This window comes from Ptychodera flava, chromosome 18, assembly GCF_041260155.1.
Source record: "Ptychodera flava strain L36383 chromosome 18, AS_Pfla_20210202, whole genome shotgun sequence".
Classification (NCBI taxonomy): domain Eukaryota; kingdom Metazoa; phylum Hemichordata; class Enteropneusta; family Ptychoderidae; genus Ptychodera; species Ptychodera flava.
This window is the reverse complement of record NC_091945.1, coordinates 11126434-11198522: the sequence shown is the minus strand read 5'-3', so window position 1 is coordinate 11198522 and position 72089 is coordinate 11126434. Positions and strand designations below refer to the sequence as shown.

Genomic DNA, 72089 nt, shown 5'->3' with positions numbered 1-72089 from the left:
TTTTCGGTACCCTGTCATGTTGATCATTTGACACAATTTATTGCATTCAACTCTTCCAGTTTATTCGCACCTAATAGTCTCCTGGAATTTGTTCAAGTCTGTGATTTCAATTACTAATAAAATATTCTCGTTTTTTTGTGTTCATTTTTATTTGAAGTAATTGGATTTGCGTGAATGCAATTTCGTTGAGTTATGAGCTCACTGGAAATTACAAGGCCTTGAATATTGCAATCGGCGTACTGCGCAGACTCCTCTCTATCGCGTCAGTCAAAGCTGACCTGGACGATTGAAATATTGTACACCTTTTACCATGCTTGGTCAACGACCAAGTGTCTCATCCAATCGAATTCTTGGAGCAGCTCAATTATTTGACCAATTAATAATCGGGAAACAAATTTCTACCTTCATAAGCATCGCAGCATAGGCGTAAGAAACGCTGCTAATTACAAGCATATATTTGGTTATGGCAATAGCAATATATACACATACGTGTGATTTGATAATTAGATGGAGCTCGTGGCATATCTCGATGGATAAAGATATGGTTGTTTTTTTAGTCAAGACAAGTAGACCAACAATTCGTAAATATTGAAATGGAATTTCATGACGGTAAAATACAAACATCAAAATTTTCAGATATGGTTTCGTTTATGCCTTGATAATAAAAACAAAATAGATTTTTAATTGTGGTGAAGAACTTGTACTGATACTGGCAAAGGACGTTAAAACAACTCATCCAAGGAATACAATCCAAGGACTGTTGAAGTTAATCTCGAAAGCCGCCGAGTGACTCACGATATTCCAGTCACAAATTTTTCAATACAACGGATTTAAAACGGCAAAAAATTTACACTGACGACATAATTTGTCATGCATCATCGGTGAAGGGTTTATTTCATTTTTTTTTAATAATGCGGGAGAAAACGTTTGTCAAAATGCGCCCTTAAACAATGAAAGATGGTAAGGTCACTCGTAATATTTTGCGCGCCAAACGTTCCGTAGCAGAATGTCGAACTGTTAGAATATTTTCCAAGAACGACAGCCCCAAGGAAGACAAGATCCTATCCGTTGAGGGCGCTCTGGATCGGCAGAAACTTAATCTTGCTCGAGGAAATGCGAAAATGTTAAAGTGGTGTATCCCCGTTTTACCATTTCAACAAAATATTAAAAGAATATTTTAAATATAGTTTCTCTTTACAGTGCATATTTTCATTCTCAGTAAATGTAAACATTGTCCATTATCTGTTGTTGATTGGCCAGAAGCTGTAACTTTTGAATTTTTCACGAATTTCATTTTTGGGGTCAACTACATTTTCTTGTTCTTATGTTGGGATACACAGTATTCAGCTTGTCAACTCAGCCCGTTCATGTAGTGCATTGTTCTTGTTGACAATAGAATTCTGGTCCGCACTAGAATTTAAATGTAAACAATGACAGTGCATTCCACGCGTCGCAAGCTAAAAAGTAGGCGTATTAACATGTTTCATAGGGGAGTAGAATAAGAACTTGTTATTGACGTACAAGACAAACTAGTGAAAGTCTCTTCAAAAGTTACTGCTACTAACCCTTTAATCCACTGTATGGTCTGCAGAGTTGCCTAGTTAACTGTGGATATCATAACAACACCGTGCATACGACCACACCATGACTAAAGTCATTTTGGTCAAAACTTCAATGTCAACGGTGTTCTCGATATGCAATCGTAGCTGGCGGTGATAAACCTTGTTCGATACTATGTTTATAAACGAAAACCCTATCATTTATTATCTGTTAGCAACTTTTCTTTATTTGACAACATGCTAAAAGTGTGTACAGAGGATTTGTGAAATACGTTATGTAATCTGATTACTTTATGTTGTTGTACTTGGGCCTCAGCCCAAGTACATTTGTTTTCATTCCGTGGGAAAAAACTCTGTAAGGTATAACCATTTCTGGCTGAGACCAGGGAGGGCAAAATGTCTTGGCTTCATCTTTCTTGGCATAATAAATGGCGTAATGATGCTAACTTAATGGAAGTGCTGCTCTCAGCCAGTCATGAATAAGTGAGATGTGAATATAAATGCTTCTCTATCTGAGTTTTTGCCACAAAATCTTCTGAATATAATCAAAATGTGCATCGAAATGCAACAATTAATGCACCCTCCGTTTCCTAAGCGATGGCACGACCCTTGCTACACCCACTGGACGAGCCAAAGTGGGAGGGGTAATTTCAGTTTGGTCGAACAGGAGGGCTCGAGACAAGAATTTAACATTTAAACTTGAAACATGTTTAATCACTGACAAGATGTGGACTAGTGTTAATTAAAGTGAAAATTTGAAAAGGAAAGGTTTTATATCCCGGACACAATGAAAAACATTACGACTGGAAACTGTACCCCCAGTTGAGAATAGTAATGCCCACAGCGATGGAGAACACTTATCCTTGAGCTGAGAAAACCAGACCATCATTTCGAAATAGAGCTGCAGATTCGAGAAGCTCGTTCAAAATAGCTTGGTACACCCCATAAAGGGGTGGTTTCGAGTTTTGAGGGCAAATTTCGCCTCCTTCATATAGAAATCGTACGTTTGTTTTTCCAGGAGAACACACCATTTGACACAAAATTTACATGTAAAGGGGTCGCCAGTAAGTACGTGGTCAAATCTGGCATAAGAAACAATATGAAATGTTGGGTAAAGCCAGTCCAAAATAAACTGATTTGAACTTTTGTGTTTTGTAATTTATACCACTGCAGTAACATTACCTTTTTTTGACAACATCACACAATGTAATACGTTTTGAAACTGAATACTCCGACGTATTCTGTGTCTCCTTTGCTAAAAATACGGTATGCCGATTACCATGTAAGGAGATGATGACGTCAAGACAGATTTGTAGTGCGTTTGGTCCTGGATAGTGCACGAAGTTTTGTCGAGGTAGCTGTGTATTTATTTCCTAAATGGGAGAGATTACCCTGCTTTCCTGGTGACCATCATAACGTGCCATTACATTGTCAACCATGGTCGATGATGTTTTGACCATCAGTGACAATGACTGCTGACCGTCATCCAAACTGACAATGTTTTGACAATCATCAACTGACGTTTACTCATTGTCACAACATGGTCTTCACATGGTCAAGAAAAAAATAACGACAATGAAACATGGTCATATTATGGTCATCACATTGACAATGATTTGATGATGACTGACTGGTCATATGGTCATATGGTCATTAGATGGTCAAGGAAAAGATTGTGACTATGAAACACAGTCATATCATCATCACCTCGTTGTAAATTATTTGACCATGTTTGATGGTCACAATCTTTCCCTAAACCGTCATGATGTGTGCAACTGATCTGATGCACATGTCATTTTATGTGGTACTACAGACTGTAGGAACTCTCACAACAGCTGCACGGTTGCCAATGCAGGGAGGGAGACCTGTCAGCACCACTATCATTATGTATTCAGAAAAATGATTTTGCCAAAGTCGATAGATTTCTCATTCATCACAGCAGGATTACAGACAAACACATGACTTCACTCACAAGATTACAAAAAGTTAGTAAATTTTCCAAATGAACAATGGAATTTTTCATTTATTTCCCATGACTGACAATCCAAAGTTTTAAACTTACAAGAACAGGCAGATTTTCACTTGTGGTTGTGCACAATTCAGCTGCTTTTAAAAGCATCAGTTTTTCAAGTATATATACCGTAGTTTGGCGATCACCTCACCTTTAAGTTACTGATGCCCACAGACAAGACATGAGGCAAGTCCCTAACCTGAGAGTTGAGTTTTGAGCTTACGTACACAAGATTTGAGTCTCTGTAATAATCAGTCAAACTCTTAATATCGTCGATGATCTTGTTTTGTAAATCGTGGTTGGATCATACAGCTGAATTTTTACGAAAACAAAACAAATTGTCAAAACAGGAACATTTTTTCTGTGCATATAAAAGCACAGTCCCTCTGGATAAAAGGGAGAATTAGTGCTGTTACGGATGCAATGTACGTCCGTTCACCTCTTTCAAAACGAGCAACAATGACGGGTCGTAGACTTATATAATGTTACTGCAAATTTGTACCGTAAAAATTTCAATAGAACAGGACCTTTTACTGTTGAAACGTACACAAATGTCAATGCTTTCAATGTTTAGTATAAGCACAGTCCCTGAAGCTATTGCATACGGTACATACAGACAGTCTGTGTCACTTGATCATCGATATGCCACCAACAATATCTCGCCTTCAGAAGCCAGACGTGGATTGAGGTTACAATTTTTGTCCATGTTTTATGCGTCAGAGCTATATATATTGCACTCCATCCTGAGCTGATCAGCCGAATGAAAATCCAACACGCAATGTCAAAGCGTGAGCCGAATGCGGCTGGTAGCAGCTGACATGTTTAGTCAGAGGTCACGGTGCACGGTTTACCAAGTTAAGGTCGCGCATTGATATTGAATCTTCGTGCTGAAAGAACTGTACACTCTTAGACCATTTCGAATCATTAGTATAACCATTTTCATAATGTAATATAATAAATAAATTACTATTTTGAGTTTGAATTGTACGGGATTAGGGCCGATAGAGAGTCAAACTCCAACGTTTAAAATGGGACTACGTTATCAATCGCGTAATGATTTATTGATCTCACTTCCGTGAAGGTCATGAGGCTTGAACGGCGCGAAGTAAGATTTCTGTACCGTTGCGTGATCATGACTTATCTGGCAGAAATTTTTGCGATCTTTGTATGGAATCACTAGCCGAAATACATCATAGTTTCGCAGAAATGTATATAGAGTACAAGAGACAGATAGAGTTCAAAATTTGTGAACGCGAAAAGCAGGTAAAGATGCCGACTATATTTTCCCAGTAACTTGTACCGGTATGCTTACGTGCAGCACGGAGTGACCTGCAGCTGGGAACTGTCTATACCGTCTGCGAGCCGTTCACAAATGCAGGTAAGTTGATATAACATAGACCTTCGTTATACAAACACAGTCCCTCTATCCAGAGGGACTGTGTACAAACGTAAAACTGCACATTGCCATTAAATTACATGTACTAAGTTTCGTTGAGTAATGATTCGTACGGAATTCACTTTCAATTCACAACAATGCTGGAAAATAGTGTATGGAAAATAATTGCGAGAGTTTTACAGATCGTTTGTCCGTTTTAAATATATTAATATATCATTATAAATGTTTATGCAGTTGGTGTCTGTGAGTTAGTTTTTCAAGTAACTATTGTCTCATTTTCAACTAATAATGTTTATTGATTTCATTCATCAAATTGCAGTCAAACAGTAAAGACTCACACTATTTCCTGAACCATTCGTATTTTTCAGAATTCTTTGCTGGTACTGTGAAAGGATGAGAAATTCAGAGAAAAGAAGCTAAATCGCTGCCTTTGACAGTAATGTTAATTTCACATGAACCTTCTCAAGTCAAGTTTAATGTAGACATATTTATGTGGCATGAAAAAACATTGGCATATAAAATAAATCGTACCCTAAATTGAACTTAACGTTTTGTTTCTGTTTTATTTTTTACTACTGTTTCTTATGAAGCTAGTATTTCAGAATTTATACATCTGTGCTGATTTACAGTCTGCCTCAATATTTTTCAGGTGTCCATCTGTAATTATGTTTTTAGCCATGTTTACACAGCTGATTTCACAACTCAGTGTACATATCTGAACTTTCAAAATGTTGAAAGTGTGGTACAAATGCACAAATTTTGCTGTCACTACAGCGTGCTGTATCTTTAGTGTCAGCATCACTAATCTACATATAATAATAATGTTCTTTGGTACATTGTTTCATGATGCTTCAGCTCTCTGAGTATTCTGCCAATACAAAGTTTTCGATTTCTCAACCCTAATATTAAGAGTTGGTCGAGTAGTCTACATGACAGAAATTAGATAAGGTATAAACATCTCTTTTAGGCTTTTTTCAGGCATGTGTCTTTTGGCTGTTATGCAATCTTTTCTCAATATTCAACTTTTTAAATATGTATCAAAATGTTATTCACAAAATTCTTTGTTTATAAATTCTGTAAAGCTGTAACTTTTGATCTTTTTTCACGTCCTCTTGATTAAAACGAAGATTTATTGCATTTTGTCAACATCATTGAATATCTGTTGGTGCAGAAAATATATTTTGAGAAGGTTCTGAATGATCCAATCTACAAAAGACACTCTTTGTACCTTATTCTATTTGATTGAAAGAAGTAGTAAATTTCACAAAGCATATATATTGTATAAAAGCCCTGATGAAAGAGAACATGGTCAACTACAGTACACATTAATTATTTGCACAGTAGTCACATGACTTACCTTTTAATGAACCTCCAAAAAATTTGTTAAAAACAAATTTACAAAAATAGAACAAGATTTCCTATTAAAAGTCTGTACACTTGCAAGCTGTTGTAATCGACACACATGTACTGTATTATTGGTCAGTAAATAGGTGACTATGATTCAGAATTATTTTTATTTTAATTAAAAGGTCATAATGTGAAACAAAAAATAGTGAAAATATCAAAAGTTACAGCTACTGTGGCTTTAAGTCAATATTACATGTTAGCATTTATTACATACATCCTGTCAGTAGTCATTGCTTAAGGTGTAGCGTGTCAGGTTTGTTGAGTATTTTTTGTCAAAAAAGAGTTGAGGGACAAATTTTAAAAAGTGCATTTGTCTTAGTTCTTTGTCAGTTTAAACACTAAAGTTTGAACCGTCACTCACCACAGATAATCGGAATTGTGTAGACGTCAAAGTGTCTTTGTTTTTCTATACCATTTTTGAAGTCAGTGATCAGCTTACCAAAAAAGCAGCTTTCAGGTGACACTTAGGTGAAATTCACATTTATTGCCAAAATCTAAGTCCGAAAATAGGTCTTTGCATGAGGGAACCCACAGGCTGCCTTAATTATCACTTTATCCCTGTATAATTGTTGGGGTCATTATATGATCTTTGATATGTGTTTTTATCAATGTTGACTATAATTGCACTCAATGCAATGTTACACATAATTAAATTGACTGAAATGAATTATTTACATTCAGTTTCTGTAGCTGTATAATGTTGACATTTATGCAGACACCTTCAATGACCATGTTTTGACCATCACCCTGTTCTGACAATCACTGACCAGGTTTTGGCAATCAACAATATCCAAACAAGACCACTGGTCGGTGACCATGTTCTGACCGTCATAGACAATGTTCTGGCCACCAATTTGACCAGTGTCCTGACCATCAGTGACCATGTTCTGACAATCGTTACCTATGTTCTGGCCACCATTGACCATGTTCTGGCCATCATTGACCATGTTCTGACCATCATTACCCATTGCTCTGGCCATCATTGACCATGTTCTGACCACCATCATTGCCTCCTCTGGTGACCATGTTCTGACCATCATTGACCATGTTTTGTCAATCATTGACCATGTTCTGGACATGTTCTGATTACTGTTGCAATGCAGCTTTATTCACAATGACCATGGTCTGTCCATGTTCGTTGTGAACTTTAATTGGCAATGTTTTGACCATGATACGACAACGATTTCTTTTGACCATATTCTGACTGTGATGTGACTATCATAATGCTGACCACCACTGACCATGTTCTGACAATGGTGTCAATTTAACAAACGTGTTCATTTCATGGTCGATCATGGTCAACTTGATAGTCAAACATGGTCGAACATGGTCAATGACCATGGTTTGACAATGGTCAAACCATAGTCGACCATGTTCTGACCGTCATCCTTAAAGCAGGGTAGGGTCGATCTAAACGAAGGCCGAAGAATGTTATGATACTCTAAGCGAGCTGAACTCTAACGCGAATGGTTGGATAATTTGGAGGATGTCTAGAACCGGGGTCTAGAATGATCTTGTCTCATTAAGATTATTTGTCGGTCAGTATTGAATTTCAACTGCGTCACAAGTTTGCGAAATGAGTATTCCGTCGAACGGTCAACGAACGATGTTTTAGAAATCTGGAGACATGGCACATCGCATTTTTATTTTAGTATTTTATATTTTACAAAAGATTTAAGAAGCAATGATTTTGTCGAAAATTCTGAAAAAAATATAGGAAGATTTGATCGCGAACACATTTTCACTTGGGGTCAACTAGCTCTGCGTACGATGCTGTGTGTTCCGCTACAGCTAATCGCCCCGCTCACCACAGCCCTGCAAAGACCCGTACGTAGGGTCGGTGACTTCAAATCCATTTTCGGACTTCACGTAAAAAGCCAATTACTGCCGAAATTCAGCGTTCTTGGGCCCAAGTCGTATCCCAGCCTACCTCAGCTACTCGATCGCTTCCAAAAATGACAGTCTTTTATTGACTTCTCGTAATAACCGTCGATGTCGGCAACTCTCTCGCTAGCCCTGCGTACGATGCTGTGTGTTAGCTGTAGCACATAGCATCGTACGCAGGGCTAGGGGTCAACCGGATGCGCTATTTTGCGGGTTGCGGGTTGCGGGCTGCGGGCATGAAAAAATGTGTTTTTTGATATCATTTTCGCCCTTCTCACACTTCAGATTAGTTCAACCGCCGATAAAAGCACAATTTTCAAAATCGTTTTCAACGCCGTTTCAAATAATTTTATTGTGGTGAACACGATTATAGTCCTAGGAAACTTTTCAAAGTCACGCTGGATCAAATGCTTGAAGGGGCATCCGGCATGGAGCGACTATCATACTGCAGGTGCAAGTCATACGTTCATGATATTAGGAGATGGAGCTGCAGAACACAAACTAAAATGTTAGCAGAATGTCGTTCTCTGAGGTCGCGACCTAGCTTGAACCGAAACGGCAAAGTAAACTAAGTCCTTTGTTGTACGTCTTTTTCTTTTTAAAGATTTCATGAAAAATACACGGCATTTACAATACACATCACTTCTACGCTTTTTTAAGTCAAATCTTTCCTTATGCATTGCATTTAACTAGGCATTGTTTAATTTTCTGTATGAGTTGCCCTGGAACCGAATTGTGAATGGATCCATTACAAAGAATTTACTTCCTATGGCCTGATACTAGAAATGTAACAATTTTCATTCCGCGATAAGTGGCGACATTTCCGAGGCGCGATTTTTTTTTGTCAGTCTGGTCACGTATATTTCTCACTCACATCCATGGCAAGAAAGAAAAGTGATTCAGATCCCTAATTATTTGTAATGGCCAGGCAGCCATCATCATCATTGATAATAGACACATTCTAAAGGTTTTATTTCTTATACACTAAATGCCATATTACATATATTAGAAATCTAGCCATAATTCTAAAAACCCGCAGCCCGCAACCCGCACTTTAGCAGATACCGGGGTCAACATGGGGTCGCAGCCATGTTGCCTCAAAACTTATTTCTGTCTGCACTCAAAACTCAAAAATGTCGGATATGAACCTGAAAAATCGATGCAATTTCGTCAAAATTCGGCGAAATTTCAGCCTATAGACAAAATTTCATTAGGTAAGGTAAATTTACTGAAATTTGATCGACAAATAATCCTGAGCTTGAACGTGACAGCTCGCCTTCTCGGGAAGTCAAGTATCCAGCTGCCCATACACAGTTGCCCATATGGCCAGGTTTATGAGATTGTTTTCAAGCGAGCGAGCCAATAGAGCTAGAGGTCTGATTTTTGGTATATAGGAATAACTTAGCAATACAATTATTTTGACAAAATGTCACGTGACCTCAATGACCTTTGACCTCAAATAGATATATTTGTCCACAACTCAGTAACCACAAGTGCTACACCCTTCATATTTGGTATGATGGGACACCTTATGACACCACATATTGTACCTCATTAATTATGCGCATATCTAATTCTGAGCAAGCCAATCGAGCTGGATGTCCGATTTTTGGTATATAGGGATAACTATAGGGTAGAAATCTAAATATGCCCATCTAAATATTAGACATCTACCATCGAGAACAAAAGAAATTTGCTGTAATTTGAATATTTAAGGAGTTTAAGCAATTTTCACTATAAATAAAGAACCCCTGCCTCAAACTCCACAAAAGTTGCCAGACATATTTTGCCGTTGTCATGCCATTGCTTCGTTTAATAACCAGTTAATCAAATGCCTAATTGACAGGAGGAAATTCAAGACCATATTTGAATAGTAGTATATATTGTCCTCAAAATTACTCTATCACGGCCCATGTACTCATTGCCTTCAGCAATACTGCCTTGTTAAATTTGAATTGATTCAGACTTAATACGGTTTGTTCAGTCTTTAGATGTGCTTTCTGTAAAATTTCATTGTATATTTTTAATTTCTTTTAAACGACAAAAAGAACAGAACGGCACACTACTAATTGTATATTTAAAACAATTAAAGGGATTATATTAAATTGAAACCTGCATTATCATGTAGCAAGTAGGTTACTTGCGGCAAATAGTTTAGTCAGTTTTCTACTCATCTTCTGTTTTGGTAACTTTTTCGTGTCAAAAGTGTAATCACGCTTGGTATTAAAATAGGCTTGTAGCAGAGTTAAAAAGTGATACAGGGTCAAAATTTCAAAGGAAATTAGAGTAAATCTCTCCTTCACAAGCTCTGCCTAACAGATATATGATGGAGTCACTTATATCTATCATCTTGAGTGCATATATAGCAATATTTTATACATTATGAGAATGACTTTGACAACTTATGGTACAGTACTCGCCTCGAAATTGAAAGACATAAACCTTGCTCAAATTTTCCTAAAGAAAACTTTAAACCGTTCTCTTTTAAATTCAAAAATAAATATCAGGGTTCGCTGTGCAAATTCTGGTGCCATGGAAACAAAGTACCGATATTTGAAATACAGAATAGCCGCCATTCCTGTTTTAACTCTATGGGGAAAATAATAGTTTTAACAAAAGTATGGGCTTAAAATTCAATTTACTCCCAGAGCTTTAAAATGATTCCACACAAGTGGTCGATCATGAAGGTATTCTAAAAAGTTGGGAGTTAAATATCTGCCTCCAGACTCGAGGCACACTCAGCTTTAACACGAATTAAATGTTTATTAAAATGGACAGAATAATTTCTTTCAGCAGTGAGGGATAGTACGCTAGTCCATTGGATCCATACTACCAATGGAAACACTGTATCCAAGGTACGTTGGCGATTGATGAAACTTAGACTATATTTGTCATAATGTTCATCGTAAAATTAAAATGTCCTAGCTATGTTGACCTACTGCATTTAGATATCGTGCATGGAATACACTGATCCCAAACAAAAAAGTCGCAAAAGTCGCACATGCTCTGTTCCGACAAGACCTCTTCCTTTAAAGTAGACTGACAATTCGTTTTTAATTCCAATAGCGCAAAACCCTCTACATCTATGCCTTGTATGAAAATTTGCAACATCTTCGGAAAGTGTGACAAAATATTTACCGAGAAAAAACAAGTGCTAAGGATTTGACTTGTACGAACTGTGCGAACTTTTTAATATTCACTGAAAAAAACTGACATACTTTAACATTCAGAGATATAGGAAAGTCAGGTATTTACTATAAGAAGTGAAATAAAACACAATTTGAAATGTGAGAATGACGTTGTGTGCAGATTCTTCTGGACTTTTCTGAAAAACTGGTGAACAAAACATTTACTGTAACTCTTGCAGGTATATATATGTGGAATGGAGTGTTGATAATGAAACAAGTGAAGGGTACTAGTACGCTTACAATAATCATGCAAATATGACTACTTCTACTAGTGTGGATTTTGTATTTGAAAATCGTCCATGTAACTAGCTTGAAGTACGACTACAGACTGAAAATTCGATCCACAACTACTGACTGACTCTGCAATCACTGGATTTTTGAGAACTACAATTTTGGTAAATTTTACTCTGCGGAATCTTAGACCCTTCAGAGTTTCTTTAGGGTCTGTTGTGGAATATAGGTCAAAGTTAATACCTGTCAAAGTTCATATTTTTAAAAGGAGACTTGATTGTTCGACAAGACAACTTACATCACATGGCTGCCGATTTATAAAAAAATGTTGTGAAAGTTTATGTTCAAATGCTTCTGTTAATTTAGAGTTGTGTTCGTCATGATTTTTGGGTGAAAAACAATATGAATCTAGAAAATTACAATGCCATTTATTCATTTACTTCAAAAATTTACATAAAAGTCTTGAGGAAAAATAAAATCTGAAATGATGATCTACAAATTAAAAAAAGAATTCCACCGTACTGTCAGAAAAACAATACCTTATTCCAGGCCCTATTATCTTTATCACCATTGCTGTTTGTTCGAACTCACATTATGGATAAAATATATGTTTCTATGGCGACTAAGGAAAGAGACATCACACTGTTGTCTTTTCGCTTATCAATCTCTGAAGCGTGTTTTGAAATAAAGCCTTGGCATGTCCAAGAATCCTGGGTTTATTTTGAATCAGCGAAATAACACAGCTGCTCAGAGATGGAAACCAAATGTTCCTCTTTATTGCAGCAGTTGAACATGACATTGAAGCAGTTTCCGTAGATTTGATCGCATGGCCAATCTTCATCACTTGTTCAGTTTCTTTATCTTGATATTACATTGGAGTCCTGGCAAGATTTGGACCTTGTTGTGACTGGAGAGTCCCCTGATAGTCACATGACATCTGTCAGTTGAAAAGAAACATAAACTTCAAGATGATGGCAAATGTTTACCAAATATCTTTCTGGTATAACAAATTTTAAAGAATCAATAGTATGAAATACGTTTGATAATTTGTTGAATATGCACAAAATTTTGTTGGAAGTTTGGCATCTATGGGCAATTCTACATTATTTTATATAACAACAATTATTTTAATCAACCATTCATATCAAATAGAATTTTATGATTTTATCTGAGAAAATGCTTCTGAATCAGTTATTTGTTCATTACAGCATCTCTTTATGGTTCAGATTCTTATTTTTTCATCTAAAGTAAGTCCTAATGTCACAATATACTAGTATGTCACCACTTCCAACAAGACCAACACACTGATGTGTGGCAGTTGGTGCATGATGGGCAGGATGTGCTCACTCTGTTCTAAACAACTGACATCACTTTTTGTTCTGTGACCAGAAGTGGACATGTCCATTTTCATTTGGATTTTATCACGACATGGTGTGTTCTACAGTTTGTCTCTCTGCGGGATTCAGATGAATGTGCTAAGTTGTTAAAATGTGAAACCTCTTTTAACATTGCTCAAATATTAAATGCATAAAAAGCTGAAACATTACATGTTTGAAAAATTTGCATAGTGATGTTTAAAACTTTCACGGTCCAAATTGCAAACTGTAATGCGTTCTGCTGTAACTTTTGAATAGAATGTGCAAGACTACCTTTGAAACCTGTGGTACTATTCTTGAAATGGGTCTTCTGTAACTGGCTCTGGCATTGAACCAATTTTTGATGAGGCATTCTCATTGAAGTCAAGAGTGTGGGATTCAATCTGTGTAAAGAGGAGATGAATCGTGGTTCAGAAAGCTTACAAGAATTTAAAATATATTTTCAAATTAAATATATTTTGGCCAAAAAATGCTGAGCAAATATGCTAAAAAGACATTTTTTAATCTTCACTATTGGAAAAATCACTCAAATGGTGTAACCATGTGTGAGTCTCTGCTCAGAATTAATGCAGTATATAGACTAGTACGGGAATTTTAGTTCAGAACAGAAATAAACCAGACATATTTTATCCACTGCTATAATCAACTGTTTTTTAGTCCCCGCGGACGAAGTCCGGCGGGGACTTATAGATTGGGTCCCGTCTGTGCGTCCGTCCGTCCGTCCGTCCGTCCGTCCGTCCGTCCGTCATCAACAGTTTCTCAGACACTGCTGAACCAATTTCGTTCAAACTCGGCACAAAGGCATAGCACTATGACCTACAGATGCACGTCGATTTATTTTGTGATACGATCCAATATGGCCACGAGGCGGCCATTTTGTTGCGATTTTTCATGTCTTTGGACCATAACTCAAACATCCTTGAACAGATTCTGTTCAAACTTGGCACAAAGGCATAACACTATGGCTTTTATATCCATGTAAAATTATATCACGATACGATCCAATATGGGCGCGAGGCGGCCATTTTGTTGCGGTTTTCATGTCTTTGGACCATAACTCAGACATCCTTGAACATATTCTGTTCAACCTTGGCACAAAGGCATAACACTATGGCCTACATGTGCATGTCAAATTATTTTGCGATACGATCCAACATGGCCGCGAGGCAGCCATTTTGTTTGCGATTTTTTCATGTCTTTGAACCATAACTCAAATATCCTTGAACCGATTCTGTTCAAACTTTGCACAAAGGCATAACACTATGGCCTACATATGCTTGTCAATTATATTGCGATACGATCCAATATGGGCGTGAGGCGGCCATTTTGTTGGGATCTTTCATGTTTTTGGATCATAACTCAGACATCCTTGAACAGATTCTGTTAAAACTTGGCGCAAAGGCATAACACTATGGCCTTCATGTGCATGTAAAATTATTTTGGGATACGATCCAATATGGGCGTGAGGCAGCCATTTTGTTGCGATTTTTCATGTCTTTGGACCATAACTCAGACATCCTTGAACCGATTCTGTTCAAATTTGGCACAAAAGCAAAACATTATGCCCTTCATATGAACGCCACTTTATTTCATGATATGATCCAATATGGCCAACAGGCGTCCATTTTTTTGCGATTTTCTCATGTCTCTGAACCATAACTCAAACATCCTTGAACTGATTTTGTTCAAACTTGGCACAAAGGCAAAGCACTATGGCATACATATGCATGTATCAATTAACCTTGCGATAGGATCCAATATGGCTGCAGAACTGCCATTTTGTTGGAATTTTGCATGTCTTTGAAGCATAATTCAAAGGTTTTTTAACCCATTTTGTCCAAACTTGGCACAAAGATCAAGCACTATGGTACACATACATGTATACATGTCAATTTACTTCGTGACATGTTCCAATATGGCTGCCAGATTGTCATTTTTGGATTTTTCATGTCTTTGAGGCTTAATCATATGCAATATTCCTTATCCAATGTTGTTGAGACTTGGTACAAAGATAAAGTACTATGGCATACTTATGCATGTCTACTAATTTTGTGCTACGATCCATATGGTCAATAGACAGCCATTTGATTTCAATTTTATAAACATAGGTCACTGTCCTTCAATGGACTGATTTTGTTTAAACGTGATATAGCTGCATTCTTGTGCACATTAATTTGTTTCATTATATGATCCAAAATGGCTGATTACAACAACATACCCGATCCCATACCATTTCGAAAATTCCACCAAACCATGTGTATAGTATGTGCTGTCATGACACTAGAGGCAGTGAGGGCATCGTTATGTGTGATGTAATCAAAAGTTCCTTTAGTGGTCAACACCGGCAGAGATGAGTCTTTTATTGAACGTTCCTCAGATTACTTTATTATGCAAGTCACAGGCCTGATGCACCCGTTGCATCAATGTCATTCCACAGCTACCTAAAGAGATTATAACAAAATGGACAAGCGGGGACTGTGTCATCACGATGACTTGTTCCATAAATGCCAGTCAATAATTTCACTCACAGTCACATCTCCACCTCCAGGTTGATGATCAGCATTCTCCAGGGAACCGATCCTTGCACGGGCACTTTCCTTGAATTCAAGTTTCTCGTCATGAATCTGGGAAGAGTAAGCAAACTCCTTAGAATGTGACACAGAGAAGGTGGCAAAACATTTCGATGTGGAATGAATTCTCATTAAAGAGTATGAACCATATACAATGAAAAACAAAAACAAAACAAAAACATTTTGAATCACAACCTGCCACATAAAGGTTTCCTGCCTTTAACAAGACAAAACCTTTACCTATTTTGAACACATTGTCAAAGACTTGAAGTCTCTGGATGGAACTGGTAATGAAAAAAATTGCAATAAACATGAGTACTTTATAATACATTGTAGCAAGATACCATTGAAAAAGGTATGACTGGTCGAATAAATCAATTTGCCTTGGTTTTCATGGAGATTACCAATCAATTTTGTTGGTTCAATAACTGTAATGTCATCTGAAAAGTTGTTTATCATCAAAAAAGTGAAAAAAGCTGTTACAACATCATTAGGACGTGAGAAGGGAATACACCGAAACTGGTAAAATGCCATTATACAACCCTGAGTTACAAAAGCAAAAATGATGTTGAAACTTTTTGAAGGCTATTACTGTCACAGAACTTACCAACTGTCTGATATTTTGTTAGTTTTGTTAGTATTGTGCACACAGTTAAATAAATCCATGAAAAACTGTTTCAGGCAATACATTCTTCTGTGAGAACACACAGCTTTAGTCAGAAAGTGGCTCTAATGGACATGATATACCAGTAATCAACATGCTAAACACTGAACTGAGAAACAATTACACTTGTTAAGAAAATTTTATTTCTCTTGGGCTAGTTAAACAAGCAACATTTTCGTTCATGTTGATTAATGAAATTGACCGGGATTGAAGAGACAATCAAGGGGGAAGGGAGTCTTGACAGTTACCCACACACAAGGAGTGACACACCCCTTACCTTAACATCACCTCCCCCAGGGACGTGATTAATATTCTCCAATGATCCAACACGACTGGACACTTTACTGAAGTAGCTTTTAACATTGTATGTTGGGATCTAAAAAATGTCCACTTTCAAATTTTAAAATATATTCTCAGAACCAAAACTGAATAAACAGCAAAATGTATCAAAAAATTAATATAAATAAAAATAAAAAATTGAGAGCAGCATGCAAGCATTCCTAAGGAGCACATTATATTTATTTAACCCTTGTTGTGAAAGAACAAAGTTTGTTTTCATTCTTCCACAGTTACTTTTTATTTTATCACTTCATGTACTGTAGATTCACTTTGCTTATTTCATTCATTTTTTGTCACATTTGAATTGTGATATTTGTTTCTGTTTTTGTTTAAATTTCAATGAATGATTCTTTAAGGATTCAAAGTATCAGTTATACACGCTGTTGACTTAATTGAAAGTGATTACCTGAAATGCTATATCAAGTGAACAATAAGCTTAAAGCTAAAATAACAGCTACTGCATATGGAAAAAAAGCTGAATATGGTCTTACTTTTGGTGACACGGGAACACAAAAATATTACAAACAAAAGAAAACAAAACATTGTTACATTACTTGGACTGCTGATTGTGACTTTATCCAGATTATCAGTGCATAAAACGTTAGTGTGATGTTTGGAAAATAAACTGAATAATATTAAAGCAACGCTCTGTAAATATTCAAAACTGACTATTGAATTTGTTATTGGGTGAAAACTTTACCAGAATTGATACAAACACATAGTTATCAAGATCCAATAAATCCATAATTCTGACACTTACCGTAACATCTCCACCTCCAGGCTGGTGATCAGCATTATCCAGTGAACCAATTCTTGCCTTGGCTTTGTCTTTGAATTCAAGTCTCTCATCAACTATCTGAAAAACAGAAAAAAAATGTTAATATCATCAACATCAGATATCCCTGCAAATATGCCAATTCAGTATCTCATTGTTACTGAGTAGATAGGTTTTTTCAATTTATCAGTTGGTATAATACCTATCATTTTTAGCAACATTACCTTTGACCTATTTTCATGAATTCATGATTCAATCACCCCTGCCTTTAGTCATCCCATGTATATGTATGATCATCACATTTCCATTTATGTTGCAGTTAATGAAGATAACAGCAAGAAGTTTGTTTGAATTTTACACATGAATATTCAGTTTTGCACTCAAAATGTACAGAACCTAGTCATCTAGCGAAGACATCACAGTCAGAACCTGACTCAGTTAAATCCCCATCCTAATGAAAAGGGGTTTATATAACTAAGCTATTGAAGTTGTTACATTTTTCTGACTGCAACTCCTCTACATGCTGTGGAGTTCATGAAGCGCTTGCATATACATACTCGCTATCATACATCATGGTACCTCTGCGTGGCACGGCTGTGTGTTACCTGCATTAGACGGCCTTTGGAGGCAGGCCGTATAACGCTGGTAACACACAGCCCTGCCACGCAGAGCTACCTGTCCTAGCCCTGCGTACGGGGCTGTATGTTCCCGGCGTTATATGGCTTCGCACCACCTGTATAACGCCAGTAACACACCCCTGCCACATAGAGCTAACATCGCAGTAGCCTTTGTCAGAGCAATTGTCATTGTAAACAAAGCAGTATATTAATTCTAATGATTCAGTACTTTCCTAATCTGGGAAAGTGCGCATTTTGGTTATACTTACTTTAACATTGCCTCCACCTGGTTGGTGATCAGCATGATCAAGTGAACCAATCCTGGCCTTGGCTCTATCTTTGAATTCTAATTTCTCATCATGGATCTAAAGAATCAGATTGACAGATATCAAGAAAAGTTCTGTTGTGATTAAAGACATCAAGAAACCCTGTAGGACACTTCCATCATCATGACATTTTCAACTCGCGATAGTAAACGTTATTTTCAATTACTTTACCTCTGCTAACATAGTTGCTATATAGTATTATTAATTTTTATTTTTTCTTTGTCAAAGTTGCATTTATGCTGTCAGTGAATTTCCCTTTTACCGTAACTGCACTGGAATGAATCCATGCATCGCAGTTTAAATTTTTTCATAATTTTTCAAGTAATTTGTCATTAGTGACAAATTTTAAGAGCAAAAATTTACATTCAGAGGTAATGACAGATTCACAATGCATTTCATTTTTGCATCAATTTGTTTCACAGAAATGTGGTCATCTCAATTTTCCCCCCTGATTACTTTGATGGTCAGCCATTTTGAAACGTTAAAACATTATGTATTTTCTGACTCTTTGAACCTCAGTAACTTCATATCAATCACGTCACATTACACAACGAGTGGTGTACTTCCAATGTTAACCACAGGTCAACAATAATGCAGTTTACACATTTCCAGGTTGAGTTGACAAGCTGAATAATGTGTAATGCAACATGCTTTGGGGAAAAGAACAAGAAACTGTAGTTGACATTCAAAACAAAAATAGTGAAAATATCATAAAAAGTTAGCATTAATGATCCTTTAATTATAGTGGTCTCAGTGTACTTGGGATCACTATGGGAATGTCATGCATTCCATCCTTTGTATTTAACATCTGGCAATATTATTTGTCAAAAGGTCAATAATTGTAATATTTATTATGTGCTTTATATTCTTCTCTTAGGGCATTTAAAGAAAATTCTTTGTTTGCCATCCTTGGCTTTTTTAAAAACCTACCAGCCAGCCAACCAAACACAGACAAAATACACAAGTATATTAACATAAGCTCATTTTTTAGCTCACATTTGGTGTACCAATGTGAGGTTATCTTATAAGCTGAATCAGTTCATTTGCATCTGATTTGCATGTCTGTATGTCTGTATATTTGTGGGTATGTGCGGATGTATGTCCGTCACACACAAAGGCTTCCATACCGCCAAAGCTACCATCTCAGTATTTGGTGTACAGGTAGATGCAGGGGTTGAGATGTGAATTTGTTCAAATGAACACATCAGTGTCAAAAATGTGCAAATGAGGTAAGAAAAAGTGAAATCCTGCAAATGTGCAGGAGGCATACCAGTGAGAAACAGGCAAACTCCACTGATCTTGACTCATTTCCTGTCATTGTTTATGAACTGTTACATATTAACAGACCAGCTGCAACCATAGACAGTAGATGGGGGAAGACCGTTTATACTAAACTAAGAGGGGCTTGTTTCTGCTATGCATGTTGCTAAAGTTGACCTCTAGTACCTAAAGTTAAACCTTAATTACTTTTGTCATTCTTGTTTTTCTGGTTTAAATATTTCTTGTTGTTTTTCTGGTTGTACTCTGCAGAAATCAATGCCATAACATCAACGTAGAATTTTCCTCCACTGAACAGATAGAAACAACATTTATTGTTGATCATTGGTAACCCATACTGGTATACCAATTCTGATCAAATTTGAGCGACACCGCATAATTGCGGTATTTTTATTTGGTTTCTTTTGCAAAAAAAAATATTTTTATTTGTAATAGTGTTAACAATGTGTTTGTTTTCTTAATTTTAACTGAAAACCTACCAGCACACGGACAGCAAACAAAATACTTTATTTAAAGCACCTTACGTATCAAACACACATTACTTACAATACTATTCCCTATTCAGTTCACCAACACTGCCTGTCTCAGTGAGACTGCAGCTGATAAAAACCACCTGCATTTACTTTTGGCAAATTATGATGCACACTGCATACTTATTAAAAGTTTAAAACACCTAACAACTGAGTTGTTTATCATAATTATTCTCCTTTAAAATAACATATATGTTCAGTATAGATATGATAAAAAGCCCGAAAAATATCAAATGTGGCTATTTAACTCTATTCTGTTAATACAAGTGGGATATTTGTGAGGTTTGTTATGAGAGAAATAAACTTTCAGGGGGAATGGGATTGATGAGAGTTACCCACACACAAGGAGTGACACACCCCTTACCTTGGCATCACCTCCCCCAGGGAGGTGATTAATATTCTCCAATGATCCAACACGACTGGACACTTTACTGAAGTAGCGTTTAAAATTGTACGTTCGGATCTAAAAAATATTCACTTTTTAAATATTGGTTTATATAGTGTGTGACATGAAAATTGCACTCAACAAAGTTTAGTCATCTGGAAAAATGGAACAACATTAAACCTTTGTTACAAACTGAGTTAAATATCCCTATTATACAATTATAAAGTTAAACATTCGGGTATATAATAGTTAGACATAATAGCTTACTTATTTTGTAAGGTGTACTGGAATGTTTGTTTAAATACAAAGCATGCTCTCAGGTATTGTACTTGGGATTACTTCAGGAATACCACGTTGCCATCCATTGTATTTAACATAATATTGAACATTGCATTTCTTAGAGCTGTCACAAAGGTTAGTAGCTGTAATATTTGTAATGTCCTTTTTTATCCTTTGTATCAAACTTAAGTTTTTATACTATTTTAATGCAGTTCATCACACAGCAGCTTATCTCAGTGATGTGCTGTAATTGGTATTGCAGACAAAAACAGTCTTTGGTTTGCTAAATTTTTATTCCCACTGTGAGCTCATCAGAAGTTTTAAACATGTAGAAATTGAGGTGTTCATCATAATTCAATCTCAATATGATGACAAGCTTACTTTCTTGATATGTAGATGTTTTAAATGTAACATAGGGTTTGGTATACATACACAAAGAAGCTGGAAAAAATGTCAAATCTTACTATTAACACTATTCTATTAATGTGAATTGTATATTTATAAGTTTGATATGGGAGAAAAAAGTAAACTTGCAAGAGGAAGGGGAGTCTTGACAATTACCCACACAAAGGGAGTGACACACCCCTTACCTTGGCATCACCTCCCCCAGGGATGTGATTAATATTCTCCAATGATCCAATACGACTGGACACTTTACTCATGGAGCGTTTAACATTGTACGTTCGGATCTAAAAAAATATTCACTTTTTAAATATTGTTTATATAGTGTGTGGCATGAAAATTGCACTAAAGCAAAGTTTAGTCATCTGGAAAAATGGAACAACATTAAACCTTTGTTACAAACTGAGTTAAATATCCCTACTTTACAATTATAAATTTAAACATTCGGGTATATAATGGTTAGACATAATAGCTTTCTATTTTGTGAGGTGTACTGGAATGTTTGTCAATTACAAAGCATGCTCTCAGGTATTGTACTTGGGATTACTTCAGGAATATCATATGTTGCCATCCATTGTATTTAACCCTTTGAGCGCTGTAATTTTTCCCACCAAAATTTTAGTGCAATAGTTTGCAAATTGTATGAATTTTTCTGTAATTTTTTGATAATTTTGGACCAAATGGAAATCATATTTCCTTGGCTTCAATTCTTTATCAAAATTTTGGCAAAAATCTGAAAAAAAATTGACTGAGGTATATTCTGTAAAGGCAACAAAAATTGACTTTGGCGCTCAAAGGGTTATCATGATATTGAACATTGCATTCTGTTGTCACAACGGTTAGTAGCTGTAATATTTGTAATGTTCTTTTTTATCCTTTGTATCAAACTTAAGTTTTTATACTATTTTAATGTAGTTCCTCAACACAGCCTATCTCAGTAATGAGTCTTAATTTGTACTGAAGACAAAAAACAGTCTTTGGTTTGCTAAATTTTTATTCACACTGTGTGCTCATTAGAAGTTTTAAAAATGTAGAAACTGAGGTGTTCATCATAATTCAATCTCCATATGATGACAAGCTTACTTTCTTGATATGTAGATGTTTTAAATGTAACATAGGGTTTGGTATACATACACAAAGAAGCTGGAAAAAATGTCAAATCTTACTATTAACACTATTCTATTAATGTGAATTGTATATTTATAAGTTTGATATGGGAGAAAAAAGTAAACTTGCAAGAGGAAGGGGAGTCTTGACAATTACCCACACAAAGGGAGTGACACACCCCTTACCTTGGCATCACCTCCCCCAGGGATGTGATTAATATTCTCCAATGATCCAATACGACTGGACACTTTACTCATGGAGCGTTTAAAATTGTACGTTCGGATCTAAAAAAATTCACTTTTTATTGTGGAATTTAATATACAATATGAAATTGCAATTTAAAGACTTTAAAATGAAGTTTAATGTTTATTTAAAATCACAACAAAAATGAAACGATTAAAGTAAATTTTTTTCACAAAAATTAAAATTATAATCATGCAGCGTTATGTTTAGCGTATAATAATTTTGGTTGATGGTATATAAATTGCACATAATAAACAACTTACACTATCATTGCTATTTAGGGATTTTATGATGACATGTTGTCCATTACACAAAGCTATTATGTCAATTCAATCTTTTGTGGTTGGTGAACTTTTCTCATTACAACATGCACCAACTGAGGTATGCTTTTAAAAGTTAATTCTGAATAAAACAGATTAAACCTAAAAACAGAAATGTAAAAAGTCCACAATTTTTTATTAGATTAACGGCAGTAACAAGTTTGTTTACTTCTACTAGTGCTTTCATTATGAAAAAAATTCAAATTTCAAAGTTGATCTATAAATATTTATTATTTATATTACTCATTATCATTGGATTTGCATACACAACCCTTTCTCAATAATGGTTTGGCCCAAACTATTTTTTGTCAATGGCGAGTGTGGATCATGTTTACTGGCCATTGAGCATGAACAGATAAAGTAATACTCAACCACACACTTTGCATAAGAAAATCCTATCACACAACAGTTCAAGCATCAGGCCAAACAAAAAAGATATGCGTTTCTGGTAAGCCGACCTGCCCTAGAAAACCTGCTGGCCCTCAACATTTTTTTCGTATTTTCAAAAATTTTGAGTACAAAAAGGAAGGTAAAAAATTTCCTCTGACCTACCTCCCTACCCTATTTTCAAAGGCATGTTACTGGAAACTCATATATTTTTTATTTGGCCTTATAAATGTTGTTACTCACAGTGACATCTCCACCTCCAGGTTGGTGGTCAGCATACTCCAGGGAACCAATTCTTGCACGGGCTTTTTCTTTGAATTCAAGTTTCTCATCTCGTATCTGTTAATTATGAAAAAAAACCTTCTTTTTCACAATCAGCATAAAATAAAATATCGGACAAAGACACAGACATTACTGACAAGTTTGCAACAGAATTTTTTTTTCTCATCGACATCAGGACCTTTTGGAATCCACTTTAAAATTAGCAGCTTGGTACATAGGTTTCACAAAAATCTCATAATTTTGAAACAAAAAACAAATGGTCTATGTTTCATTAATTACAGAATTGAAATGTGAATATTTTCTGGCATTTCCAATGAAAAATACATCTCTATTAAACAGGAAACTTTGAGCAAGATAACCATCAGCTCCCATTAAAATAAGAAACTCTTGATTTTCCCATTTTTCCCTTTTGGCGTGATAACTATGATAATTTTCTCAGTTATTTTAAGTTTCTTCACTCACCTTGACCAGTCCACCGCCTGGACTATGCTCTATATTATCCTTGGAACCAACCTTACTGGCAGCTTTTTCTTTGAATTCAAGTTTGTGGCTTTCAATCTTGAAGTGAAAATAGAAGATTGAAACATGAGAAAACTCACAAAAACTTTGCAGAACTTGTTGCTAAGTATTCTTCTCTTCATTCTAAGAAAGGAATAAAGTACAAATTAAGGCCCTGATCTAGATAGCTCTGCTTCTTTGTGAAAAGGAACTGATTCACTGAATGTTGCAACGGGGGAACAATACATAGAGAGAGTTTATGGAAGGATTATACATAAATAATGCTAACATTGAACCTAATAATTAGAAAAACACACCACAGTATTATGGGATACCATTTCTTTGGGGACTTGATGTACATTTTAAACTTTACATGTATGGCAGGATCCTGTAGAATTATGTGTCAGGGTTTCTTAAATCTTTTATGAAGTTGCATGCTGTGACTTGTGGTGATGAATTTCATGAAGATAGCCATGTATCTGTGTATATGTGTGACTTCATGTGTGTGTATGTTTGTGTTTGTGTACATAATATGAGATGTGAGTGGTATGGTATGGGGAGAATGCATGCACTATGTAAGTATGTGAGAGAAATACAAATGCAAGGATAAAGATGAAAGAGGAAATAATGCTTGGACCTATAGAAACAGAAAAACAATCTCAGTAACCTTGGTAACCAAATCTTTGTCACCAATTGTACAAACCTCCTGTTTTTTCCTACCTTGACGGTTCCACCACCGGGTTTGTGATCAATGTAATCTTTTGAACCGACTTTACTCTGAGCTTTCTCTTTAAAGTCAAGTTTACGATTTTCAATCTGGCATGGACAGAAACAACCGTGGTCCAGCCATTATTAAAATGAAATTGATTCCACACTGAAGGATATTTTTTATCTCTAAGCAATCAAAACTAGTTGTAGCAGCATGTAATTTCCATGCACATTGTCTATATGCAACTGGAAATGTTGTCTAAATTGCCATCTGTTCAATTCATGGATAGCGACGGTATTATTTCTTTGATATATCTTACAGTGCTTTTGTTTTGTAAACCAGATTCAAAATATACTAGACACCAAAGTTTTCCACCAATTGTTTTGTAATTTTTTTCGCAAAGCAGTATTTTGTAATCACATTTTCAAAACCTCATGACTTTCACCCCTTTCAAAGTCCACAGGTCATACCAGTAACTGAAAACAATGTTGTTTCACCAAAGCTGTGAGGTGAAGAAGTAAACAGTTTCCCAGAGTGTAAACACAGGACGGTTATCGTAACCTTTATGACTAATGGATGGGTCAAGAATTTACAAATCATAATAACACATTCCATTTGGTAACAGCTCACACACTCACATGAACTAAAAATCATGAAAAATGCTGAAATCTACACAGTTTTCACTAAAACTAGTTACCATGGAAACAAACCTCACAAAGGTCCTACCTTGACGGTTCCACCACCGGGTTTGTGATCAATGTAATCTTTTGAACCGACTTTACTCTGAGCTTTCTCTTTAAAGTCAAGTTTACGATTTTCAATCTGGCATGGAGAGAAACAACCGTGATGTAAAAATATTACTAATGATGAAATTTCTACTCTTAATGATTTCATTGGAAACTAAATATTGAAATCTTTCATACATACCAATGTATATATTAAGGCTGATTTTGAAAAAATTACAAACATGTTATTACTGTGATAGCCTTTGCAACTAACACACAAATGTTCTCTCACTGTATTTCATATGAAGTTTCTTAGTAATTTGATATTTTGTTTTTAATTTGTAAATTTGCATGGGTTTGTTTTGTCATGTTTTTGGTTCTTTGACACATCTGCTTATCAATCTTCCATGTATTTATTTATTTATGTTATCTTTATAGCTAATTTCAACGCATGCACTATACACATCAATATCGACACATTTATCATACACACTACACATACATACTGACACATATAATCCAAAATACTGAACACTTCAGAACATTTCCTTTTAAAACCAAACCAGTACCTCCTATGCAATTTGATACATGCATTCCTTACAACTTTTAAAGTTAAAATTTACTTGAAGTTGCAACAATTGTCAGTGGACTTCTAGATGGGCAGAGACTGGCAGCTACAATAAAACACCCTCTTCACGGTAGCATATCACTCACGTACAATGTATCAACTGTCATTTTAATACATACGATGATGATACTTGTTGAGTGTGTGCTTGTGCTTGACCATTGCATCAAATGTTATTTGCATCTGTTCATATACAATTGATAGACAATATAAATAAACCTTGCTGTTATGTGTTTTCTCGGAAATGATAGCTGTCAGTCACGGCCAAACCACAGGTCACTTATAATTGTTGTATTAAGGTAGTAGTATGCGCCTCGAAAGTAAAAGACTTAAACTTTCGCTCCAATTTTCCTCAAGGAATCTTTCAACCATTCACTTCCAAAATCAAGAATAAAAATTAGGGGTCACAGTGCAAATTTTGGTACAAGAGAGATAGATTACCCAAGGTTTACCGATACTTGAATCACAAAATGGCCGCCATCCCTGTGTTAACTCTAATAACAATAAAAGTCCCGACAATAATGACAATAAAAGTCCTGAGGCACATTCTATCTTAATTTTGAGTAAATTTGAAGAGTCCCAGTTGTCTCAGCTGACAATAAGCAATCCGACAGATGTAAAGACATAAGTGCATGTCTTACCTTGACTTGACCACCTCCTGGTGAATAGTCAATGTAATCTTTAGAGCCTACTTTACTCTGAGCTTTTTCCTTGAAGTCAAGTTTCCTTGTTTCAATCTTTACTGTGCCTCCTCCTGGGCTGTGTGTAATGTTGGCTTTCGATCCAACGCGAGATGTCGCTGTCTCACGGAAATTCACCTTCTCTTGTTTAATCTTACAATAAATGAAAAAAATATTTGATCTCATCATAGATTGATGAAAGTGTAATGCACAGTCATTTGTTATTGTAGTTTTGTCCGTTACCTGTGCTCTATGTTGACAAGAATTTTTCATAGTAAGGCTGCCATCTTTTGATGTAATAATTGCTGACCTCATTTGATGTGAAAGGTTAAAGGTCATTGGAGCATTATCCTACTCTGGAATTGCACTCTGGAAAGTTTTCCTAAAGTAGAGATCATGAACATTCCATGCAACCATGGTGCAACCAAAGGATCTGGAATCAAATGAGCTATGAGAGAAGAGTGGACAGGAAAGTGTAAAGGATGAGGTTCTGAAAAGGAAGAGAGATTTGGAAAAACAGAGAATGAGGGTTAGAGGATCTGAGAGAGGAAATATGGAAAGTGTACCATAGTTAATGTGTTAGCAATGTCAGAGAGGTAAGTACATAAATTAGTATATTTGGATAGTCACAAGCAATTTTATACAGAAAGTGAGTTTGCTTCTTGAAAGGTCAGGACATAAAAAAAAAAACTTTTTCCTAGAGGAATGCTAAAATTAGGGTTGAATCACACAAATATGCTGTGGCTACTCTGCTCCTACCATCTGTATATCTGAATTTGCATATTTGAAATCTTACACAAGGATATGAATACATGAAGCACATATCTCTATGACAATGGATTGCCCAATAACATTTATAAATCTCAGAGTACTGCATACTGGCAATCAGATCCTTTCAAAACTTTCAAAAATTCATGTGTACTTGTTTTTATCGTTCTGCAATGTTTGTATTTAGAATTTGTATGTCTTTTTGTGCACATTTTTTGTCCCTTGGGGAGTAAATTTTTTTTAATATTATGTCAGTGTTTTCTCATCTGAAAGGGGCTGTCTTTTGGCACTTTGATGGGTAAATAAATAAATAAATAAATAAATGAATAAACAAAAACTATTTTCTGATGGACCGTAAATGGTCATGATGTAGGAGACAGGTAGACCACATAAGGCCAAAAAAAAAAAGAAATGTTTCTGGTCAGGTCTTTCTCTAAAAAAATGGTGCGGCGATGCGCATTTTATTTTTTTTTTTTTTATTTTTCCTCGAGGGAGGGAGGAGGGTCAGTTTTTATTGTTTTATCAATATAGTCACATATATACTGTTCATGCAGTCACTGATCATGCCCCCAAAAGAATTTTCTCTTTCTCTTCAGCCATTTTGGTTTGGTGTCAGCCACGGCCGCCGGCCACAAACAGAAAAAAAAAGGTGACGCGATGTTGTTCAAGTGACACGCGCGCTGACCAGAAACATTTTTTTTTTTTTGGCCTAAAAGTACTTTAATTATCTAAGGTACTATATGTATGGGATAATATGAAATAAAACAAACAATGAAACACATGAAATTTCAATGTTAGTAACAGACAAAACTATTGAAATGGGACAGAAGGGATGTCGCTCTGAAAGGAGTAAAAATGTTTTCAGAGCATTTTGCAGTTATATGTACTGTTTGGATGGCATGATACTTTCTCATTCTGTCAATTTTGAACCAATTCGATCTCTGTATTTGTGAGACTTTTGACCTGTGGTATCATCAAAATGAACGTGATGCAGAATTTATCGAAGAGATTCATTCTACTGAACAAAACAGAGTGACAGCAGCTGCGGGGATGTAAGTCACATGATCAGAATGCGTTCCGAGAAACAAAATACATTGAAATTTACAACTCACTCGTTGAGGGCGCTCTCGGATTAATCCCAACTCTCTGCATTTATTATGCTCTCCTGACAGAATATTTAGCCGGTTTGTTCTGGATTTTTGTGTTCACTTGACTCTTCACTGGCAATGGTTCTGTCTGACACAGACATTTTTTCACTTGTTTCGCCAAAGCATTTGTGACAAATCAAAGCATAAAGTAAAACCTGGAGGACGTAACGTTGTTGCAATTTGCTGACTCAAGAACGCAATTAAACTTCTGAGTTTATTTTGAGGAAAAGATAAACACACTCCTTTACATGTTCCACTTTAAGACACTCAGCACTACCTTGACATTACCACCACCGGGTGTGTGATCTGCACGATCTAGTGAACCTATCCTACTGGATGCTTTGTCCTTGAAATCTAATTTGCGATTTTCGATCTGCAATCAAGGAAAATAGGTTGGAAAGAAAAAAAAGGAAAAATTTCATGTTAACACCAATGCTGCAAGTCATGAGGAAATAGAAGTAATTTTGAGATATGAGGAATTTAAAACTTCTCACAACCAAAACTGCAGAAGCTAGAGACACATGCAGTATTTTTTCACAGTTTCTGGAACGATTTTATTACCCTGTTTAAACATTTCTAGGTTTCTGATGTCATTAGACTTTCCATACTGTAGTTCCAGATTCAGCTATCCAATTTCCCAGTATGAACAAAAACAAAATGGCTATAACATGATAACAAAGTGAGGTAGTGGATTGCAAGTGAGAAAAAGGTTGTCCTAAGGCCTATGGAGAGTTTTCTAACAGTGGAAGAAATAGTTTATTTGACTAAACAAAAAGCACACTTGAGTGATTACCTTGACTTGACCTCCACCTGGGGTGTGATCAGCTTGGTCCAATGAACCTATCCTACTCCTCGCTTTCCCTTTGAAATCTAATTTACGATTTTCTATCTAAACATGGAAGAGAAGTTGTTCAAAATAGAATTGTGAGTAAATTTGTCTTCTACAAGGAAAAACTTGTTGCTGTTAATGAATTTTTTTTAATTTTTTTGACTCACACTCACACACATTAAAATCAGTGTGAACTCAAACAATTCATCATTAAAACCACAATAAATTATAAAATTGTGGCAAAAGATTTCACCATCAGGAATAGGGATGTTTCGGTGAAACTGTTTTACTGGAGCTTCTCTGTAACTGGTAGGGTGACTGAATAAAGATGGCACGTGTTTCGAGTTGTGAAATAGAAATATAACTCATATCACACAGAGGGAACAACATTTCATTTTATACGGTATTGACAATTTTGCATTATTACTGATAACTGGCCTCCAAACAAACATTATGCAGTAAGGAATATGAAACATGATATGATATCTTATGGTCAGACCTGGGGTATAGCATCAGAGATCAAATTTGTCACCCATATATACGCACATTTTTTTTTTGCTTATACTTTATATACCAATAATAATTTTATGTTGATTTAGTAACGATTTCAGGACTATTATGAACTGATGCAGAGAACGGATATCTTAATTTTCTTTTCACTCCATCAAGAAAAATAAATAAATAAATAATAAATAAATAAATAAATAAATTTCCGTACCTTGACCTGTCCGCCACCTGCTTTGTGTTGAATTTTATCCATAGATCCAATACGACTCTCTGCTTTCACCTCCACTTTCTGGTTCACAATTTTCACATTTCCGCCACCTGTAGACAAGTTTCAACATTTTATAAAATCTGTAAACGTCTGAATGAGCTAAGTATTCAAGATATTTGTAAGTTTCCGCCTCTTGAGATTGAAAGGTATAGTGTTTTTGATCTACAAAGCTTCTCCCATGTTGGAAATCCCAAAGCCTCTTTGTGGGGATGACCTTCGGGGTCATATCAGGTCACAGGTCACAAATCATGGCATGGTAGTGCTTGAAGTTGAAATGAACGTCATACATAGCACAGGCTCTAGAGTCAATGCAGGCGAACCGCTAGCCGCCATTGATTTTTATTGTATCAGTGGCGGCTAGCGGTTCGCCTGCATTGACTCTAGAGCCTGTGATACATACAACCGAGGATGGAAAATATTCAGCGAACACTCACCAGGTCGGTGAACAGCATTGTCCATGGAACCACATCTTGACGTTACTTTGCTGTAATCTTTCTTGTCTGTAAATATTTTCACCTGGAATTTATAATGAGGATGAAGTCGAAGGTAAGTATAAGTAACATTCGTCAGTATACTATAGTATGCTGTACTTGTGACGTGAGCCGATGCGAATTTTCACCGAATTGAAGCAGAAATTCGCGTTCTTCATGGCATAGAGGGGTGATTTTCGGTAGAAAATTGTGGTGAAAGAGGGACTATACCAGGCGAGATGGTATGATTTCGGACGTATCTCAAATCTCAATACTTTTCCTTGCGGTATAGAGAGTTCCAAAATTTATTATAAAAAAACTCTCGCTGCTTCATGCTTAAAAAGATGCTTTATCACAAAAATGTATGAAGTAAAAATGTGAGTTGGAATCATCAGAAATATGTAAATGTGTAACTTTCCATCTGTGCAACTACCTACCTATTTATATATATATATATATATATATATATATATATATATATATATATATATATATATATATATATATATATATAATATATATATATATATATATATATATATATATATATACATATATATATATATATATATATATATATATATATTATATATATTATATATATATATATATATATGTATGTATATATATATATACCACACCACATAAACACCACATATACCACATAAACACCACTCCAACCTACTTTCCTAGAATTTAGTCATTTAAGTCAAAAAGTTGCCAATTTGCAAGTTCAGTAGCAGGTCGAATTCTATCGTTTAAAATGAATATTTACTGATATCCATCATTACTTTGGATTTCTTTCATATATACTTAAAATTGTGCCGCCATGATTGAACTGAACATTACTCGCATTATTCTTGATAACATATTGATTTGAATTTGACAAAGTTTGATGACTACACGTGTTAATGACTCTGAGACTATTCAAATGATGCAACAGACAAGTTCTTTCATGTATTCAAAAATCTGCTGTTGTGGTGGGACTGTGTGTTTATCTTTGATGAAACAGTGATTGTGGTAAACATATGATGACTGTTCTTGATGGTCAGACACATGTAACGTTAAATTACATCACTCCATTTTCCTTTATCAATCCGCAATGTTCCGTTTTCTTTGAATCTTACGCCAGTGATAATAATTCTGTTTCCTGCCATTTTTCTTGTACTTCATGACAACAGCCAATCTGGTTAAAATCAGATTTGGAGACAGTGACGTTTCTCATTGGCTGATAGTCGCGTAGTGCGGCGACTATCAGCTAACGATAACAGCAAAGAACAAGCAAAGGGGGAAATGTTGCCATCTCTACCTCTGATTTTAATCAAATTGTACGATAACTGACTTTTCATCATGTCATGTGTTTGAACACACTACAACAATGAATGGTGCTGTTTCTCTGGTCAGCACATTGCATTGACACCAATGTAAACCTGAAATCAATAAAATCTTTTACACCTCAATTTCCGATGAAAAGAACTAATTGTTCACTGTGTCAGAAGAAGATGTGCCTTCAGTGTGACAGCAGAGACAATAAGGCATTCATTGAGTACACACATGTGTTTATCACATGTAAAACATTGATTTTTTTATTTTGATAACAGTATGCACAGCTGGTTTTGTGGATGGCAATTATGTTGGCTTTTTGAAATTGATACTATATCATGTACAACAACTATTGGCTTAAATCACAATGTCATAAGCACATTCATCTACAATATGAACAGCGTAACTGACAATGTAGTTTAAATTTTCATATCCTATGATCAATATACCCTCTCACTCATGGGATTTCTTAACTCTCTTTAAAGAAGTACTTGGATTTTATGTCTATCAACTCATGCAATAAGTAAAAATTATCTTGGGGCAAAGAAAAGATTCTTGCGTCAACTTGACACATCAATTTAGCTCACATGACAAACTGCCATGAGATTATTGCTACCCTTGAAGACCTCTGAGGTTTACTAATGTATGTGCATGTTGGAAGTTGAAAGACTTCAACACAAATACTGAACTTCTGTTGTTGCATAATTGATGACAAGTTGATAAAATGTTAATGCTGCCATAGAACACCCTTCAGTCAGATGTGACACTCTGATATGTAAGTTACAGTGGTTTGTGTCAAGGGCAGTCAGCAAATTTACCAGGCGTTTTCCACAGCAATTTACCCAGAATTCCTTGTAATATCAAGGAAAAAGGATAATAAAATTTTTATTCGGGTAGAAATACTGCAATGTTTCCAGGATGGCTTTGTAAGCTATCTGTCATCCAATATTCATGCATTAGTTCTGAATTGCATCTTACATACCTTGTGGGGAAAACATTTTTTGAAGTTTGAGTGGCTGAAGTTTTCACACCAGGCATTTATTTTCGGTTTTGAAATTGGATATAGCTTCAGTGTTTTTGACACAAACTCTGGCCTTTATACCATAGAGTGAGGGATCTCTTATTTACAGTGTATTTTCAGAAAAGCATACACAAGGAGATGTCGATGGAGGTACTGTTTATTCAACGACATGATCACAAGGCTAATTCACGAAGACTGAAATGAATCCTGGTACTCACACTGCCTCCGCCAGGTTTGTGTTTCATGTAGTCAGTCGACCCAATCTTGGACTTCACATTCTTGACGTCGGGAGACTTACTTGGACTCTGCCGCCTCTCGGAACTCTCTGAAGAGCCTGTTGCAAATACGAATAGACATAAATCAATATTTTTTCCCACTCACATTTTAGAAACTCGTCTTTCGAAAAGACACTGGACAAGCAGAATCAATTAATTCTTACCATAGTTGTAAGCTAAGTTATACAGAGTGTGCAAGTCCATACTCTAATCATGGTCCATACTCTAATCATGTTGGCAGGTTTGTTAGAAGGCTACGTTGCCTGCGTACATAGTTCCCTATCATCTGTTTCCTATTGTTCTGCCGTTCTCTATGGATCACCTGTGTTACTGTTTGAGCGTGCTATTTCATTCCTCCACTTGGCTTTATTCTGATTGTTTGTTGAGTGCAACCAGATATTTGCATGTAACCAGGAGAGGTTTAACAATGTATCTATTTACCAAGGGCACTGTATGCCCACCAACAGGGGCAGCTTATCTACAAATAATACTTTGAAACTGATTACTGAACCTTTACTGACACGGTTTAAACTTTGACAACATACCTATCAGTACACAAGATCTCTATTCTTAACTTCTAATCAATGACAGGTAATACAATAATTAATATCTGTTTTGGAGGAATTTATAAATGGATTGTGAGTTATGAATGTAATGTACAAGCTAACGGAGGTTGGACATATTTTAGAAACTATAAAATAGTGTCTTCCATTTAATATTTGAGATTAATAATGAGGTTTGGTTGGGTGTGTGATTTCTTTGGTATTTTTTTAATGGAATTAAAAACATATATGATATAGTTGCATAATTAAGATATTTATCTTTAATTGTAATCTTTTTAAATTTTTAAGTTGGAGTCAGACCATGCAAATCATGACTTCAGTATTCTGAGGCTGTCTTACTGGATCCTTTTCTCGGTTGTGCGCTGACAGCTCGTCTTGGTGATGTGTTTCCAGCGTTGATGGGCGCGGTGTGCGCGCTTGCAGGTCGTCGCGGGATTCCACTTGTTACATTCGGTGAAGCAGCAGCGCTAGCCGGTCGTCTTGGCGATGCACTTCCTCCTGGTTTCTGGCCAGCTTTATTTACATCAGCCTGTTGATGAAACGCAGAACAAAAATTAAAATTCCCATCTATGCGTCAATATTTCATGAATATCATGAAAGACTTATATTAAACCAGGGTGGAAAAAATGCATCGTCACAATTCAGTGAGGTTGCTGTCAACCTTCAGGTCTTGGCATAACCTTTTCAGCACCATGGTTTGGCCCAAACCCATTGTTATCAATGTTAATTGTGGATCAGTGTACAGGGAATTGGGGATGAACAGCTCATTTTCATCGCAAAATTTTGGTACAATCCTATAGTTTGTAAGGACAAGTGAGATCTCCTTTGAGGAAAATTGAGTAAGAGAGGGCAGCCGGGGAGAAAACTTTTAAAGAATAGCTGTTATGTTTTCACATCAGTGATGTTTTCAAAATGTTCACTTTTTCTTATAAACTATTTGTTGTACCAAAATTTTGCGATGAAATCATAACGTTTGTGCCATTGTAACTTTTTTGGGATGGGTAATAGCTACCAGGCTATTGGATTTGTGTCAGTAAGATCAAGTCAGTACTTTTATAGGATGTGCTAGGTGAGCTAGGCTGAAAAACTTCCCTAGAGTTGTGACCTAGATTTGTGACTCAAACCATGGTAACATTGGATCAACTATAGTCAGCCATTTTGCCCAAGAACATTATGAACAAGGTTACCATCATAGTTGTTAAAAGTAAACTAAATGTGACATGTAGCCATCCTCTACGACATTCCTAAGACATCTTGCTGTTCTTGACCAGTGCATTACTGACGTGAACTGTGATATTTTACTTTTGGATCAGCTAAACAGACAGACAAACAGACAGTGTATATTAAGTGCTTGGACCATCTTTCCTCCTTTTTATGGGTTAGATGTCAAAAGTTATACAAAAGTTCAACAGCTGGGCCCAAAGTTCTTCACCACCAAATTTTATCTGATTTTCCTTTATTTTTTCCTAACAGTTTCAGCATATCTAGTACACAAGTTGTAAATTAGATAGATGAAAACAATATTCACATGTCACGCATCAATTAGAATACAATTTGATTATTTATTTCCTTTAATATTAAAAAAAATAATTTTCATATTTTATATTCATTTAATATATAACAATTAATTTCATCCAAAAGATTGTCATCAATCTTTTAAAACAAGCTCCTTTTACCTCTCAAAATATTTGAAAATGTATTATTAGATTAATCATATTAAAATTTCATACTTTGTGATAAATTGATATTAGGATATCATATAAAAATTCAATACTTTATGATGAATTGCTATTATGATGTAGACATTACCAATATGTTAAATTGGATGTAAATTTCAAAGTACACTTCCAACATATTTGCCAAGATAGGATGATAACTGACATGTGAAAATTGAAAACCTGACAGGGTCAGATAAAATATTTCGCTAAATTTTCATAATCAGGTCTGCCATTGACATTGTCCGATATCAATGTAACACTTTTGTCAGTAAAATGTACTCGATTTATTCTTCTGACTAAACTGTGTGCAGCAGATCTGTACTGAATAGTTTTGTTGAGAAATTGGGGCATCGTTGAGGCTTAAGATCAGCTTTACCATATTTAGCATGGATTTCCAAAGACCTATCCAGTCAGATGCTGGGCTATTTATACTGAAATTTATTGCAAACAGAGATTAACATGGCAACAGAGCGTTTACCCAAATGTCAAGCATGGTACTTAGTGTCATAGCCTGGACTCGGGGTTCCTGGCTTGTTTTGAGTAATTGTCAATCTTCTCTCAACTGTACGTCATCAGCAATTTTTCTCAGTATATTTCATAAAAGCTTCACATCTTATGATTTTTGTTTAATTTCAAGACATCTTCCTTCCTTTTTGTCACAGTTTTCACATCTTCTTGCCACATTTCTCACTCTGAAAACCTTATCATCATACATTTTCATTGCTCGTCAGCATTCGATGAAGAGGACTGCTAAAAGGATTTCAAACACTAATTCTGAGTTATGGAGTTTGCAATGTGATACCTACATACAATAATTCATTTACCATTCCCCAGAAATAAATTGTGCTGCTCTCTGGTATTTTTGGGGATTGAAACTGGAAAAAAATAAATCTAATAAACTTATAAAGGGACAGTGGTGGCAATTTTTTATGATATTTTCACAATTTCTGTTCCAGAAAACGAGTATAGTTGCTAAGTCTACTTAGGAAGTATGTTGAAACACAAAGTATAAGTATCACCGAGATAACTTATTGTGAACTACCGGAATATGCCATGTAATTGTTTACAAATGAATTCTAGACTAGAATTCAGTTGTCAAAAATAACATTTAACATGTAGCTATCACACACACACACACACACACACACACACACAGACACACAGACATACACACACACAAATACACGCATACATACAGGCTGTATTGACGAGCTGAACAAGAGGCATCCCAATGTAATTTTGAGAGTAGAACAAGAGACACTGTGTTACGCATGTAAACATCAATATTTTGTTTGCATTAATCAAATTTTGTTGTTTTTGTACACAACTAATTAAGCCTCGTTATTTGAAGAGTTGGTTGTGATAATTTTAGGATCATAAAGAAGAAATAGAACAATTGAATATTAAAAGGCCCTCTATTAAAAAGGAAACATTTCTGAATTATCAACTTTGCCAGGCAGCATTGTGGTCAGAATTTAATTCAGTTTTGCAATATTTAGATCATAAAGAAGAAAAAGAATGATTTGATATCAAAGTATTCCTGATTATGATTCAGTAAAGAGTTAGAAATCCGACAGTGTTCAACTTTGAACCCCAGGTGTACAACTATGGTTTGGCCCAATCCAATTGCTTTCAATGATGCTGCTGACAGAATGGGAGTTAAAGGGCATGTAACATTTTCCTGCAGGGCCAGCCAAGTCAACAAATAGAGTCCTTCTGAATTGGCATGATAATTGAATTCGTCACTCTGTACATCAATTGCAGGTAGACTGTAATCACTTCGGCAGTTCCCAAGGGTATAAAGTCACCTCTGTTTGACATTCTGGTATTACCCTATAGTTTATTCATAAATGATGATGAATATTTAAAAATTTACAGAATCTCAATGTGAAAGGATAAAATAAATGTGAGCATGTAGAAACAAAATGAGGAGGTCATTGTTAAACTCAGACTATGTCAGCAGTACTTTTTTTCCAAAAATTATGAGCTTTTATGCTTCACATGGTCTACATTGCATGTGTCCCTCGTTAGGTCAACTTCAATTTGTTCACAAACTCAAGAATTTTCACCTATATAAAGTAGTGAAATTACTCTTGCAAAAAATATATGAAAATGAGGATTATATGAAACAAGTATTTATTATTATAATTTGAGTGTATTTGGTACCCTATACAATAAAATAAGTTGCAAAAATATAAAAGTTTCCTTAATAGGTGGAATATAATGGGAACTGTGTAAATTATTTGTCCGCTTGTTGAACTGAACTTCATCTCATAAATCATTACTCTAGATGCATTATAGTTGTAATCAATTATTGTTGTATTATCTATCACACAGGAGTAGTTCCTTGACTCGGCTCTCTAATTTGATCTCAGCGGAATACATTTTACTTCAGCAGAAATTTACGGTTCAGAGATCACTAGAGGAAGATATATACTACCGGTAGGATGTAAGTTTTAAATTTCTTTTCACTATTTTAGTTTTTATTTCAATGTCAGTTTCTTGTTCTACTCCCGTAAACCATGTTGAAACACTCACTATTTAGTTTGTCAGCATAGTGTCTTTTACCTGTACAGTGTTATTGTTGACAAGTGGGTTCTTGTCAGAGAGAATTCAAACACAAACATTAACAGTGCCATTTTTCACGAATAGATGCTGTGTTGACAAGCTACATAGTGGGTGTTTTAACATGCTCTGTGAAGTAGAACAAGAAACTGAAAAAATTGAAAAAAATCAAAGTTACGGCTACTGGCCCTTTAAAAGTGGGCAAATGTTTGCCTGTACTGTATTTAGAGGTTATAAACGGCAAGCGAGGGTTGCGAGGTGATTATTTCACCCAAATATGCTAATTTTCACCCCAGAGGTCTTATATCCGCAACCAAATACCCGAGCGCACCGTTTGTAACCTCATTATGATATGTTAAAGTTAAAAACAAGTGGACAATGTCGTTATTTAGGGCCGAAGTTGAAACGAGAGTTCAGGAGCGCCCAGCCTCATACAAACTCCAAAAAAGAACGTTTCAGAACGCACGTGCGTGCACAGTTGAATTCATTAACTGCGGTTACGCAACGCATCGATATCGCGATTAGACATCGAACTTGAAGAATTTTACTTCAAAAAACACTCAAAAAACTTTTAAAAATTATATTGTCGTTACATAGCCTCCGCTGCTTACTTAAACTTATTATTTGTTGGTTCGTCAAGCTGCACTAGACTAAAATTTGACCATCAAAATCAACTTGAAGCCATAGACTTGTTCTACATTATGGCGCGTTGAGCTCTCAAGTTGGCGTTCGAAATTTGCGCGAGCTCAAAAATGTTACGCGGCGCGCAGGTCTTCTTGTTGTGAACATAAACCCCGGCTCCAACCAATCAGATTGCTTGATTCCAGCTAAGCATATTATAATAAATGACAAACTAGACCAATAGCCTCAATTTACACCAGTTTTCTGTTTCTCTAGGAGTTTAACACTTTAAAAAAGCAACAAACAATTCCTGGGAAAAGTCTAATTTATTCAGTGCTTTCAATGCAAAGTAATTCAAAAAGAGTAAAAATTTGAAAAAAGTCTGTAGAAGATTTAAAATGAAGATGTAAATGATACATGCCATTATGACACACAATTCATCAGCTAAAGGTCAAGTTAGGGAAAATTGCTACATACACATACCGGTTTATGTGTATTGGAGCTGCGGCGACTGAAAAAACAAGTCGTTGGAAATCATGTTTAAGATTTTTCAAAGTCTGTAAAAGGCCAAGATTGTTGCAGCTTTGTATACTTTAAAGGGGATGCACTGTCTTGATTTAATCATGGTTTGATCTCAAAGCAACAATAAATCTGGCAGGAAAAGTGTTGACTGCTATTGTCTATCTATTGTCTTTGCTGATGCGCCGTGATCAGTGATCCCAAACAAGTTGACAGAGCTCACAATTGTCACTTCAAGGTTCAAAACCATTTCATCAGGCGTGCAATAAACCTACATGTAGCAGAGAAACCAAATCTTTTCCAGGATACATTTGTTAATTCTGAGAAGCGAAAAATTTTTTCTGAATAATTTTTGTGGGAAATTATACCAAAATGTCAAAAATTGTTGTTCAATAATTGCATGATGTTGAACCTTACTGCTGTACACGTCCCCAAGCAGTTCAACTGTTCCTGGGCGTTGATCCAATTTCACATGTACCCCCAGGACTATAAGTCTACACTAAAGTGTTTCTTTTACACCATCACTTTGCCGTCAATTACATAAGCTGTCGCTAAGCTTTCACATCGCTTTTGAAGCTGGTCACACAAAGGAAATTCTTTTGACCAGGAGCGCTGAATTTGAAATAATTGGTATTTTGGTTAAAATACAAAGATGACCCCAGTAACAGGTAAACGGCATGAGTTCAACTCCCTGTTCAATAGATCCATTAGATGATACAAGATAGTCGAGAAACTATCTCTAGATTACCACATTAGGGAAGACGGTTTCTCATTTTGTGTGTTTATTCCATTATTCACATTGTGAGAAGAGTCGAAGTTCATACAGTTTAAAGCCCCTTGCAAGATGTTACATGGGTAGCAGATATCTGGAAACTTTAATACTTATACTTTAAAATTGCACCTGAACTAACAAATGCAAATTATTGACATACATGCATGGCAATATCTGGCCACCATTTTATTATAAGTAAAACAATATCAGAAAAATTAGGGAGTGTGGTGGTAGTTTCAGTTATATTTTATTATTTTGTTATGTATATTGAAAAATTTCATTTCACTTAATTTGTAAAATCAGAGTCACATTCATGAAAGTTCTCTCTGCCACAGGAAAACTGTACATTAATGGACAGAAATCTCCAGAAATTCAAAGCTGACTCAAAGAGTTTGTGAGAGTGCATTGTAACACACTTCATCAAAAAATCTCTCTTGATTCGTCAACTTTAAGGTCATGTGATGTGCATTATTATGGTGATTCAAATGAAAACAGTTTGAAAAATGTTTAGCAACCAGTTCAGACAACTGAACAAGTTTGCAAGCACCAATCTGATTATCTGTGCCATGCGGATGTTCTGGTAAACATAAAAGAAGATGTTGTATGCAACAGAAGAAATTTTCAGTGAGAAAATTAGACAAGATGTGTTTCATGACATGTATAGTGACTGACGATGTTGGGGGGCGGGGGCTAACAGCATATGTTTGATCCTTTGGATGGGTCTCTGTTTCCCTTGGTCTACATCCTGAAATCAAACTGTTGGAGTACAAGGTATGATTCTCAGGGCCTGAGGGAAGGTATGCTTTTGCCTTCATAGCTGGTGAATCTGCTGGTATGTATACTGTGTCACGTATTGAATGGAAGTGATGTGCAACTAAAAAATCAGCAAGTTCAGGAGATAGCTTAAATGTGATTCCGCTTCTGAAGAAAATCCATCTTTCATTAAATTATAATCAGTTTACATCAGAAAATACACAAGTTGGTTTATTTCTCACATTTACAAGTTTAAATATGTTCAAGAACAAATATGAAACTTTACTGGTTCAAGAAGCAATTCAGAGGAAAAGTTGAGAATATACGATTATCCAGTATCTAGCTGAAATGAAATATCATTATTTATTGTAGAAATTTTAGAGAGAGATGCAAATAATGACATACAATGTACTTTCTTTAGTATTTACTTTACCTTTTTATAGTCACTCTTGATGTTAGTGCCTGAAGGAGTCGGCAACTTTGACCTTCTGGGAGATTTTGTCGGCGAGCTTTCGTTTGACTTTGGCGGTGTCGTAGCGTTGATTTCAGTACTGTCTTCTTCACTGGCTGCAAATTGAAAGAGAAAATATTATCAGATGAGTGGCAAGTTTTCTTATTTTCTGATGTAACCAGCCTGCATCAAATCCTCATCAATTTTCTCTCAAGGCATCAGACCTGTCAAAGTAGACAGACTGACACTTTTTCAAAGTTTGTTTGTCGTTGGAAGGTGCACTTTGAATGAGAAACAAAAGTTGCCCATCATTTTGCAACCCTGTTCACCCCCATTTTACAGTGGGAGAATCCAAATCATGATGTCATATTGTTTTAAAGTTAACCAGAAAACTGACTGGACTTAGCCTGTATGCAATATTTTTGGATATTCATGATTTTTTCAGAGTATTTTCAAAAAGTCACAACCTATTATACCAGATTGTATTTGGTACTTTCAGGAATTTCATTGACCTTGAGCTGTGTCAAGTTTATGCCTGTCACAGGCAAGTTAATTGATCTGGTTTTTGGTCATCTGTTTAATGTACATGTATGAATTCAAAAAAATTTTTGTTTCTTCTTTTGGACAGCATGTATAATACTAAATGGTACCAAAACGGACAACGTGGACAACTGTCGTTCAAATTCGCATTGTCCATTTTGTAAGGTAATCGTGAAACAGACTTTATAAATGAGTGACATTTGACAACCTCCCACTGGGTCCAAAGTTTCCAGCCTGTTAATTACTTTCCTTTCATTAAATTATCTTGCATTAAGCCACGACAGGCATAATTTATCATCGTAAATGAATATACATATTATTTCCATAATTTGTCCAAGATTCTCTCATTTATCTTTATGACAGATTTTGTTAGATATTCACAACTACTAATTCTGCAGATTATTTGCAATTTACCTTTCATGTTAAAGTTTTCCAAGGCAAAGGCTGATTTAGGATCAGAGGCGTTTTTTTATTCTTTTGTTCTGTCTTCCCATTTGGTGCACAACTCTATTTCATGCACGGAAATTCCAAAATTAGAAACCTGTCCTGTCTGACATGCAAAGGTAATACACAAATGAAAGTGTCCATTGGAGGGCATTACTATGTAAAAGAGGGGGATTATCTGACAGTTTTCATGTATCTAGACAGACAGGATTAAAAATTTTGTCGCTAAAATTTACAATGTAGAATACTCCAGGGATTTTCCTTGGGATTGGAAACCAAAAGTGAAAACATGTGAATGTAATAATGCTCAGTAATTGAAAGTGTTCACAGAGTGTGAACTGTATTGTAAGATAGCATTTACAATCTGATGATAGGCTCTCTCAATGCCATTTTAGACTGCGATGTCAACATTTTATTGGCTCTGTATAATTGCAGAATTTGTTCTCAAAATGTTGATCAAATAAAGAAATGTGTATATTTCTTTATCTGTTCTACATCTTGCAAGATTTTTCATTTCGTTTCACAATTATAATAGATTGCTTTTGGAATTTTTCATGAACGTAACAAAATTTACAGACAATGATAGTCTTTGTGTCTCAAAAAGTGTATCGTTTGGTATGAGAAATATTTGCTGTAGGTACTTTCTCATTCAAATTTTAGTATTACTTATAAATTGCATGATTTATTTTTAGTTGATAGCAGGTCAAAATGAGAGGGTTTCCCATCAAATTCCAAGACAGCGAGAAATTCAATGAAATTTCACGTTCCAGGGATGTAACCACTACTACCCATCAACTTTGAGACAGTCTGTTTATCAAGAACTATTTTGTGACACACAATTTACTGAATAGACAGTAGATGAGATAGCAGGTATGATGGATCCTCTTTGAAAACAGGGAAGATATGGAAACAAGACCTGGACGGAACATCTTATCTGTTGTCAGGTGTTGTTTGGTGTTTAATAAAGTTAATTGTCACCAATTCATGTCAGTTTTGTACCATTAGACTATCTTTTGTGAGATTTTTCATTAATTTTCCCTGATAACATCGGTATCATCTTATTTATTACAATGCAGCCCTTTAGGTAAGAATAATTATAAAGCTTTTATTCAGAAAAACGCGGGCAGCACACATTTTAAAGTGAAAGAAGAAATTACAACAATGTGAATTTTAACCTGAAGGCTGAAAGGTATTGACATTTGAAAGTTGAATTAGCAGACTGCCTTTATGCCTTGTTCACACATACCCTCTACAACATGGATGCGTCTCCATTTTAAGGTCATGCTATTGATCCCGTTGCTTCAGGTCTATTCTTAGAAATATGCCTTTTCAACTGGTATATGAATCATCAGCATTTTAGCCTTCTGTAACTGAGTGAGCAGCAAATAGTTGCCGTCAAGTATTAATGATGGGGATGAAAATATAAATACAGTTTCAAGATATCACACACTTTTGTGTGTTTTGTTTTGTCATATATTGTTTTTTATTGAGAATGCAGGTACAGGACTGTGTAGTATGTGAAAGTTTGGTAATTTAATGATTTTAAATGAGCAGTGTTGATGACAAAAGAACCCCGGCAACAACATGAAAGCAAAATAAATCATGCTGATACTATTTTAGTACTGTATCTGTTATGTGTTTTCATAAAAGGCTTACAAAACGACAAAATCAGTAACAATAGGTACAGTAGTACGGTAATCTGTATGAAAAATCTGGTAAATTTTGCAGTTTTTGAAAAAGAAAAATCAAATGTGACCTGTTTTCAATTTTAAATGAAAAGACAACTTGTTCACTGTAGCAAATATGAAAAGTTATGCAAATATTTCATTTATCAAAATTTAAAATTTTCATTCCAAGTCTTTCTTTGTAAATGTTTACTCACAAAGGTTGCCATCTTAAGTTGTTCTGACGTGAATTTGAGTTTCTTGAAACTATGGAGGTAACAACTATTCCATTATGCAGGCCAAATATTTTCAATTTCCATATTTAAATTACAATATTATAGTTTCCTTTCTAATCATAATAAACATCTCAGAGGTTATTCTACATTAAATTTTTTTCTGATACTGTCACATGCAATTTGTAATCCAGTCTCTTTGAAAATTGTGAGGAAATCTCCCTCATTCATGTACATCTTTGCCCCCTGGGATGGTATACCATGATATTTCCATTTGTGTGTTGAACCCCTGCTTGTCAGTGATACAGCTTTTGTATTTTTTTGAATTTTCAAATTGAATTGCACATTTCTCTTCAGGGCCAAAAGTTATTCAACAGCGCCCTTGATGAGTGTAAATGGACCTGCACACATGTATCCATATCAGGGGAGATATGCTAACCAATATGCTAACTAACCAATACCTTTCCTTGTTACAAAATGTGACTCTGTGTTGTGTGCATCTTCAATACATCTGTTTGTAAGAGGAGCTGTAATTGGGTATTGATTGAGTGCCCAAAATACAGAATGTGCCGTCACATGTCACTTTGTCTGCACACTTTCAGTAAAATGAAAGCTGCGATTTTTAATGTAGTACAGCTAACTTCTGTAATTTTAACCAGTGAACAAATCAAACACAATCAAACATTTATGATCATCATTCAGTGAATGTTTGAAGTATAATTAAACAATGAATGTTCATCTAATGTTTCTGTCATGTCAATGTTCATGTCGATTATGAGATTATTAATCTGAAGGTACAATCGATTTGCCAAATTTAATTTGAAAGGTCAAACTAGAGATCTGAGTGAGGCCAAAAGAAGTACTGAAGGCTGTACGTGTGCAGGTAGAAAAAAGTATGCTGTCATTTGTCCTAAAAAGTTGCCTTTTTTCACTAAAATTTCCAAAACTAATTTTGCAGGCTAGAACCTTTGGATCATGGCCAAGATTAAATGTTGACAGCTGGTTTATGACTTTGACATTTGAGCATGACAGTAAACCCTGGCTATATAACACAGTAGAGACTGCCCTGTCAAGGTAAAGTTAGCGATGTTTGTTTGACAGTTTCTTTTGTGTGATTTATCATTTGTTTGTTATGTCTGTCTGTTGTGTTGATGTTATTGGACTTGTGACCATGGCTATAGACTTGAACAGCTTGACGTGTTGGTTTTTAAAAAAAAATAGAACAAGCATGATTGATCATCAAACTCCTTACACCCTTGATATCCATGGAGCTATGAAATGTCTAAATATCAAAGGGCCAGTATATACATGTATGTAACTTATTTTGATGATTTTTTTCTGTCTCACTATTTTTGTTTTGTATGTCACTTGCAAGTTCTTGTTCTACTCCCAAAAACATATCATACCGTAGTAAAAAAAATCATCTAAAGTTATTGTTACTGACCCTATAAGTTAAACAATTAACCCTTTGAGCACTGTAATTTTTCCCCCCAAAATATCAGGGCAACATTTTACCAATTTTTAAAAAAATTTTCTGTAATTTTTTCCATTATTTTGGACTAAATGGACATAAATTTTCATGGGTTACACTTTTTGACAAAAATTTGGGGACAAATCAGAAAAAATTGTCTACATCTGAAAGAAATTGTTGGCGTTATATTGTATAAAGGCAACAAAAATCGACTTTGACTCAAACGATTAAAGTCTCAGCATTTTTACCTTCTCGTGTCTATTTATAGACAGAGAAGGTATTAGAGTTGAAAACCAATATGCTGCTGTCAAGAACTTCCGTCTGTCAAGACTTCCGTCTGTCAAGATCCGTTTACGTCATGCCATTGTGATGGGTCATATCATAAACTGGTGGGGGTGTTCATGGCTCAGGTTGAGGTGTGGGAGAACGATTTTGAGCTATGACAAAAATCAAAAGGGACTTTAACATAGCCACAGTGTTAAGCCTTTCTCCAAGGTTTCTTAGTTGACTACAATCTATTACAGACTACTGAGCTGACGTTAGGGGTACTCACTTTGTGTTTGCTCACTCTGTGAGCGCTAGTGTTTGGTACTGAGTTGCGTGGATATCCCCTCATGGCCTCACGTGATCTGGGCCAGTTGCATAATCTGCAGAGATGATCATATGCCTCCGAGTCTGAAAACTGTACACTCAATGTGACAGTTTTCGGACAGGGTAGTGAATTTCGCCCAAAGTCGTTTCGTAAATGACCAGCAATACGAAATATTATTACCATACCTTTAGAAACTTTATTGTTGTTATCCTCAAACTCAGTTGACACGACGAGAGTGGTATTGCGGGGTCAAAGTTGCCAAAGTTTTGACCCCATGTTGAAGGCGTAATAATCGGACTGCAATGCCAGAAATCGGACGTCGTGTTTGGAATGTGATTAGGAGCTAAGTATTGACAATTTGAAACTTCAAACCACCGATTTTTAATTTCGATGTGTTTAGAAAACTGTATATAAGAATATTTCATGATAGTTAGTTATGTTTAATCCATGGACGACTCAACTATATTTCGACATGTATAGCGCTTAGATATCGGACACGGGCTATCTCTGTATGTGTTGCTTTCGGCACCTTGTATAGTACGGTGTGGCTAACTTCGCTAAGTTTGTTCAGTGAGTATTACTTATAATTGTTTCCATTGCATATTTTGTTTGTATTAGAATCACACAGGCATTATTTAATAAAAATAGCGAGTATATTTCATCGTATGGCATTATTTACCTGTCAAGTTTGAAGTTTTTACGCGGTAAGTCACTTACTACGTTTACACAATTATGCTTAATATTGTCTGTCCGAAAACTTGTACACTTCTTACGTTCATTAAATGTACTTTTTTCTCTCGAAACAACTGCGCAGTTTTCGTTAAAACTACATGCAATCGTAGCGAACAATGGAAAGAATATTTTCAAAATCATTATTCTCCCCCACATTCAAAATTCAATGCTAAATCAGGACTTTAGTCAAAATTTCACTGTCTTTGACCTGACGGCAGTATGTTGACAGTATCACTGACGCGGTGTCAGACGACAATTTGTGACCGCCGCTCGTAGCGAACTCAATAGCTTCTACCAAAAAAACTATCGAAAACGGGACAACAGTGTCACCTGACATAATATGAGGTCACATGACCTGTAAAACGCTATCGATACGGAGCGAAGTGAGTGTAACTAACAGCATGTCACTAAATGTCCGAAAACTGAGGTCGTCCGGAAACTGTCACACTGAGTGTACTTGTGTAAGCCTGTCGGCATTTTCCTTGCATTTTTTCTCATTTAATTTTGCAAAATATCGGCGACTACCTCAATATTTCAAGATAACCCTTTCTTCCCAATCGTTTCCTGGAGTTTCAGAGTCATATGAACGAAAATGAGTGAAAGTTTTAGACAAAAAAATCGGACGTCGGCCATGTTCAATGTTTACAGTACAATCAGAAGTTTACGTGGAGGAATTAACCAACAAACACAGGAGTGTTCATGATGCCCGCCCTCTAGAGGCAGACCCTCCTATATGAAGTACCACATTTGATGCTTGTGGAAAGCTTGACCACACAATGGAGCATTTAAACTTTTAGAAAATGACAAACTGAATAAAAAGGTATTCAGAAAATGTCAAATACTGAGGAAAAATGCGCAAATATTCAAAATAAACAGGTTAACTGATTGGTCAGCTATAAAAAACAATGAAAATGTTTATGATCAAAAGTTTTTGAGATGCGCACATTTTAACAAATACAGAAATTATTAACATTATAAATATAAGACCAAACTATTTTTTCAGGGATGGGACAGGTTGGAAATGAGGGGTGAGAGACAGGCACACCTATTGCTGCATGTGGATGCAGCCACACCATTTCATTTACAGCATACTTATTCACTGTGTTGTGTTCAAGTTCCATATTGTACTGACTGTCATACAAGGATAACATAAGCAAATCAAATCAAATTAGAAAAGGATCAATGCTGTTGTGTGGATTTTGCTGAACATGGCTGATATTTCGCCCTATATATTTGGTATCCAGCAAAGGCATATTTTGATGTAAAGTCAAAATTAACACTACATTGCTGACAATATATTTTACCATTTCTGCATGAATTTTTCTTTTTTAAATTATAGTATATTAGTACTTCAAACAGATTAACAGTTATTGTGATGTCAACCCATAATTTTACATCACAAAGACTGTAATTCTGCCAATTTTTTTTTGTTTTTCAGTCATTTTATAAATTTTGCACTGCACAAGATGATTGAACAAATTGCAATGTTTGAATTTGTAAACTCAAAGAATAAAAATCCTTTGGTCACAAATTAAATTATTTTTTGAAAAGACATTTACTCTTAAACACTTTAAGCATATATTCTTTACACGGTCATGTATTTCAAGGAAAATATGCCTATTAAAAACAGTAATTTCTTCACTTTGAATTTTTTTTCAATACTATGACAATTATCAGCCATATGGTTATACAAACACAAGACCAGATAAGCGTTTTTCATCATTTCCACAGGACTCTTTGGAAAATCCATTAAAAACAGTTAAAAGTGACTGGAAATGATCACTTGGTATACATTTAATTTACAGATGCCAGGTTGTGTATTTCACATGCACTCAGGTCAGTAAGGAAGTGCGTCATTACTATTTTGGACTGTTAATTCTTATTTCTGAATTGTTTAAATTTTTTCCACATTGAACTATCTTTAGGCAGTTTATACTGTAGCTTAGAATTTTTTTGATTGATGTATTTAATCGTCTTTTGGGTTCTTTGGGTCCATATCCCACCTCATGCCCCTACATCATCAACTATTTACCAACAACTCCATGCCAACAACCAATTATCTGACCTGGCCACACATTAGAGAAGGTACAGCGTCATTGACGGTATTTTTTTTACTTCATATCATCAGAAATCTAGGCTGTGTTACTGGAGATTTGGAACTTTATGTAAAATGTAAAAAAGTATTTGGATGAAACATATTGGCTAAGAATAAAATGATGAAGACAGGTTTACCAAAGAAGTTATTTTTGTGCCATATTACACACTTTATTTAGTTTTAATCTATTGTCTTTTGTCATGGCTGATATTCAAATTACAAAAATTAAACTGCACGGACGTCGTTGCTGAGGCCATTTCATTCAGGCCTGCTAATTATGGAATCAATGATGATTATGTTAAAACAAAATTGATCTGATGTCAAACAAAAGCCATAATATTAATCTTCTCTTGAGGCAACATTGCTTAATGAAGTTACCTTTCTTTTCAAGCTTCATTAGGTATAATTTCATTTTTTGGAAACAACACCACATATTGTACACGTTGTGTGTTTGCACGGCTGAGGCATTCTATTTCAATATTATAATAAGGGGGAGCATGGGAAAATGTTCTTGTTTTACAGAACAGTTATAATAAAAATATATTTGTATCAAAAATTACGGCAAGTGTCCCTGGACTCTGATATTTTGGCCTCACGTTTAATTATAAAGTAATTTGGCAGGTGTTGTAGAACTACATTAAAATTATACATGCAGAATGTAGGCAGAAACAAATCATAATCTGTAAAATTTTGCTGCTTTCTGAGAATTATCACAACATATTTGAATTAGTTGCACTAATTTCTGCATTGTGTGCAGAGAAATATTACTGATTTTCCACTTTTACAGTTTGAAAAGCAGTTACATTATTCACAATCGACAAGCCATGCGGGTGAGGGAAAATATTGCACGATGATAGCCATAAATATTTGTGTTCATGAAAGTAATTTATGATGCATTATGTGGTTGAATCCTCAAAAAGCTGGAAAATAAGTTGATAAATTATATTCCATCTCTGCGTGCGTATTGCAATCAGTTACTATTTATCATCTATGTGTCGTTCGGCTGGTTTTATTTGACGTGATGCATTCAGTGCACTGGTGTGAAACATTGATAAAATGTGTTGCCGGCCCATTTGTTTGTTTGTTCATGAATTGTGTGCTCCACTGACCCTCTTCATGATCAGGCAAACACGAACCTAGGGTTGGAATTTTTACCCTTTTTACTCTCTCCACTTGATACATCATAAAAAGTTGACTTTGCCAAAGCTATATCCATGTGGCTCTACACATGTAATACATTTTTTGATTCAAATAATAAATTATGAGGCTGCTAATTCTTAAATGTTCTTAAAGAACAGTATCAGTGCCTTTCACAACATCAGACTTCACAGGTTTCAACAAAATTTGTAAATTAATTCTCCAGATCTATATGAATGAACAGATTAATACCTGAGTGATGGCACATTCAGACTCCAAAGAGAGGCTTTGAATAATTGAATATCACCATTTCGAAACAAAGAGTTTCTCACAGCAGACCATCTGTGATGGAAGGGAACATTTAGCCACTAAGTCTGAATTAAAATGATAAAAATTACAAATGATGCCATCCCTCAGACCAATGTGACTCAGATACAAAGTACAGATATGTTTACTTTGTGAAGACGTAGTTACACAACAACATTCATATTACTGAACAGTACGTACTGTTCCTCATGGAAAACATTGGTGCACAAACTCTAATGAAATACCTAAACTAGTTTCCCCAGCACTATGTACTGTCTATACAGTATTGATTACATTTTATAATGAAAATTAATATTTAAATTCTTTCCAGAAAGAGGTTCATCATAGACTCTATTCAAGAGAAAGTTTTTATCCACTTTTTAATCTGTTTTACCACCAAATTATTCCCCATATTTACAAGATATATAAATTTTTCATCCTTGATTCTTTCCCATTCAGTGTGCATTTGTAATAAAATAACATGCATGCTTCAATTCCATCAAAATTGTAATGCATGTCACATGTCTTTGAATAGTTCACACTGGGCTAGCACAGTTGCCTATATTCTATTTTTGTCACAGTCAGTTCACCTCATCTGTCATGTCTTTGGTCTGATGATTCAATGTCCGTCCACAGATGTTTGGAGCAGCCACACTCTGTGGTCAAAGGTCAGTACCCTTCAAGCAACAATTCAAACAAGTACAGCTGATAATGCAGTTCGGCCTTGTCCTGAAAAAATTAGAGATTGTTTTGTTCCTGCGACTTCAAAAGAATTTCCTGGTGGTAACTGTATAACTTTATTGACTGTTCTGTTGACCAGCAAAGAGTCGTTTTCAAAGATCAAGTAAACAAATACAAAATTGACAAACATGCAAAAACTGTATCAAAAAACAGTGACATCATAGAGAGGCTATTGTGACCATAACGAAGGACAAAAATCTCTACAGATAAGTTAGTCATACCAAAAAAGGAAAACAAAGAGAGTTTTACGTGTCATCCTTTTGTGTCAGAGTTTCTGTGAAAACCAAAGACTGGATATCAAAAAGCTATTTTACTAAATCCCATCCATGGGGGAAAAAGAAAAAAATATCATGGGAAGGTTTACCTTGGTATTGACCGATATTAAATGTATACCACTATTATGCAAGAAAATATACTTTGAAAATGCTATTACCATATTCAGATAAAACGTGAGCAGCACTCTGATATGAATTATGACTGATGGACAAGTGGATGTTATTGGAATATCTTCCCCTGAATAAAAATGGAATGGTCTGCGCCGCTAGACGCAATGCACCATAGGAATGATCTCAATAATCACTCGCCTGTGCAGTTCATTTGCCTCAACTGAAAGACAAGGCCCTGGTACAGTGAAATAATTACAAAAGTGCCAAGACTGCAATGAATTAATGATCATTTTTGTCATATCAACCGAGTGTTGTCACCCCAAAACCTCAGGTATCAATTTAACAACTTGTTTTTATCACTGAATCAAGCTTTGTACAGACATCAACCAATGTTCCAGGATGATAATTCTTATGAAAATTAGCAGTCTCATAATTTCATCACTTTTCCCCGGAGTAATAACAAGTAAATTAGGTTTCTAATCATTTTATCATGTCTAGCGCTGCAGCTTATTCTGAAATGATCATCACTTGAACTGAAAAACACATCAGGTTTCAAGATATTATTTTTTTCAAATATCTGGTCTAGGAAATTTGAATGACAAACTTTAAAAATTATTTCAAGAGAAAACACCAAGGAATAAAAAAATACCCGACCAAATTTCAAATTAATCATTTCCGAAAGCGGTAATCATTACTGATGTGCTCCTATGATGTTCAAATCTGCATAAATTATGCCTAGGGCTCTCGATACAAGCCATCATATCATTTAATGTTGATGCACTGTTTTCCTCCAGCAACCCAGGATGAGTATATTCAGAAAAAAAATGAAAGTATAATTCATGATATACATCTAGTCTTGTAACTACACCATCAACAATATTTTTTTGCTTTTTGATAAGTGAAGTCTTAACCCTTTGAGTGCTGCAATTTTTCCCACCAGAATTTTAGTGCAACATTTTACCAAATTCTACAAATTTTCCTGTAATTTTTTTTTGATAATTTTAGACCAGATGAACAGCACTTTTAATAGTCTGCAGTTTTTTATCGAAAATTTGGGGAAAATCTGAAAAAAAATTGTCTAGATCTGTGAAAAACTTGTCCATGTTATATTTTATGGAGGCGACAAAAATAGACTTTTGCACTCAAAGGGTTAATTTCAGTGGCCCGCCCAGTGTTCAAAATGTTTTGAAAAATACAATATCAAATATTATTTGGGAGCAGCCCTGTAGGGAAAGTAAAATTTGAAGAAATTATAAGACAGCCAGATTATAATTTGCATTATTCCCAGCTGCTGTCAAAATACAGCAGGTTATGAATGCCTATTGATTTTCTCCAGTCACTTTATGTTATTAGTGCATTCAAAATTCAATAACAGCATGAAATGTCCACTGCGCATGTAATTTGTGTTATACATATAGTGCCTCTATTATGGTGAAAACTGTGCTTTGATGAAAATAATGTGTGTTGCTGCCATTGAATAAATGTGATAAAAATTATACTGTCCAAAATTTTGCTTGGAAATCCAGACAAAATTTTGGCAACATATTCAGAATGACGGAAATCTGAATTTTTGCCATGTATTTTCCTATCTGAAAAAAAGATTGCTGTTGATTTTTTTCTTCACGCTTGTTTTAGAAACCAAAGTAGGCCCCATTCACATAGTTCTATTTTAATACAATCCAAACCAGAAATCAACATTGACAAACTGATGGTGTTTTAATATTTCTATCCAGAGCGGTTGAGTTCATGAATTTATTTTAACATTGTACATCAAATTTTGGACATGGGGATTTTTTTTTTCATTTCAGTATGAATTATTCAAGCTTTGCTGAAGAGAATTATTCAGTATCGTCCTGGTAGCTATATTTATGCCCATGGCAGATATCAAGCACTTTCTTTTACTCTGTATAAGGATCAAAACAGCAGCATCATTTGTTTACACTAATATTTTCCAATCTTGCAGGCATTTTGGTGTAAAGTTACATCAGTTGGGTTTGACATGAAGTATGTCTTGAAGTCAATTGCTGGTAGAGTTGGATATTCTGGTACGCCACTGTTTGTTTTACTTCAGTCAGTACTTAACCCATCAACACTAAATTTTGCTATACTCTCATTCCTTTTTTCAGCAAGTGTGGGCTTCTACTGTAAATGGGGAGGAAGGGATAGGGTGGGGTGGGGGGTGGGGGGGCAGTAAGGCAAGCAATATCCATATTTTTGTCGGATTTCTTAACACCTTAGCTGTTTGTTGTTCTTTGTAATGGAATGGTTTAAACCCTTTCACCACCATGGTTTGGTCCAAATCCCTTGTTATCAATGGTGCTTATGGAGCTGTTTACAGGGACTTGGGGGTGAACAGGTTAAAACAATTACAAAGTTCATTCCTTGAAATTGAAGCATTGTCAAATTTAATTTTATTCAAGTTTTCTACCTTTTTTGTCAGTAATTTGCAAGTTTCTCCCAAATTGAAAATTATTGCTAATTGGCACTTAAACCATAATTGGCAAATTACATCAAAATTATAAGCCACAAAAAATTTACGTTAAATACATTTTCCCATACAGCAAACACTTATTAAATTTTGTCGCTCGAACAAGACGTGACAACAATGAATTCAAAGTAAAATCAGACTCATTCAGAATGTTTTCTGATCAGGATGTCATAATATTAAAGATTCATGAAATGCATTTTGGGTATTTGGTGAATAAACACAATTCGAAAAGGATTTGTTCTGTGACAAATTTAGATTCAGATTCATGCAATGTCCAGGATTTATGGCAATTGAATTGAAAACAAATCAACCTTATTATACCACTGTTTCTCTTGAGTGTATACTCCGAATAAACAAATCTAACCTATGCTATTAAACTGTATTCAAAATCTGAACTGGCACTTATGCAGTAAGCCTGTGCAAATATATATATTGACATGATGAATTTGTTTATACTGTTGGGCTGTGCAGTTTGACATAATATTGGTATTACTTTTTAAGACCCCCACTTATTCATCAGACCTTTAGAGATGTATCAGCCTGTCAAACCAAGCAGCTTTTGCTTGGAATTATCCCCATTCACCATAATAGAATGAACCACATGTCTCAAAACACTAGGGCTATACCAAAAACTTAGAAAGGAGGGGGCAACACAGATGAAACTGGGGCAAGTTGCAAGGGTCGTTATACTAAATGCCAGACAAGATTTAATGGTTTGTATACACATACCAGAAACTTTTCTGTAAAATTATTTCCCTAAGAAAGCACCGTAAATTATCAACGTCGAACGTGGAGAGTTGTGGTACTTGCACTATGAATCTTCAAACCACAGATTTGTGATGCTAACTGTTACTTTGGACAAACTTGAAAAACACAACATTATTTTCTTATCCTTATTTCATCTTTCCTAAGCAAGAAATTTTTTGTTATTGATGCTGTTCATTATTTTCAAAACACTGTGGAGTATGCAGATCTGAGCTATGAAGTGAAATGGGGCTAAGTAAAGGAAATCATCTAACCTAGTTGAAAGTCACTCAAAAGTTCAGCTAGTTTGCTTACAGTAGTATTGATAGCTTTATCTACAGCAGCACTCATTTTCTGCTATTTTATGAAGAGAATTGAAGACACCAACGTCCATTATCACCCAAAACACCTTGTCGTACATCTGTTTCTCCTTAAACTTTTGTCAAGCTATATCTGTGAAATAGTCTTCCATCCTTTAGGGGCAATAACAACGTTCAGTTAACTCTTGCTCACTGAAAGATGGCAAGCGATGGTATCGACAGGATGGTACAGACAGGACTGTCCTCTCAACCAAACTATGCATCAGTTGCTGGTGCAAGAAAAATCTCTTTGACTTGAGAAAATTCCACATGCTCTAGAAATTTCTAAACTGACTCAAGAGTCTCTATGTTACCGATACTCATGAGCACAATGATGAACACCCTATTTTAATGAGAATTTTTATCATTTATCACGTGTGTGTTTAATGTATGTGTATTTATAGAAAACAATTTCAGAACATTTGTGAAATTCTTTGGTGATAGGGTTATATATTTGTGCTGTACCTTTAGTCCGCTCTCAGATAATAAATATCAATGCAAGAAAAAATACTGAGCCTCATTTTTGTTTTCTACTACAGTGGAAAGATCAGATAATAATTATTGTGATTTTTCTGTTGAAGTTTTCTCAAATTCTACCTGGCATACTGGTAGTTCAGTTAAAACTTGAGTTTGAGATACTGCTATTGAAAAATTGACCCCCACTTCTTGCTGCACCCCTGCAGTGCAATGGTATTGTCCAAATTTTACTTGATTGCAGAGTATGTGCTGCTCACTGCACAGGGGACTCGTGCTTGTTGTTTATTTGTGTATGTTTGTTTGTGTGTATGTGTTTGTGTTTGTTTATTTGTTATTTTTAATAAAATAACAGCGAAAAGCTGTTTTGTTAATATTTGTCAATAAAGAGCAGTTTATTTATTTGTTTGTTTGTTTGTTTATATATTGTTTGTTTGTTTGTTTGTTTGTTTGTTGATACGTATTTCCGATGGTTAGGGTTAGGGTTAGGCTTAAGTTAGGGTTAGGGTTAGGGTTAGGCTTAGGCTTAAGTTAGGGTTAGGGTTAGGGTTAGACTTATTCACTCCCTCTATATATCTCAATAGAGGGAGTGAATAAGTCTAACCCTAACCCTAACTTAAGCCTAACCCTAACCCTAACCCTAACCCTAACTTAAGCCTAACCCTAACCCTAACCATCGGAAATACGTATCAACAAACAAAACAAACAAACAAACAAACAAACAAACAAATATATAAACAAACAAACAAACAAATAAATAAACTGCTCTTTATTGACAAATATTAACAAAACAGCTTTTCGCTGTTATTTTATTAAAAATAACAAATAAACAAACACAAACACATACACACAAACAAACATACACAAATAAACAACAAGCACGAGTCCCCTGTGCTCACTGTACCTTTGGTGTTTTTCTGTTTTTGAATGCTTCTGTCTGGGAAGGTTGTTGCAGCTTCAGTTTGAGAAATTGCTATTTTAAAGTGACCCCTCCCCTCTTGCTGCTCCCCTGAAGCAAAATGGTATGGTCCAAACTTTACTGGATGACACTGTGTGTGCTACTGTATTCTTGTACACTGTGTGCAGTGTACATACAACTCAGCTTTTACTTTGAATGTTTAATGGCCTGCCAACATTTCACTGTGAATAACACACCAGTCAGTGTGTACCTTTCATTGTGCATGAAACAATTGCAATTATGTGAAACATGCATAATTATGGAACATATTTCTGGATATTATATAAAGGTTTGACATTTGTTTTCTCTGCCTTGCTTTGAAAACACAGCGTTACTTCATACCAAAATCCTTTCAATGCTTTTGAAAAGTATGGGATGCTTTAAATTTAATTACAAAGAGGATTTGACTTGAATATTGAAAATGAGATTCCACCACACTGTTTTCAGAACATGTGTCATCTTTGACTTTTTGCTTGTTTGTAAATTTACAGAAATATTTTGATATGTTAGTACATCTACTTCTCCATCTAAAATGCGTAAAGTGTCCATCAAATTATTTGATCTTACAGAGTAAATATTGTTCAGTGGCTGGTTTGACTGTAGATGGAAAGTTTGAAGAGCAGTGACTGTGCTGTGAAAAACACCACCTGATTGGAAAAAATCTGTCTTTATTGACAATGAAAGTGTAACACCTGTTTCAACAACAGCTGTTGTTCTTTTATTCTCGCCGCAGCAGTTAAACAGCGACTGTAGCTTTAGCTTTTTCATTTGCCTTTGCCATCCGGCACTGCAGCCCACTCTGGTCACATTCCATTTCTGAACAAAGAATTTTACGATGAACCACGTACCGTATTTCATAAGACAAACTTGAAACACAAAAGTTTCAAGCTAAAAGTTTCAGCCATGCCTGTAAAGGTTGGAGACAATTTGACAATTTAGTTTCAATGAGTTGTCTTGGTGTAATGCTTGTGCAGTTAACAAACTATATACATGTTTTTTGAATATTTAGGGATTCACAAGAGGTAAACCCAGATCATACTGGCCGTTTCTTTTTAAACTCCTACAAAGCTGTTCACTGCAGGTCAGACAATTAAGTTTCTTGTCCTTTTTTGATCAGTCCATTAAAATGCTAGTCTCTGTTTATAGACTGAAATCTTACAGGCTTCACAGTGTTTGTTCCACCTCTCGACAAACAACCAGCAATATTTGCAGTGAAATCCACTGAGGGACTCAAACGCATCTCAAGAGCTTTCAACCGACAATCCTTTTCCAGGTCTGAAGCTCACAATGGGAATTCTTTCGGAACATAATAATGAAAGGAAAGAGTCTGGAAATTTTTTTGACTGGATGAGAAAAAGCGAAAGACTCCGTGACTCATGTATAAAAGATTACGTCACTGGCGTTGAAAGGCCAGCTTTTGGCTGAACAAATACATGTGCGGTTCCTGTAATTATGTTAATTCCATTTGTGCGACACAATTGATGAAATCCGGCAAGATACCAGCAGATTAAATAGACTGCAGATGGACCCTTAACAATGGGATACTCCCAACGTTATCACGTAGACCATTTTACACTCAGTCTAAAATACTGAATACTGTACTTGTATGAAAAAATGTATTCCGTATTATTCCTGGAATTTGTAGTTCTCATGTACATATGTGAGGTTCTCTTTCAATCTGTTCTATAACATTTCACTTGTTGTTTTCATACATTTTGCAATCAACACCCTCTTTGTACATATCTCATGACCTGACCTAATACAATGGTTACGTTTCATACTAAAGCTAAATATATCCCAACATTCAAAATTAACGCTATACATATATATTTCACTATTTTATGTCTCTCTGCTGAAGAACAAAATCGAGGTTTGCATACTATTATTAAGAAAAACAACAGAAATTCGTTACCACGTTAATATGACTTTCAGTTAATTAAAGAAGACAACAGAAATTTTTTACAGTGTTGATAGGACTTTCAATTCAAATTTATAAACGTTTGGTGAAAAAACATCCCAGCAGGACGCTGGATCTCAATTGAATAATTGGTAGAGACAGGCGTGAGTCACACAATCTCAATTACCAAATTCTGGAGCTTTTTTTTTTAATACCAGAGATGAAACTAAGGAATAGCTTACAGTTTATCAACTGTGAGCATGCTACAAAGATGACATGCCACGTTTTCATGTGAGAAATTAAATTTTTCACAATCAAATTAATTTTATGCTTTTTTGTAAAGACCTTTAATAGATGAATGTAGAATGTATAATGGTGGAGATATTTTCAAAATAGAAAAGCTGAGTTTTTCATGGTATCATTTCAGTGAAAATTAAAAAAAAAATGAAATTTTTTGCAGAGCTTTGACACAAAGAACAAATGCTTATATGATGTGTGAGCAGTTTGATAATTTCGTGTAAAAAATGAAATTAAAGATCTTAGCATTTGTAGATCTCCTATTCAAAAACATGAGCACAAGTGACAACCATTTATGAGATTCGTGAGGATCGTAACCACATGAAAGCACAAAATGGCATTTTTACATCACTGAATGTACACATGGCTGGCTATGTTGGTCAATGACCCTTGCCCATTTTTTTTGCAATTTATGAAAAATTCACTTGAGAGCTACCTGACACATCGGCTCAGTCTCAACACGTTTTCTGATATCACTGAATAATGCCTCGTTATGCAGGTATGTCTTTCATATTAAAATTAATTCAATTAAAGTGTCCTGATAAAAAACAGTCTGTCAATTATTTTCTGCTGACTTAAGCACTTTGAAAGCTTTTGTCCAAACATTTCCAAGATGAATATCGATAAAGTTACCTGGTCAATGTGAAATTCTGTTTTGTACAATCTTTTGCAATTAGTCAATGGAAGTCTCCACTTTAACAAAAGGAAAAATAATTCAGAAAATATTGATGATAGTTAGCCAAAGGAAGTACATTGACCAGAATTAAAATATGACATTACATTTCAGATGCACTCACATTTCTTTCCACGGATGCTATTGAATGGCAATTTAAAACTCCAGTGTCACAAAGGAGATGTGATTGCAATAAAGGCTTCAACTTGTTGACACCCCTAACATTACCTGTAAACAAGTCCTCACACACTCACACATAACACACACATTTACACACCAATGCTAACAATGGGTTTGAGCCAAACCATTTTGGTAGGATTAACAATAGAAAAGTGAAAACACACATTCAAGATTTTTTTGAGTAAACATTTCATAACAGTGGCCAAAGAGATTGTCATAAATATAAATATGATAATTTTATTGACAACTTCAAAATCAGTGAGTTTGTAATTAATGAAATCTGCTTGATTTGAAATAAAAGTGTGTTCTTAGAAAGACATGAATTGTCATAGCTAAGTTAATTCTCAACTAAAGCAAGCTGTTCTTCTTGACAACAAAGGTTGCCAATTATGTATTCAACCATATTATTTGGTAAAGTTTTACAAAAAATGCTTCAGTGGTATTGAAATCAGTTCCACTGTACACTGTATGTTTTGCTGATGATATTAAAGCTTGCTTGGTGACTTGACATCTAAAATAGTGATTGAACATTTCAGTTTCTCATTTTGATCCTGATAAGTAGTTGTAAGTGGATTTTGAAAAAAAATAAGGGGGGGGGGATTTGAGGAAATTTCATTAAATTTTGGCAATTTGTTTAAGTCTTATTGCCCTCTGAATCACTGCAACCTTTAGTAGAGTTGACTGATTCTGATAAAATTTGAAATTGAAATTTAGCTATGTAATGCAGATTGCTATTTAATCAGCTTTGATTGACAAAGTCCAAATATTTGTTTTTAAATGCTGACATTATTTCAACCATTGATAATGCTATGGTATCTGAACATAGAGTTGAAAAATTAACAAGTAGTGAGCAAGGTTATTATGCTTGTTTATTTCAGTGATATTATTAACAAGTGTCAAATTATTTGTCTGACCTAATTCAAAGATGACTGTATCAGTAATTATGAAATGCAACATGCCGGTATTTTTGTTTCTTTTTCTTGGAAATCAAGTATACATATATTTCAAATGTAGTTGAATGAGACAGAAAGAACCTGTTAATTTAGCAGAAAGATTTGTAGACTTTGTGGACACAAATGCAAGCTTGTATATTCCCTTCATTATGTTACTGGCTTCTTCCTAGTATAAACGTCATTAATAGCCATTTGCAAAATTTCACTTTTGGAAGGAAACGGGAATAATCCAGAAGGTTTGTCTCAATTCTGTACCATATGTATAGAGCTATTCTTGGATATGCACAGACCACTTCACTTTGACATCATCTAGCCCCAGTGATTGCATTTATATCTTTGTGAGATTTTTATGGGTTCAAAAACTAAGACCCTGAAAGCAGTACTTTAATGTTAAGGATCCAGTTCCCTTTTAATCCCTTGAATGATGTAAATTTTCTAGCCCAAAATTTCAGTGCAAAATTTTTCCAATTGTTTTGAATTTTTTGCAATTGTTTTTGACAATCATCAAATGGACGTCTCTCTTCATTGGCTATAGTGCTTGGTCAAACATTTGGAAAAAAATCTGAAAAAATTGGTAAATACATTTTATAAAGTTGGCAACAATTGACTTTGGCGCACAAAAGGTTAAGCAGGTAGTGTCATATTGGTTTGTATGTTCTGAAATCAGATCTGAAACTGAACATGTGTCCTGAGTTCACTTCAATGACACAAGTACATTTTGCCAGTTGAATCATCTGTGGAATTTATTTTCCGTGTTGAACTCTCAGTGTCATAGGGACTAAGTTTCTGAGAATGTTTATTTATTCCTTGCTGTTTTCTAATGATCTTTAATAACAAGAAAAAATCTGTTGTAAGATTAGATCCTTTGGGAAAACCAATCTGGGTTTAATCAGAATGTGTATTTTACAAAAGACATGTATGCAAAGAGATTATCAGGGTTTTCTCTATCTGATATGTGTAATCTTACTAGCTGTATTGGATTACAGTGAATACGACACACAAATCTCTTTGAATCTGCACACTTTCAGCGCATGGAGTAATTTTTTCTCAACTCTCTCAGCAAAGGATTATTGAGTATCAGATAACCTTGTTCTGAACTGAGAAATTGCAACAACAGACCCTCAGCTTGACAAACTGACCTGGAAATTTCATTGGGAGGGGGGGGGGGGGCGGCTGGCTTATCAGATATTGTTCGCAGAGGTCTTTCTTCATGGTGTAAATATGCTATTCTGATGTATTTTGATCAAAATCCAAAATTTAAATCATCACAAATTTGGGCTAAAATAATACTGTGGTTTGTGAATGCCTTTTCCCGTTGATTGGAAAAATTGTCCCCCTTTCCATTAGTTTTACCCACTCCCCATTGTGAAATATCTCTGATTTCCCCATCCCAACTGCCATATCTGTCCCTACAAAATTCATACTGCAATCACTTTGCCCAAAGTTTTTCCCATTGGTAGACTTCAAAACACATCAAAATCATTTTCCCATCTGCCCATTCGACCATTTTCAAGTTGTCCTCTGAGCTATAGAGAGAATACAATTTTACTGTCTGCTAGCAAGGGTAATTGCCCACTTGTCTGTTCCTTGCCTTTTATAAAATTGAAAAAAAAATTAGACCGCCCACCAAGTAATTGCTCAACCCTATGAGTGCTGTAATTTTTCCTACCAAAATTTCAGTGCAACATTTTACCAATTTTTATGAATTTTTCTGTAATGTTTTTGATAATTTTGGACTAAACGGACATCACATTTCATTGATTACAGTTTTTAATCAAAGTTTTGGCAAAAATCTGAGAAAATTTGACTGGCCTATATTTTATAAAGGCGACAAAAATTGACTTAGGCGCTCAAAGGGTTAATACGAATAACTTCCAGCATAAACAGCTCTGTTGGCTGCTCTTGTTTACTTGTAAGTTTTCTTTTCAGTGTTGAATGTCTCTAGCAGTCTGAATCCTCTGTGTCACTTTCTTTTGCAGAGAATGTCACAGAGCTTCAAGACACCGTAGTGCAAATCATCCACCAACAAAAGTATTTTGTACAAAATAGGTCTATCATTATTGACACATTTCAGTGTACACCAGTCTTCTCGGTTAAGTGCTCTCAAAGAATGCTGTCACCCGCTGAGTCCACTGAGAGACATCAAATTTTTAATACAAACCAAACATTCAATCATTGTACATGAAAAAAACCAGAGACAGATCATTGTTCTGGGTTAGTGTCCTGAATTCTATTATCAACACAGCTATTGTTCTCTTTCTATCAGTTGTCTTCAAGCTGTCCTGTCCTTTCTTGTACGTCTGCTGTTGAATGATAAAGACATTTTGGACTGTTTTTTTTTGTTACAGGGACACAGTACCCCATGGTGGAATGCAAGCCAGGGTTAAAGTGCTGAGTTGACTGACAAAACACACACAGAGGCGGTGATGAAATTGATAATACAAAGATTGGTGAAACTCCGACTGGTAATGGAGAATCTAACTTTCATATCTCAGTGTGATCATTTCAATTCACAGGGGAAATGATGTGTGCATCATAGTATTCAAAGTGTTTTACTACACAAAGTTGTTCGACTGTTTAAGTTTCCAATTCTCCATTTTGAAGGTGTTAATTTTTTTTGTATGTCTTTTCAATCCAGATCAGTCATTATTTACTCATTAAATTTCAACAAAATACATTGTGTAAGGTGCTTTATAGAAATCAGTGACTCAATATTCAATATTGATATGCCATAAACAATCCAAAAGATAGACAAATTTATATATATATATATATATATATATATATATATATATATATATATATATTACAATATCTTTTACTCAAGTTTCATGCATCACACCATTTTCAAACACACACATACATATATAAATAATAACACAAAATTACTTTAAGTACAAAAGCACAAAGTAATGATATCTGTTACTTAAGTTTCATGCATCCTGCAATCATCAGACAGATGAAGTGTATATATATATATATATATATATATATATATATATATATATATATATTTATGCACATATAATATGTACATATATATGCCCATATCTGTGTATGTATGTCTGATTTATAATGTATGGATATGAATGTATGTATCCACACACACACACATAGATGTATGCATATACCATTTCACCTTGTTGCTGGCTATTTTCTTACACTTTGCTTTGGTTTAATTTCATGAATGCTGTGTAATTTACATGGCATTTTGTGAAATAAGTCACATATATCACAAAAATGATATGTGACATATTTACCATGGATGTGTTCATATAGAACATGCATACAACAACTGTCATCCAAGGTGTGATTGACTTCAGTAAGTTCTTGTACAAATGAATACACAAGTTTGGCAACACTACTGAACAACAATAAAAATCACCCACTTTTAATAACTCAAAGCATGTGCCTAGTGTCTTATATTACTAAAGTGATTAATAATGGGTTGTTCACTGTAACTAGAAACGGGAAACATCCCATCTCATTGTCAGGCCGTGACAATAGATGTTAGTTTTTGCAATGGGATATGCACAGATGCTTTGATGTATTGTTTTGGAACCCTGATGAAGAGACTGGGTGTAACTGTAGAAATGACTGGATTCAAACTGAAAGAGATTTGGCACAGATAGCGAAAGTGTAAAACAAAAGCACAAAAATATAGAGTATTATTTCCGAGCTGTTTTTCATTTGTATCAATACCTAATTTTTATTAATAGGCTTAAATAATTTCATTGATGATGCATAGAATGCCCATCGCTACGAATCCTGAGTGTAGAATTATCCATAAAATGTGTGTTTTTATCATTTTAACAAGTGCTACAGGTATCCTATTCATCATTGAATTGCTCACTGAGTGTCTCCCCTCTTTGAAACACATGTTTTATGAAGTAGAGGCAATCCGCAATAGGTGATCATGAAGTAGAGTGTTCACTTCATTTCTACAATGTTGTCAAGTGAACGGTCAAATCACAAAATGCAAATTTCTCAATAAACAACTTTCAACACACTTGACAGTGTCAAGCATTTTTTAAAAGTCACAGAATCCTCCAACCACATGATTTTGAAGTATCAATTAAAATTTTTGGTATATTTTTAAATATTTTTTTTCGAGTAGGGAAAACCATTTTGTATGATATCATTCATAGAAATGTCACTATATTGAGTACACGCCCTCAAAAGTTCAACTTGTAATGAGGTTATTTGAAGGACCCACTTGTGCCGAAGTCAGACCTGTCGAGTTCTCAAAACCAATACATCACGGACAGCCCTCCAGCCCGAGCTAACGTGCATTTCATTGTCCTTATTACATAAATTATTCATAACATATAGTTTGCCCCAAACATTGTTCATCTCTGGGACATTATTTTACGGGCACCGTCCACTTTTTATTTATGCCGTTTCTCTTTTGTTAATTGTGAACACTTTGTGATGATTAAATTCTACAAAAATAGAGGCATAAAATTTATATTCAAAACTTCATTTCGAGACAGTAGTCTTGTAATATTCTCCACGATAATCAGGATTATAATTTTTTTTATATCATTATGCACAAAACACGTCAGTGCGTCTGTATGGCGGTGTAAAGTATGTCATTTTAGAGCTTTTCTTAGCTCTAGCAATTTCGAATGACCCGTTTAAAAGTCAGTTAATGGAATTTTTCTGAATGCCTTTGAGTTAGGTGCTCAATTTGTGAAGCTCCCTATCTCACTGTGAAATTGGTATCACGGTCTGTTTTGTTTACGGTTCCTGTGTAGCATTATTTATGAAATTTCGTGTTTATCGAGTTTAGTGGTGAGCACCGATGTAACATACATGACGCCAGTTAGAAATCAGTTAGAAGCACATGCCGAGTGGAGTCTTATGCATGTTAACATATTTAGAGTATGCAAATAAATTCCAAGAGCCTTTTCCGGCCTTTTCTTTGCCCTGACGTGTACAGAAGATTTTGCATACCGATAACTTTGCGCAGCTCCGCTCAATAGAAACAACATTATATCAATTTATCATTTATGAAAATACTATGCCTAAAGATTAACAACGTTTCTGTGGCTAATAATTGTCAATTTGAATATTAGAACCAGGACTGTTTATATTCTGACGTCAGTGCGTCAAGTTCAAGAGCGTGCATTGACATTGTATTTGCGACAGAGATGTATTGTTTTTCCCTTAATGTACGTTTCTGTTTATCTCTTATTAAGCGTACACGCCTTTCTGAATAAGCTGCGGATTCTCAATCGATTGACCGTCATTTGTTTTCTCTTTCTTTTCTTTTCTCCTGTTCTCGTTTTCTGCTCATATAATTTTACTCTACTTAGTTGCTTTTAATGTTGACCTGCAAGTTAACTTTCACGATGCCCGCCTACTTTCTGTTTTCGTTGCAGAACAAGAAACGAAACCGAACGAATTCGACACTCACCGTGTACGTTTTCCGCCTCGTCTGAGGCTCCACTCTGGGTCTCCCCAAATTCCGCCTTCCTCGGCAGATTTTCGTCCGCCGTTTCCATGACAGCGTCGTTATCCCGAGTTTCCGTGACAGTGGTGACTGTTTCCTGACTCGTCGTCACCACGTCCCCAGATTTCACCTCCTGCACCGTCTTGGTCACGGTCACAGTCTCCACATCAACGCCGTTCTCCCGGGTCGTCACCACAGTCTCCCGCTGAAATTCACTGACAGCGACATGGTCCCCGTTCATTGCATCCATGGTAACAGCGCCTTCCCCAACTTCAGCGTCCGCCATGACTTTCCTTCACTCGAGACAGTTTTCAGGAAGCTGAAAGAAAAATACCGCGACCTGACGATAAGCATAATAAATGTAACCATGTGACGCAGAAATCTACCCCAGCGTGTAAATTAACTTCCCAGTCATGCCTAGATATTGGTTTTAATCTCGTCAAAATGTAATGTTGAAGTCGGCTGTTGATTACAATAGATAAACGCTAAAGAGCGACGTCTGGGAATAATACTCTTCCGTAAATTGGTATAAATTAAATTGTACATAGACTCACAAACTTACTGCGCACTACTCTGCTATGCATTTAGTGGAACGAGGTCTATATTTAGAATTCTTTTCTACTTTTTATCATATTCAACATCTTGTCATATCTGATAGGTAACGGCTGTCTCTAATGGAACACTTTCAGCAAAGGTTCAAAACGCACAGCCCATTCAAAACCTGAACACAAGCGCAGCGATTAAATAGGGCGATGTTACCCATCTTTTCAGCGTATAGACATGTTTAAAAGGAAGACAATGAAAGAAAGGGAAGGAAAGAGCAATAGAAAGAGAGGGAAATTCCCTGTCCTTTTCTAAAGTGCCACTATTTTTGAGACACGCTGAAACAGAACCCCGCGTGAATTCGAAGCCATTGACAATTCCGGCTTTCCTTGGGTACCGTAAAGTGAACGCATCCATGGCATCCCGGAGGCATTTCATCCAGCAGTTCAGAGAAAACTAAAAACATCAAACTGGTCAGTGAAAGCAAAACACTTGTCAACCCATTCCATGTGTACTTTGTTAAGTGGTGTTTGCGCTGTTTATATGCTAGAGTATTCGAGTAATTTAAGAAGTGCGTCGATTGTAAGCTATGTTTATGTCTAAATTTATGTTGGAGTACTTCAGTGTGCTCTCTGTATACAGACCCGATACTTGATAATCGTTCCTCTGGGGCGCGTTGAAATAGCTTTGATGATGTCACTAAGATGTTAATTAAATTTTCAACCGACGATCGATCATCGAATGTGATACACGCGTTGTGGGGGCAGAAATTCACCTTCTTTGGTGCAGTTACATTGTTTCAGGGAAAACCCACCCGAACGACAATGGTTATCAATCGATTGTCAGTATCCGGAGAAAGAAAATAACTTGCTTTTGTGAATTCTCGATTAATAGGAAGGGATGGAGCGAGAAGTTGAGTATTGTCAAATGTAATAAAATCACAAAAATATAATTGTTATTGTTCCAGGCAACTTGCCAAAATGAACTCAAGTGACATAATTTGTCGCACTAGCTGCAATAACTCTTATATTCTCAGTATGGTGACCTCATCTATACCAGTCTATTCTGTGATATTAATGATGGGCTATTTTTATAATAAGTCGGCATGTGCTGAAGGGCTCCCTAAGTTAACGATGGTTGTTAGTTATTGTTCATACTCCATATGTATGAACACAGGGAATAGAGTAATCTTGTTGTTGTGTTGTTGTTATTGTTGTTGTTGTTGATGGTGATGATGACGATAATAAAAAATATTAAAAAACAATGTGTCATTCCTTGCTGTTGTTTGTCGATGTTGTAGATAATTGTAAAAGAAAACTGTAATCGTGACAAAAAAACGACGTAGGTCGCCCAACGTCACTCCCGTCCTGTATAATAGGACGGGAGTGACGTTGGGCGACCTACGTCGTTTTTTTGTCACGATTAGTTTCTTTTACAATTATCTACAACATCGACAAACAACAGCAAGGAATGACACATTGTTTTTTAATATTTTTATTATCGTCATCATCACCATCAACAACAACAACAACAACAACAACAACAACAACAAGATCACTCTATTCCCTGTGGTATGAAAGGTAAAACTCGCCCATCTTCCCCCAATAGAACTTGAAAATAATCGTGCCAACTCGTGCTTGAATTGAATCCTGACAAACAGTTTACGATAGAGCCTGAAACAGTTCTGTTTTATCTTTTCGCCTGAATTCACTCTTCGCAACTGGCGCGTGATACGCGATGTCAGTTTTTCAACAGTCATGAAGTCGATGACAAGTCACATGCTTTTTCCTGTGCAAGTTTAATTTATAACCGATGGATTCCTCTCTGTCTGTGCCAAGCGATGCAGTTCAATGCCCGAGGTTGCGGCACATTACAGGTGCTATTTATGGGGGCTGTAATGCAATAATTCAAGCGGGCGACCCCGTACCTTTTTAAGACCCCGGGGAGTGCAAGATGTACCGTGTAGGACTGTCTGACCGCACTTTACAGTCGTAAGCTCTGAAACTACTCAATGCATACCTGGCGGTCCGGAAGCATATAGGTCGATAAATACGCCAAAGTTAATACCTGTGAATGCCCCAAACGACCCCTGGTCAAAGTGGTTGATTTTCTTTTTATCTTTGATGAATCGTTTTGTTTTTTGGTAAATCCGTAGATTTACATAAGCGAGGGAGAGCTTGGCGATTTTCAGTGCCTAATTTGTGCTATGTCTGTGACTTGCGGAGATTGACGTTCAATCATTGCGGTGACACAAGTCTAAAACTTGGCGAGGCTCTGCAACACAGTTGTGTGTTCTAACTTTTCTTCGTCGATTTCAAGTCTGGCGAATTAACCGCCAAACATTTCAGGGCCGCCTTTCAAGAAACACACGCCAGGGGAATAAGGATAACCATGTATATTAGAATCCCTTTACTTAAACGAGCTCTCGAACAACACGAATAAGACGTGCCATTCAACTCAACACTTACAAAATAAACCTGGAGTAAAGTTCATGCCATTTCGTGTCCCCATGGAGCCACTCAAGAGCTCTGTCACAAATTTGAAGTCTTCAAGTTGACATGTAAGATCGCGACACCAAAGTAACAGGGCCGACGATTCACTGTTCCAAGTTTGCCCATGAGATATTTTGGCCAGAAAATGATCAAGGAGTCAACATTTGGCTAATAGATGGAGATAACAATGTTAGATTTAGTATCAACTCTTTGGGTATGTAACACCGTTGTACATGAACTTGTGCTATGTTTTGCATAGATTACAGTATATTTTCTCCTTGGCCCCGAACAGTCAGTATTCAAAGCATCGGCTTTAATGATACCTCTGGATTATAGAATTAAAAAATTAACCTATAAAAATATTTTGATAGCGGATATCGTGGTCAGTGAGTGTCAAAGCCTACAGGTAGGAAAGTTACTGGCGGTGAGATCAGTTCTACCGCCGATCTTTTCGGAGCAGCAATAGCCGACGGATTCGCCTTGAAATAAAAGTAACAGATACGCACTTGATGCGTTTAGTTTTATCTTTTACCGAGTCAAGCTTTTGATCTGTTCAATAGCTCAGCTCATGCGGAACCGAAAGACTTTGAAACGCCCGTCTCCCGTGGATTGCACGACAAGAATGCCTGAACGCTAAAAAATGTTTCGTAAATGGTCCATAAATTAAGAATGGGGTTGGTTGAACGTTCCTGGGTAAAGTGCCAGTCCAAAGTAATCGGTTTAATCTGCCGTTTTAGTAGAATTTGGCTCCGTATAGTGTGTTTTCAAAATGTTGGACCAAATAGAACCTGGCAATGTTCCACGGCCTGGGTTGGTTCATTGCCTGTTTCAAGGTCTCCTCATAGCTATGGTCTACTCGAAGATTTTATGGTTTGCAACAACGCCAGGTAGCTGCATGCACCCATTTTGCACTCTGCACCCGTCAGAGAATATTTCAATTTATCTTCCAAGACTTTGAAAAGTCAGCACGGACAGTCACTGATCAGGTCTGGGTTTTTGCAATCTATAAGTAAGTCATATCGTAGCCGTATCCGCAAATAATGTGTCAACTACAATAGCGAAATAGAGTTACCTCACATATGGGTATCTATCTACTGTCAGTTACACTGTATACGAAAAGCTTAACTTAAAGCACAGCCCCTTGGGCAATAAAACGTACCCTCTGCGAAAGTCCTGTAAACAGGTGCTGGTATCTCAATATGAATAAATATAGAAGCATTGACCCAATCAACTTGCTCGTCAATTAACGAGTTTGTCATCAACAAAGATAAGTCTGCTATGCGGAATATGTGACCCTGCCCGAAAAGGTAAACGGTCGCACACTTTACGTGTATGCGGCAAGATGCGTGTGTGTAGTTGAAAATGAGTGATTGGCGCGGTACAGTTAGTCGGGGTTGTCATGCGAGGGTCGTTATTCAGGTCGGTTAATGGGGTCGGCGGGACTTGGATGTCAAAACCCCTCAACCCTGGCCAGACAACAGGCCTAACTATTCCATGCAATTGACACTCGGAGTCCTTGAGGATTTGCAAACTGTGCGCTACCATCCCGAGCAAGACAAAAGGCACATCCACTCAAAAAAAGACGCCATCGTGTATAGATCACCGAATTCAATAGAAAGGATCCGTCGTTACGTAAAAAGGGAGACGATAGAGTGTAAATGGCTTACGGAGCTTCCCTCGGATTTATGCATTGTGGGTTTTTTCAATCGTAAGGCGTGGAAATTACCAGAAAACGAACCAATGTATAAAGGGGTGCGCGCCATAGCATGTTTTGAGGCACGATATTTCAGCAGTGGAAGACGTATAAATAAGTGGACAGAATTTTGCGCCTTTGGGGTTTCACATGTACGAACTGTACCTGTTTTGAAACGCGTTGCTGGAACTTCCTGTCGGGCAGAGTCACGATTCTACCTCCATGGTTGGAATGAACTGCGGTAGTTTTGTGACTTCTGACATACTATACAATGACAGATAACAACCTTTTTACACAGCACCACTTGACACTCAGCGATTGCTGTGCTGTTTTTAGGTAAATATTGTAACCGGGTCTGGTTTCCTGTCGTTTATCATTACAACGCTGATAGTAAAGACGGGAAGGGTTTCTCTCAAGAGCCGAAAACAAAATTTAGATGGTTGGTATTTCCACTGTAAACTCAGCCCGTATGTTAGTCCACAGGCCGTTGATAATATATGTTTGAAAGTTCATTTTTGCCCCACAGAATGCTTCTAACGCAGCACGGTAGCAGTTTAGCTTCGTGTTTGCATAGAGTATTTTATTGACAGCTCTCATTTCGAAAGAGAGTCTGCGATGTGAAACCGTTAAGGTATTAAGTTATCAACTGTGGTTTTTGTCGCGTTCTCATCTTCGCGATAGGGTCCTTTGTTACATTTTGATTGGCAGTTCTTCTGACATATTTCAAGTCCAAGTTATGTATCTCAGCAGATCTATATCTGTACTTCAACTTCATTATCGCGCCCTACTTTGATAACGCGGTGATAAGTTAGTTACCAGATATTGTTCGGTCGCTGTTTTTTTGTACCTGGCTTGCAAGGCACTGAACATGTGACGTGCTTCGCATTGACTTTTTTAAAACGGCAACTACACACTAAAATGGAGCTTTTGTTAAGGCCCCCAAAACAAACGAAAATGACGGTAAACTGATCAATATTTACGCGTGCCCTGTGGTTCAATTCGCTGTTCGGAAATCGGAGCGACATTTCCCCCAAAAAGATAACCCCACTCAACACACACTTTTACGGGCTTGGCTCAAAATAATGCGAACGCTGCCATTGGCGCACACGTACACGCAATAGTAAGATATATTAAAAACGTAAACAATACATGAATTAGCGTTCTTACCTCGGATCAAC

The 72089-nt window shown here is 35.8% G+C and overlaps 1 protein-coding gene and 2 long non-coding RNA genes across 12 annotated transcripts; 1 reads left to right on the top strand and 2 right to left on the bottom strand.

Annotated features, from left to right (window-relative positions):
* Positions 1 to 11418: 11418 nt before the first annotated feature.
* LOC139116823 (microtubule-associated protein tau-like) lies at positions 11419 to 66469 on the bottom strand. 8 transcript variants are annotated; one of them, XM_070679509.1, is made up of 18 exons: positions 66148 to 66469; positions 41347 to 41480; positions 34305 to 34494; positions 33346 to 33461; positions 30748 to 30829; positions 30257 to 30363; positions 29503 to 29598; positions 28987 to 29082; positions 26755 to 26946; positions 25490 to 25585; positions 24775 to 24870; positions 24019 to 24114; positions 23518 to 23613; positions 18287 to 18382; positions 17386 to 17481; positions 15581 to 15676; positions 13326 to 13435; positions 11419 to 12613 (listed from the first exon to the last, which is right to left on the bottom strand). In XM_070679509.1, exons 1-17 carry the CDS (start codon positions 66467 to 66469, stop codon positions 13343 to 13345), a joined length of 2100 nt encoding a protein of 699 aa, XP_070535610.1. In that variant the 3' UTR covers positions 11419 to 12613; positions 13326 to 13342. The 8 variants fall into 8 exon arrangements, with proteins under 8 accessions (XP_070535610.1, XP_070535612.1, XP_070535613.1 ...); XM_070679511.1 differs by lacking the exon at positions 24775 to 24870; XM_070679512.1 differs by lacking the exon at positions 28987 to 29082.
* LOC139116822 (uncharacterized) lies at positions 20141 to 23004 on the bottom strand. Its single transcript, XR_011548394.1, has 2 exons — positions 21406 to 23004; positions 20141 to 20614 (listed from the first exon to the last, which is right to left on the bottom strand). It is a non-coding gene; the product is annotated as an uncharacterized lncRNA (long non-coding RNA).
* Positions 30724 to 66247, top strand: LOC139116824 (uncharacterized). Of its 3 annotated transcripts, none has more exons than XR_011548396.1 (4): positions 30724 to 30859; positions 38021 to 38132; positions 63077 to 63193; positions 66113 to 66247. It is a non-coding gene; the product is annotated as an uncharacterized lncRNA (long non-coding RNA). The 3 variants fall into 3 exon arrangements; XR_011548397.1 differs by lacking the exon at positions 66113 to 66247 and adding an exon at positions 45204 to 45319 and having other exon boundaries at positions 63077 to 63276; XR_011548395.1 differs by lacking the exon at positions 66113 to 66247 and having other exon boundaries at positions 63077 to 63276.
* Positions 66470 to 72089: the final 5620 nt, after the last annotated feature.

Coding starts and splice junctions, on each gene's coding strand:
- LOC139116823 (XM_070679509.1), bottom strand. CDS start 66,469: ATGGCGGACGCTGAAGTTGGGGAAGGCGCTGTTACCATGGATGCAATG. Junction 29,083..29,502: donor CAGGTGGAGGTCAAGTCAAG/GTAATCACTCAA, acceptor CCTTGATTGCAG/ATCGAAAATCGCAAATTAGA. Junction 13,436..15,580: donor CTGGAGGTGGAGATGTGACT/GTGAGTGAAATT, acceptor CTCTTTACACAG/ATTGAATCCCACACTCTTGA.